Consider the following 72089-nt stretch of genomic DNA (forward strand, 5'->3'; position numbering starts at 1 on the left):
ATATCTAGACATATTTGTCAAGTTAAGGAATGTCACATGACAGTTTTAGTTTATGTCTTTGGTTAGATAGAAAGTAAGATGACATTTTCTTATAAGAATTTTGTCATTGTTTTGTTGGTTTTTACCTCTTTCATGAACCTGTATAAATAACTAAAGTAGATTGCAAATAATGTGCAAATAGCCTTTATATATAACAATAAACTTGTACATATGTGAAGATCACAATACTAACCAAAGTTTTGTCATTACAAAGCTAACATTTAACTATATAAGAAACCTAAAAACCTAAACCTTGAATCTCATGGCTTGTTATGCCCATTCTTTGCACGTTTTCTTCCATCCCTTTGCTCCCTGCAATATAAAATACACAAGTTAATTGAGTGCTGATCTTCAAAGTATAAAGATAAATGCTTGAAATATGGCCAACAAACTTTAGCTGTTGAAGTATTCAATGAATTAACCAGCAAAGCAGTTGGTATAAAAACAATAAAGGAAACCAACAGGTTCATGTAGTGAACCATTTGAAAATTAAGCTTGACCACTCATCCTAATTACCGGAATTTCATTTACATAAGGCCTGTTTGGTTCACCAATTTACGGGTACAAGTTAGTTGAATTTCTTTCGAAATAGCTATAAGAAAATGTTTCTTAATACTAACCAAACACTTTTATTCTACGGTTTTGACTCAAAAAGTAAAAAGAAGCTGCAAGAAGAAGAATCGAACAGACACATAGATTAATCAAACAAACCCAGAACAACTGAATCAAGCTCTGACAGTTCAATTTTCACACCATCAAACAACAATCTAAGAACATGAAACTAATCGAAACATTAAGATTAGAGAATTAAATATCAGCAGCTAAATGCTACTAACATGATAGAGAATCTTGGGTTGCAATTTAAACAAGGGATAAGGTACCAAAATAGGTCTATGGTTTTTGGAGAAGTATCAATTTAGGCTACATGTACAAAATAGCCCCAATATAGGCTTAACATTAAAAAAATTGTACCAATTTAGGCATCGATAATGGAATGAGACACGTCATTGATATTACTCCATTAAGTTCTGTCAATTATACCTGGAGGGAGAAATCAGAATTTAACGGAGTAATATGAATGACATGTCCAATCCGTTATTGAACCCTAAATTGATACCCATTTTTAAACGTTAAGCCTATATTGGTGCTATTTTGTATGTTAAGCCTAAATTGTTATTTTCCCAAAAACCATAGACCTATTTTGGTACCTTATCCCTTTAAACAAAGGAGCTCTTTGATTCAGCCCCTGATTTGTTTATGCCTCCAACTACAATACACCATCCAAAAATAGCAAAAATTTCAAAATCTCACCCAAATTCATAGTAAATCCATTATTAAAAACCAGACCCAGATTCATATTCTTCGGACCCAATACACTAATTCCCCTTTCTCCCTAAAAATCTACACATAAATCGTCAAATTTCTATGCATATTTGCAAATGAAGATAAAAGAAATCCCGGGATAGGGGTATTTTAGGTATTTCTATGAATCTATGTTTTGACGTCTAAATTACACTTCGGAATAAATGCATGCTACGTGTTAGATTTTAGGAATAAATGAGTCCTATTTGATTGAGTCCGGTGTCATAGTTTAAATCCGAAAGACGGGTCCGAAAGTACCTGCACCTAACGTTTATTGTCTTGCAGGTTTAATAGATTTAATTCCTAAGGCTAGATCTGATGTATTAGGGCTATTTGTGTCATTTATTGAAATAATGTAATAATTTATATTTTAGTATTTATTTATCGATTTTGAACGATCAAACGATATTTAACTAAAACTATAATAGAAATATTTTGTATTTTAATAAAAGACAAGTCTACGCGTTTATTAATCAGACTCCTATAACCGTTTAAGTCCCGAACTTAACTTTAAAGAGATAGCATATTGTAAGCCCATGTGCTATCTAATATTTTTAATATGTTCACGAGCATTAAATTTGGGTGGCGACTCCATATAAATACTTTAACCTAAAACATGATAAGAGGTTAAAGTATAAAACATAAAGAATGCATACAACGGAAGGGACACGCTAAGCGTCGTCCTTAAATACATTAAGTGATGGTGTTATGTAAAACGGAATCCCATTTGCCGAAAATCCATCCTCCCTCGCGGGAGTAAAGGGTAATCGGGTTCCTCGGCCGCTCACACCAATGCCTACCATATTTCACTTCTAAATTGGTGAGGTCAGATGTCACTTCCTTCAACATACGTGATCTAAGCACGTACAAGCTGAATGCACCTCTCGAATTTACTAAAGATTAGAGTCCAACTCTCTTGAAAAAGGGAATAATGATAGGGGCATTTCTTTAAGAAAACCAACCCGATAGTGAAGGTGGACTCACACGACTTCTCATTTTAGCCAGACGATGTGTGAGTAGGTTAGAATGATGAGGAATCCTTGGGGGAAGGATCGCAAATCGTGTGATCCCACCACATGATGTGGGAATCTTGCAAAGTCTCTAGAAAGTTTTGGCATAATTCACACGACGTGTCATCTTAGCCACACGTCGTGTGAAACATTGGAGATTATGGAAGGGGACCACACGGTGAGCCAAAGGCCCAATACCTGTGTAGATTCGGTTAAAGAATTAGCCACACATCGTGTGACTCTGCTTAATGACCAAGGAAGATAAGCATGCCACCGTTCTGCCCTTAACTTATTTATTGTTTTTCCCTTTAGGTCTATTTACTTATTCTCCATTAATCTAATTCCTTCCATTTTACCCCTAGGATGTAATTCAAACTTGTAAGTGAAGGAAAATAGGCAAACGTTTGGCAGCGGAAATATAAAATTTTTAACCTATTTCCTTTAACCAAGATCCGTTAATCGTTATTTCATATAAAGAGGGATAGAAGGAAATAACTTTTGATGAACTATCTACTGTTGCAAGCGTAGTGCCCTCAACTCTTATTCCGAGTTCATGATAGGGGTCAAAAACCCCTATCTTTTAGTATGATTTTAGGGACTATTTTGTATCTTTTATTTTCTGTTTATTTACTTTAATAGCAATTTATTATTGTCTTGTCAATTTTAGGTTTTTAAATTACTTTTTAGCTTTTTATTACATATTCCTAACTTTTGTCAAATATTTTGTCACTTTTAATAAATTAATCTCTTTATGTTATTTTGAGCTTTATCTGTACCCAAAATTAAGAAATTAACCTACCAAAAATAAATCAAATTTGACTTGGTAATTAAAAAGGATTTTTGGTATGATAATTAATTAATTTTGGGTGAATTATCTAAATAATATTTTATGAGATTATGTGCAGATTTTTCGAGATAAATGTGGAGATTTTTAAGGATCGGAATCAAGGACCCACTCGGCGCATCAAATTCAAATAAAAGTCATGCAGAATATTTTAGCAGATTTTTAGGGATTATTTTTGGGCTTTTTGTATTTAAATAATTAGATTTTTTTATCCCCAAAGATAAATTAATTAGATAATATTTGAAGAGTTATTTTTCCATTAGAATAGCTTTTTATTAATTAGTCTTTCATTAGGAAAGTTTTTTATTAATTAGTCTTTTATTAGGAATAGGTTTTATTAATTAGTTTTCTATTAGGCATAGGTTTTAGTTTTTCATTATAAATAGTTCCATTTGTTAGGAATTATTGTCATCTTTCATTCTTGTAATTATTTTAGCTTTCACCTTTGAAGAATCCTCTCCACCTCCCATCTCCTTCAACCTCCATTGAAGCACCTTCGAAGCTCCATTCACCGAGGATTATTCAAGGTCCGTTCTTAAGTCCTAGGAAGCCGACTGCAGGGTAGACAGGTTCCCTGAAAGGGATTTTCTTATCTCCTTTCATCTAATTATGTTTTTATCCCTCGATACAGTCTATGAATCCTAGGCTAATTGTATCCCATGACAATGTTCTTCATCTTTAATAATACTTTAACTCTTATTTTGTTCAATGATTTATTTATTTAATCTTTGTCTTACGCTTTATTTAATTGGTTTAACTCATTCAAAAGCCCCAAAATCTAGTTGGCACATATTGTGAGCTGAATCTGACCTAGTCAGAGCCTAGGAGATTGATGACCTCTTAGTTGATTAAGCCCAAATTGCTGAGCCTTAGACCTAGTTTCGGCCTTACAAGGGAATCACGCACTAGGGACTTCAGGAGGGTAAGTAGGGTTAATCGCCTTGAATACAAGTGACTTGGATTAGGTTTTTAATCAATTGACCTAATAACCTATCTTAATTATTATCGTTCATACCATGTTCCTTCAGGTAATTGCATTAGTGAAAGATCACCTAGGAGTAGTTTAACTTAATTAGGAGTAGAATAACTTAATTAGGAGTAGAATAACTTAGCTAGGAGTAGAGTAATTCAACTAGGAGTAGATTAACTTAAACAAAACCAACTCAAAACCCACACAGCCTAGATAACACCTGAGACCAAGTAGCTCGATACTTGCAGGAATAAAATCCTGTGGATTCGATACCTGGACTTTCCAGATTTTATTACTTGATAACAAAGGGGTACACTTATCCCTTAGTGAGCCTTGCGGTACCGACGCCGTGAGGCGCATCAAGTTTTTGGCGCCATTGCCGGAGATTTATTTCTTCTGCAATATCGAACCAAAGGTCTATTGGTTAGTTTAGGCACTTTTTGTGAATATTTCTTTTTGTGAATATTTTTGTGTGAATATTTGTTTTTAATTTTTATTGCTATTTTTAATGATTCTTCTTCTTTGAGAAAATGGCTAGAAACAAGGAGTTTGTTACGCATCTGCTTAACTTCCTATCTACTCATGAAGATCAAACTGATGATTTGTATGCCACAATTAAAAATTTATGAATACAAAAAGGGATCCTAGTTGATTCAACTGCGGACGAATCAATTAAAGAACCCAATTTGGTAGGTTAGGTTGATCAGGTAATATCTTTTCCCATTAACAATGAAGAACTGATCCCTAATTATGAGAAACCAAAGGTTTCAATATTAATTGAGGAATTAGTTGAAATTGAGCCTCTAGAGAAGAATCCAAAAATAGAAGAGTTCGCTTTTGCTCCAAGTCCAGAAATTTTCATTCTCTTTGATTTACCAACGGAATAAAAAAAGGGAGCAAACTAAACTTTTTCATACTTTATTTAAATTTCATCCTTTGCTTTCATTAAAATTCATTGAAACTGATAATCCATTTTGCAGGTATGGATTATTTATTCAGGAATTTGATTCCTAACTCGAATGTCAGCATACACCTAGGAGGGAATTCTATGTCGAGCTCACCGACTATAACGTAGCGCTTCTTGGGAGGCAACCTAAGTTTTAATAAAACTTTTCAGGTTTATTTTATTTAGATTATAAATTTATGTTTTTAGTTTAGTTCCTTAGTTTTTTTTTCCGTTTTTTTCTTTTTCTTCCCTTTCAGTGTTCGGGTTAAAAAAAAAAAAAATTTCGAACCTTCTGCTTGCCAGCTCGCCGAGTTGGGAAAAAAAAAATTCCCCGAAATATATATATATATATATATATATTTTGGACCTTCTGCCTGCCAGCTCGCGTCAAGCTGGAAAAAAAAAATTTTTTTCCCCGAAAAAAAACATTCCCGGGTACTGCCCTCTAGCTCGCGGAGCTGACTCGGCGAGCTAGAAAAAAAAATCATGTCGCGTTGTTTAGTTTGTTTTAGTATGTTATAATCCCAAGAATTGTACACTCTATCCGAAGTTAAAGTTTCGTTATTTGTTTCTGGGGACTAAGAACCGAATCTAAAATTGCATGACAACTAGTTTAGGTGTGGGACACAACCCTTGTATCTGTATGCACATGAGCTATAGATTGCATTTAGACCCTACTTTTGAAGAAATGCTAAAATCAGTACTTAAGTAGATAACTTAAGGATTGAATGCATGTGATATTAAATTTGAGCTTGGGGAGAACTAATAAGCACAAAATTGAAAACCAAAGAATTGTGAGTTGATTTTGAGCCTCAGAGCGAACATCAAAAAGCTCTTTTTCTGGACATTTTTGTGTGAATGCTTTGACTTGTGGAAGATTATAGATTTTGCACCTAATACTGAGTTGAACCTGCATGCACTGATTTGAGATGATAAACGATGAATCAGCCTCATTAGAATTAACCTTTTGTTTACCTTATTTTGTCTTTTTCATCTACTCTAGGAAGCCCCTTTGAGCCTATATTTTTGTATCTTGTAGTTTTTCTTTCGTTCTAACCCTTATTTTTGCAAACTATCACTTAGTTTGTTAACTAACCTAAGTTTTTGCAAAGCTCATATTGAGCCTTGTATTCTTCTAGCGCTTTTTCTTTGTTTTTGGCATTATAGTAGCAAGCCAAAACGCTAAGAGGTGAATGAGCATCACTATTAAAAAAAGGAGAAAAAATAAATAGAAAAAGAAAAGAAAAGAGACGAACAAAAAGGGGAGAACTTCATTCCCCAGTTCTTAAAATCAGAATGTCTCAAGAAAAAAAATAATGAATAAAAAGCTCAGTCACTTCATATTTGCTAAAGCCATTTTAACTTTGTTTTTCTAGCGCTAGAACTATTAACCCTTGTTGTACCTTTAACCCTCTTCTAACCACATTACAACCCCAATTCGAGGCTGTTTTTGATATCATCGGAGTCATGTAGCATAGTAGAGGAACTCGGATGAACGTGCAAAGTCAACGTAATCCTAAGCAAGAACAAAAGCCGAGAGTAAACACTTTAGCCACCAAAATTGTGTGAATTGATTGAACTACCTATGGTGAGGTGTTTTACTTAGCTATCCCCTTAAGCTCATTTAATTAAACATGTATCTTTTTCTTAAAAATATGACCTGTGATAATTGAAATGCGGTTTTTGGATATCGTGTCTCTACTTTGTACTTCCGAATGCATGTAATTACAGATGCTCGAAATTGTGTCAGGAACCTAGTAAAACCAGGAGGTTTTCTAGCTTGGCTTATGATTGTGGGTTTAGTTTTTTAGTTTACTTGGGGACAAGTAAAGTTTTAAGTGCGAGGAGGTTTGATAGGGGTCAAAAACCCTTATCTTTGGGTACGGTTTTAGGACGGTTTTTAGCGTTATTTTATGAATAAGCGAGCAATTCTCACATTTATATGCTTTTGTGTGAGTTAGTTAGAAATTATATATGTTCTATTTACTTTTCGTTGTTTAGGCTCGTTTTCTGATGATTTTAGGCAAATATAGCCAAATTAGCATGTACGTTACGTTGAAACACCTTTCCACATGATTTTGATTTGACAAAATTATTTAAGTGATGATAAAAATATTCTAACACATTAAATTTAAATGCTTTGATTTATTACACTAATGTGTTTGTTCAATGTTGAGTTTAATTGTTTATAAGACATTAAGATTAAAAAGCCCAAAGGCCCATAAAGTGGAAGTCAAGCCCAAATCAACACATCAAGACCATTCGGCTCAAGAGTTCAAAACGAAGCTGTATCAAGTAAAACGACGACTCAGCAAGAGAAGGATCGAGAAGCCTTCGAGGCAAAAGCTTCAAGTGGAAGCTGCTGAGTTGGACGACAATGCAGTCTGGATAGCGGCAGACAATGTTCAACTTCTAGACAAAGTATTTCTACTTTGGGAAAAGTTCAGAAGAAGCAGGAAGCTGTCTCGTGGACTTTTCCTTAAATGTCGAAACATTCTGCCGAAGACTGACGAAGACAGAAGATGCAAGAATCCTATTGGCCAACGACGATGAGCACGTCCAGAGTGACAACGACATGAAGCCGCTTCCCTCCAACGGTTATTTCGAAATTCGAAATAACCAGGTGCCTCAAGTGTCACTATATAAAGGCCATCCATTTGCTTCAATCGATGCAGATCTTCAATAAGTCGAAACGCTGACCAAATTCATACTTGAAGTTTCTGTGAGAAAAGCAAAGCAAATACCTTACACCAATTCTTAATCTTTGTGTAAAAGTCTAGAGTGATTTTCAATCATCTAAAGTGTCTTAGCAATCGTTGTTTAGGACAAACACTTTATCATTTCTAGAAGAATAGAAAGGAGAGGCTGAGTACTCGGTTATAGTACTCAGCGTAGATATAGGAGTGAGTAGAGGTATAGAGGAAGGTACTCTTGTTATACTCAGCTTCTATCTGTAAAAGGTTTCATGCTCTACCTTTAAAGAGCTCAGTAGAGAATTCAAAAAGCTCAGAACGAGTTCCGGGGACTGGACGTAGGCGGAGAGGCCGAACCAGGATAAGTATGCTGAGTAACATCTTTCTAACCCTTAAACTCCTTTAATATATATTGCTTGCTATAAAAATGACTAAGTAAAGAACTCACGCTGAGTTAAGTTTACTAAGAAGCTGAGTTCAGGAATAGACTCTAAGTGCTATTTCCTGACTCAAGTAAAGAAGCAGACTTAGTCACAAGTTGACTAAGCTTGTGTCTTGAATCTACTTAGTGATGCTGTGTAAACATTTTCATAAGAAAAGAAGTCAGCCTCAACGGATAAATTTTTAAATAGTTCCTATCCCCCCCTTAGAACTAATTTGTCACGTTATAAGGGACCAACAAGTGGTATCAGAGTTTAAAAGCTCACTGTGCAAGGTTTAACTACCTTGAGCTGATCCCCACTATGGCTGAGAACAGCACTCGGTTTCTCCCAGGAAATCTGACAACTCAGATTTTGCCTGAGGGTCTGTCCATAACTCGGCCTCCTCTATTCTTCGGGTCTAACTATACCTTTTGGAAGAATAGAATGAAAAATTTCATTCAGGCAACAAATATGAGTGCATGGCTATCTATAGTCCAAGGCCCATTTGTTCCTGTTGAAACTATTGATGGCCAAACGGTTGTCAAAGCTGAGACTAGATGGACAGAGGATGATCTCAAGAAGCTACAAAATCATGCTTCGGCTATAAACATGCTTCACTGTGCTTTAGATGCTGTATAATACAACAAGATTTCAGGTTGTGAGTCAGCGCATGAGATTTGGAAGAAGCTGGAGGTCACCTATGAAGGAACCAACAAGGTGAAGGAATCCAAGGTCAACCAGCACATGAGGTTGTACGAGCTGTTTGAAATGAATGATGATGAAGGAATCTCTGACATGAACGCAAGGTTCACAAACATCATCAACTGATTTATGTAATATTTATGTTAATCACATTAACTTATCAAATTAATTTCATCCAATTTTACTTCTAATCGTTTTGTATCTTTATATTAATTCTTAGATTAATATAACCATATAAAACGTTGATTATGCATGTCCCAATTATTTTTGATTTCAATTCATTTAACGCTTTGATTTACAACTTGGTAAAACAAACTTTTAAACGAATTTTCATTCGATAATCAAAACAGAAAACTATTAATTTCCGAAACATGTATATATATATATTTTATATTCAAAACTAATTTTAAAGTACATATATATATCAGATTTTCAAAACGGTTGAAAAGCGATTTTCAGAAATAGGAAAAAACTACAATAGATTTTCGTTTTATCTTTAGAATCAATAAAACTAATTTTATTAATCTAACCATAAAACTAATAGATTTTGTTATAATGATTATCAACCGAAATAATTAGGAACATAAGAATAATCAGTTTTAATTAACAATTAATCAAAACTTTATTTATCTTTAGAATTAATCAATCAATACTATTTGTCAATTAATCCTAACCATAAATATTTATTCAATCCTATTGAAAACTTCTATATTTTCATATATGAAATAACGGATTTAACGATGGCTCTGATACCACTGTTGGAAATAGGGCTAAGGTATAGCAGCGGAAATATAAAAATTTTAGCCTACTTCCTTTTAACCATAGGATCCGTTAATCGTTATTTCATATAAAGAGGGATAAGAAGAAATACCTTTCGATGATCAATCTACCGTTGCAAACGAAGTGCCCACAACTTCAAAGGAGATGTAAACTGTTTACCAATCTGCCCCTATTCGAAACAGACCTTCCAGACCTCCGAACGACAATCCCTTCGGTGGAAACGTGGAAGAATGTGTCTAGAAGCTACTGTCTAAAAATCGCGACGATCCGACGGTTCAATCTCCGGGAATCCTCGAAATAGTGAACTGACCTGATGTAGGCGACGAAAAAACGAATTCTCCCTTTTGTTTGGTTTTCCTTCTTTCGTGAACACGGTGAGATCAAGTTAGAATCAACCCTTATGAGATGCAACCAAAATAGATTGCCTCTAACAAACCAACACAAGATCAAAGAGAAAAGAGATGGAAGAGATTAATCGATTGACGGAAGGGGGTATATATATTAGCTTGTCTCTAAACCCTAGTTAGATAGGAATATGTTACTTAATAGGAATCCAATTCGGAATAGGATTTCTAATTATTATCTTACTATATATCCAATATAATTAGGATAAATAACCTAGTTAGATAATACTAGGAGTATATTAATCTAATTAAAACTCCTAACTTGATTATCTCTTAATTAATTTAATTTCACAATCCTAATCAAATTAGGAAGAGTGGAATAAATTAATTCCTTCCCCTAATATACATAAATTTCGACCCCCTCCTATATGTGGGCCTTATTGGGCTCAATTGGGCTTCCATCTATTAATCATATCCATCTCTCTTTTGTTTTCAAGTCTTATGTGTGATCCATTAGGTTCTTACTACTTCTGGCCGTATGCAACTATTAAATTAATTTCTTCAAGAATTATATTTAATCCTTGCATAACGGAATGATGAACAGAGCATGTTATCGGCATGTCCGTAATCATTCCCCCAGAGTCCGTTAAGAAGACAGGTTGATTCTGCCGTTAACCCTTCCATATTAGTTACAGTTTAATTCGATCCTTTATCAACTACATCCTTGAACTGAATCTTATGACTATGGATGATGTCAAGTCACATATAGCGAGACGTTCATTTTACTTGTACAGGCCGAGTCAACTCAAATAGATAGGTTAAGTGAAATCTGTATTTCTACTCTTAAGCTATCACCTTGCAAGGATTTAGAGTCGAGTCTTCCACAAGCGATCCTTGGACGTATCTCCCATTCGTCGGGAGTGATAAATGCTCAATCCAATGTATAACTACCCTGACATTACCTCCTATGACACCCAACCTTTGCAGTTCACACCCCAGAGTCATCTCTGTTAAGGATCGTGGGACCACGCGATCAAAGTCTCACATTCAGTAATTCAGGATGACCAATTAACATTCCTTTGAGTCTGAGGATTATTTATACCTATTAATACCAATGAGATGAACAGGTGACAAGGACGAATCTACCCATCCTGTTATCTCAAATCGGATCCCCAATCCTAATGAACGACGTTTCATCGGATCTATGTAACTGTCCAGATATCTATATATATGAAGCTTGTGAGATCAGCTTTCTGTCGGACAGAAGACATTGTTACATACAAGTCTCAACAGTGATATATCAATCCTAAACATATCACTTGACTTGGGGTGATTTTAAGTTTATTAGTTTATTATAAAGTCTTGTCTCACTTCATGCTTTTATGAACACTTTATAATCACTTTAAACAAACTTACAGATTTCCTTTTATTAGACTTTATTTAGTGCTTTAAAAGGGATTGCCTTTATATAGTTATAAAACATATATCTTATTAAAACAAATGATATAAAGAACAATTCATTTACAATAAGTTTGTATCCTGCAACAATTATCTATAGGACACTAAACCCCAACATACTCCCACTTGGACTAAAGCCAATTGTTTCTAAAACTTATCCCAGTAGAAGTTAAATGACGATCATGTACTTTCTGGGCAAATGGCTTTGTCAACGGATCTGCAACGTTGTCCTCGGTAGGTACTCTTTCTATTCTCACATCTCCTCTAGCCACAATCTCTCTAATGATGTGGTATCGCTTTAGGTAGTGCTTGGATGCATTATGAGACCGTGGATCCTTTGCTTGCGCAATGGCTCCATTGTTATCACAGTACAGAGTAATGGGATTGACAATGTCAGGCACCACTCCTAGTTCTGTAATGAACTTTCTAATCCAAACTGCTTCCTTTGCTGCTTCCGCAGCAGCGATGTACTCTGACTCGGTCGTAGAGAAAGCTACGCTTCCCTGCTTGGAACTTTTCCAACTGACCGCGCCCCCATTCAAGATAAACAGGTATCCTGATTGGGATTTAAAATCATTCTCATCTGTGAGATGACTAGCGTCTGAAAATCCTTCAATTTTCAGATCTCCTTCTCCGTACACTAGGAACATATCTTTAGTCCTTCTCAATTACTTAAGAATGTTCTTGACGGCAATCCAATGCTCGTCTCCCGGATTCCCTTGGTAGCGACTCGTTATAGATAACGTGAACGCTACGTCAGGTCTAGTGCATAGCATAGCATACATAATCGAACCGATCGCGCTGGCGTACGGGACAACAGCCATGCGTCGTTTGTCATCATCAGTTTTAGGACATTGATGATTGTTTAACTTTACTCCATGTACCATGGGTAAGTTACCTCGTTTCGATTCAAGCATGCTAAACCGATTTAGCACCTTTTCAATGTATGTAGCCTGTGAAAGACCAAGCAGTCTATGCGATCTATCTCTATAGATCTTTATACCAAGTATATAGGCTGCTTCACCAAGGTCTTTCATTGAGAAGTTACCGGATAACCATACTTTCACCGATTGTAATAGAGCAATGTCATTTCCCATTAACAGTATATCGTCCACATATAGTATGAAAAATGCTATAGAGCTCCCACTTGCTTTCTTGTAAATGCAAGCTTCTTCGCAATTTTGTTCGAAACCAAATTGTTTTATGGTTTCGTCAAAACGCTTATTCCAGCTTCTAGATGCTTGCTTGAGTCCATAAAAGGATCTCTGAAGTTTGCAAACTTTATTTGCATCCTTTTGATATGAAACCTTCAGGTTGCATCATGTATACATCCTCAAGCAGGTTTCCGTTTAGGAAAGCTGTTTTCACATCCATTTGCCAAATCTCATAATCAAAATGAGCGGCAATTGCAAGCATGATTCTGATTGATTTGGACATAGCAATGGGAGAGAAGGTTTCGTCATAATCAACGCCTTGTTTTTTACGATATCCTTTCGCTACCAACCTAGCCTTGTAGGTGCTAACCTTTCCATCCATGTCAGTCTTCTTTTGAAGATCCACCTGCACCCAATGGGTTTTATCCCCTCGGGTGGATCAACCAAAGTCCACACTTGGTTAGTATACATGGAATCCATTTCAGAATCCATGGCCTCAAGCCATGCTTTAGAATCTGGACTAGTAAGAGCCTCTTCGTAGTTTTCGGGTTCGTCGTCTAACACGGGAACCTCGTCATCATCTCCCACTAGAAAACCATATCTAACTGGGAGTTCACGAACTCTTCGTGATCTACGAATAGGTGCCACTGGAGTCTCATCTAATGGGACTTCTTCGGGTACCTCAACCGCTTCTGTTGTTTCATCCGGTGTCTCTTCCCCTTGAACTTCGTCGAGTTCAATCACGCTTCCCTTTTGCGTTTCTTCGAGAAACTCTTTCTCTAAGAAGGTTGCGTATCTGGATACTATTACTTTCTGATCATCTGGATGATAGAAGTAATACCCTATGGTCTCTTTGGGATATCCAATGAAGAAACATTTATCAGATTTAGAATCCAATTTGTCAGACGCAATACGTTTGACATATGCTGAACAACCCCATACTCTCATAAATGAGAATACGGGTTTCTTACCAACGAACAATTCATATGGTGTGGAACTGGCGGATTTAATTGGTACTCGATTCAGGGTGAAGAGGGCAGTTTCTAAGGCATAGCCCCAGAACGTCTTTGGAAGTAAGGCCATGCTCATCATGGACCGTACCATATCTAATAGGGTACGGTTTCTCCTCTCGGATACACCATTGTGTTATGGTGTATAGGGAGGTGTCCATTGCGAGCATATCCCACATTCAGTTAGATAATTCAGAAAATCATCTGAAAGATATTCGCCACCTCGATCGGATCGAAGCGTCTTTATTTTCTTTCCCAATTGATTTTCCACTTCATTCTTGAAGCATTTGAACTTGTCAAAAGCTTCTGATTTGTGCTTCATCAAGTAGATGTAACCATATCGAGTATGGTCATCTATGAAGCTAATGAAGTATCTGAATCCTCCTCTTGCTTGGACTGACATAGGACCGCATACATCTGAATGAATGAGTCCTAGAGTGTCTGATACACGCTCACCTTTATTGCTAAAGGGTGTCTTTATCATTTTACCTTTTAAACATGATTCGCATGTTTCCAATGATTCCGAATCAATTGAATCTATAAGCCCATCTGAATGAAGCTTTAGCATGCGTCTCTTGTTTATATGGCCTAAACGACAATGCCACAAGTAGGTTGAATTATCTAGTTTATGTCTTTTGGTATCAATTGCAAAAACATGAGTTTTATCATCTAACACATAAATCCCATTTTGTGATATTCCTGAAAAATAAAAGATCGAATCTTTATAAAAATTGCAACTATTGTTCTTTATTGAAATATGAAAACCGTCGTCAACAAGACGGCTAATAGAAATAATGTTACGAGACATCTCAGGAACGTATAAACAATTCCTTAATTCTATTACAAGCCCAGAGGGAAAAAGTAAAACATAATCTCCAATTGCGATGGTGGCAACTCTTGCTCCATCTCCCACTCGCAAGTTTATGCTTCCTTTCTTAAGTTCCCTAATCTGTTTTAGCTCCTGCATATTTGTACAAATATGAGATCCACATCCGGTATCAAGTACCCAAGATTCAGATTGCGAAATTGTATTTATTTCAATATAGAACATACCAGATGTAGAAGCATCGCCCTTTCCCTTCTTGAGGGTGGCTAGATACTCCTTGCAGTTTCTCTTCCAATGCCCATCTTTACCACAGAAGTGGCACTCTCCTTTGGGCTTCTTCACTTCCTTTCCCTTGGACACAGCTTTCTTACCTTTCTTGGGATGTTTAGGATTGGGAAAATTCCATTTCCTCTTCTTTGATCCCTCAATTACAAGAGCCGGTATGGCCTTGTCTTTCTTCATATTGGGCTCAACTGACTTGAGCATGTTTGCAAGCTCTTTAAGAGAAGTTTGCAAGTCATTCATCTGATAGTTCATGATGAACTGTGAATAACTCTCTGGGAGGGATTGAAGAATCAAGTCTATACTTAATTCATTGTCCATCACAAATCCAATACTAGAAAGTTTGGTAATGTAGCCAATCATCTTGACACAATGTGTTATGACTGATGTGCCCTCTTGCATCTGGCAACGATATAGCAATTTGGATATCTCGTAGCGTTCGCACCTGGTCTGTTTCCCAAACAGTTCCTTTAGGTGCATGATGACGGAATAGGCATCCACCTCCTCATGTTGCCTTTGTAATTCCGACGTCATCGATGCAAGTATGATGCAACCGGCATGATCATCATCAGCCTTGTGCTTCTGGTAAGCATCAATTTCCTCGATGGGAGCATCATCTTCTGGGATAGGGGGTATCGGTGTATCAAGTACATACCCAATTTTCTCGAACTTCAAAACAATTTTGAGGTTACGAAACCAGTCGGTGAAGTTTGAACCATTCAACTTGTTATCGGTAAGAATGTTTTGCAGATTGGTTTTAGTCATGATTTTAAAGAGTGAGTGTTTAAACAAAACCTGAGAGTGAGAAAGAGTAAACGTATGTTATTCATTTGTTTTAAAGTATAACAATCTAAAATTATAGGCCTTTTAATTTATTTCAGATTGCTCCCACTATTTTGCCAAATTAATAACCCTCCATATTAATTCGAAGAATTTCACAAATCCTTTAGTGAGCTAGGATCCTAACTCCTGAGATTTCGCCTTAACTTTAGCCAACAAACTAGTCTCATTCGTTAGGTAGATTCATTCAATCAATCACATCTCGAATGTGATTCCTAGGTTATTGGGTTACTAACCACATTAGTAACTAATATGTCATTCATATTAATCCCAACCATTTTGCCCATTAGTGTATGACAACATGAGTTTGCCCATCCAATTATCATACTCTAATTTAAGTACTACCCCATATTCATGAAAGAACTATTTTCGATAATCCAGGTGTTACCATAAGACCCCGAGCTTGACTTTGGCCAACAACCCAAAGGCCCCCAGTACTGCCGGCTGAATTATAATATTAGGGAGGGGAAACCGATTTTAATAACTTATTTATTTACTTAACTTTTTAATGAGGGATTTTTATTTAAGTCTCATAATCTAACTTAGTCTTGATTTGCTTTAGCATACATCAGACACACATTCACACATACATTGGCGTTATGGACATATCATCTAAATTATTCCGTCGAGCCAGAGACGGAATAAAAGGGGCAAACCTAAGGAAATACTAACTATTACATATTTCTCTTTAGGTCCTCCGTCTTCTCCATGGCGCCTTGAAAATTACATATTAATTTTCTATACTACTAAAAGAAAACTTCAATTGAATTAAAGAGAATTAGATGAGAAGAGAAATTACAATAGATAGTAGAAAGGCAGGACGCGCAGGCCCTATTTGAAAAATACCAAAAGAATAAAAGAGGGTCCAAATATGTCCATAACTCCAAACATGCAAAGACTCAATTAAATAAATTTAATTGGTTGATTACATAACTGATTTATGTAATATTTATGTTAATCACATTAACTTATCAAATTAATTTCATCCAATTTTACTTTTAATCGTTTTGTATCTTTATATTAATTCTTAGATTAATATAACCATATAAAACGTTGATTATGCATGTCCCAATTATTTTTGATTTCAATTCATTTAACGCTTTGATTTACAACTTGGTAAAACAAACTTTTAAACGAATTTTCATTCGATAATCAAAACAGAAAACTATTAATTTCCGAAACATGTATATATATATATTTTATATTCAAAACTAATTTTAAAGTACATATATATATCAGATTTTCAAAACGGTTGAAAAGCGATTTTCAGAAATAGGAAAAAACTACAATAGATTTCCGTTTTATCTTTAGAATCAATAAAACTAATTTTATTAATCTAACCATAAAACTAATAGATTTTGTTATAATGATTATCAACCGAAATAATTAGGAACATAAGCATAATCAGTTTTAATTAACAATTAATCAAAACTTTATTTATCTTTAGAATTAATCAATCAATACTATTTGTCAATTAATCATAACCATAAATATTTATTCAATCCTATTGAAAACTTCTATATTTTCATATATGAAATAACGGATTTAACGATGGCTCTGATACCACTGTTGGAAATAGGGCTAAGGTATAGCAGCGGAAATATAAAAATTTTAGCCTACTTCCTTTTAACCATAGGATCCGTTAATCGTTATTTCATATAAAGAGGGATAAGAAGAAATACCTTTCGATGATCAATCTACCGTTGCAAACGAAGTGCCCACAACTTCAAAGGAGATGTAAACTGTTTACCAATCTTCCCCTATTCGAAACAGACCTTCCAGACCTCCGAACGACAATCCCTTCGGTGGAAACGTGGAAAAATGTGTCTAGAAGCTACTGTCCAAAACTCACGACGATCCGACGGTTCAATCTCCGGGAATCCTCGAAATATTGAACTGACCTGATGTAGGCGAAGAAAAAACGAATTCTCCCTTTTGTTTGTTTTTCCTTCTTTCGTGAACACGGTGAGATTAAGTTAGAATCAACCCTTATGAGATGCAACCAAAATATATTGCCTCTAACAAACCAACACAAGATCAAAGAGAAAAGAGATGGAAGAGATTAATCGATTGACGGAAGCCGTATGAATTCTTGTCCACGAACTTGGGGATGGAATTCTTTCTTTCTCTCTCTAGAAGCAATTTCGAAAATCACATGTAGGGGGAGGGTTTGTGTGTGTCGAAATTCCAAAGGGAAGGGGGTATATATATTAGCTTGTCTCTAAACCCTAGTTAGATAGGAATAGGTTACTTAATAGGAATCCAATTCGGAATAGGATTTCTAATTATTATCTTACTATATATCCAATATAATTAGGATAATAATAAATAACCTAGTTAGATAATAATAGGAGTATATTAATCTAATTAAAACTCCTAACTTGATTATCTCTTAATTAATTTAATTTCACAATCCTAATCAAATTAGGAAGAGTGGAATAAATTAATTCCTTCCCCTAATATACATAAATTTCGACCCCCTCCTATATGTGGGCCTTATTGGGCTCAATTGGGCTTCCATCTATTAATCATATCCATCTCTCTTTTGTTTCCAAGTCTTATGTGTGATCCATTAGGTTCTTACTACTTCTGGCCGTATGCAACTATTAAATTAATTTCTTCAAGAATTATATTTAATCCTTGCATAACGGAATGATGAACAGAGCATGTTATCGGCATGTCCGTAATAATTCCCCCAGAGTCCGTTAAGAAGACAGGTTGATTCTGCCGTTAACCCTTCCATATTAGTTACAGTTTAATTCGATCCTTTATCAACTACATTCTTGAACTGAATCTTATGACTATGGATGATGTCAAGTCACATATAGCGAGACGTTCGTTTTACTTGTATAGGCCGAGTCAACTCAAATAGATAGGTTAAGTGAAATCTGTATTTCTACTCTTAAGCTATCACCTTGCAAGGATTTAGAGTCGAGTCTTCCACAAGCGATCCTTGGACGTATCTCCCATTCGTCGGGAGTGATAAATGCTCAATCCAATGTATAACTACCCTGACATTACCTCCTATGACACCCAACCTTTGCAGTTCACACCCCAGAGTCATCTCTGTTAAGGATCGTGGGACCACGCGATCAAAGTCTCACATTCAGTAATTCAGGATGACCAATTAACATTCCTTTGAGTCTGAGGATTATTTATACCTATTAATACCAATGAGATGAACAGGTGACAAGGACGAATCTACCCATCCTGTTATCTCAAATCGGATCCCCAATCCTAATGAACGACGTTTCATCGGATCTATGTAACTGTCCAGATATCTATATATATGAAGCTTGTGAGATCAGCTTTCTGTCGGACAGAAGACATTGTTACATACAAGTCTCAACAGTGATATATCAATCCTAAACATATCACTTGACTTGGGGTGATTTTAAGTTTATTAGTTTATTATAAAGTCTTGTCTCACTTCATGCTTTTATGAACACTTTATAATCACTTTAAACAAACTTACAGATTTCCTTTTATTAGACTTTATTTAGTGCTTTAAAAGGGATTGCCTTTATATAGTTATAAAACATATATCTTATTAAAACAAATGATATAAAGAACAATTCATTTACAATAAGTTTGTATCCTGCAACAATTATCTATAGGACACTAAACCCCAACATACTCCCACTTGGACTAAAGCCAATTGTTTCTAAAACTTATCCCAGTAGAAGTTAAATGACGATCATGTACTTTCTGGGCAAATGGCTTTGTCAACGGATCTGCAACGTTGTCCTCGGTAGGTACTCTTTCTATTCTCACATCTCCTCTAGCCACAATCTCTCTAATGATGTGGTATCGCTTTATGTAGTGCTTGGATGCATTATGAGACCGTGGATCCTTTGCTTGCGCAATGGCTCCATTGTTATCACAGTACAGAGTAATGGGATTGACAATGTCAGGCACCACTCCTAGTTCTGTAATGAACTTTCTAATCCAAACTGCTTCCTTTGCTGCTTCCGCAGCAGCGATGTACTCTGACTCGGTCGTAGAGAAAGCTACGCTTCCCTGCTTGGAACTTTTCCAACTGACCGCGCCCCCATTCAAGATAAACAGGTATCCTGATTGGGATTTAAAATCATTCTCATCTGTGAGATGACTAGCGTCTGAAAATCCTTCAATTTTCAGATCTCCTTCTCCGTACACTAGGAACATATCTTTAGTCCTTCTCAATTACTTAAGAATGTTCTTGACAGCAATCCAATGCTCGTCTCCCGGATTCCCTTGGTAGCGACTCGTTATAGATAACGTGAACGCTACGTCAGGTCTAGTGCATAGCATAGCATACATAATCGAACCGATCGCGCTGGCGTACGGGACAACAGCCATGCGTCGTTTGTCATCATCAGTTTTAGGACATTGATGATTGTTTAACTTTACTCCATGTACCATGGGTAAGTTACCTCGTTTCGATTCAAGCATGCTAAACCGATTTAGCACCTTTTCAATGTATGTAGCCTGTGAAAGACCAAGCAGTCTATGCGATCTATCTCTATAGATCTTTATACCAAGTATATAGGCTGCTTCACCAAGGTCTTTCATTGAGAAGTTACCGGATAACCATACTTTCACCGATTGTAATAGAGCAATGTCATTTCCCATTAACAGTATATCGTCCACATATAGTATGAAAAATGCTATAGAGCTCCCACTTGCTTTCTTGTAAATGCAAGCTTCTTCGCAATTTTGTTCGAAACCAAATTGTTTTATGGTTTCGTCAAAACGCTTATTCCAGCTTCTAGATGCTTGCTTGAGTCCATAAAAGGATCTCTGAAGTTTGCAAACTTTATTTGCATCCTTTTGATATGAAACCTTCAGGTTGCATCATGTATACATCCTCAAGCAGGTTTCCGTTTAGGAAAGCTGTTTTCACATCCATTTGCCAAATCTCATAATCAAAATGAGCGGCAATTGCAAGCATGATTCTGATTGATTTGGACATAGCAATGGGAGAGAAGGTTTCGTCATAATCAACGCCTTGTTTTTTACGATATCCTTTCGCTACCAACCTAGCCTTGTAGGTGCTAACCTTTCCATCCATGTCAGTCTTCTTTTGAAGATCCACCTGCACCCAATGGGTTTTATCCCCTCGGGTGGATCAACCAAAGTCCACACTTGGTTAGTATACATGGAATCCATTTCAGAATCCATGGCCTCAAGCCATGCTTTAGAATCTGGACTAGTAAGAGCCTCTTCGTAGTTTTCGGGTTCGTCGTCTAACACGGGAACCTCGTCATCATCTCCCACTAGAAAACCATATCTAACTGGGAGTTCACGAACTCTTCGTGATCTACGAATAGGTGCCACTGGAGTCTCATCTAATGGGACTTCTTCGGGTACCTCAACCGCTTCTGTTGTTTCATCCGGTGTCTCTTCCCCTTGAACTTCGTCGAGTTCAATCACGCTTCCCTTTTGCGTTTCTTCGAGAAACTCTTTCTCTAAGAAGGTTGCGTATCTGGATACTATTACTTTCTGATCATCTGGATGATAGAAGTAATACCCTATGGTCTCTTTGGGATATCCAATGAAGAAACATTTATCAGATTTAGAATCCAATTTGTCAGACGCAATACGTTTGACATATGCTGAACAACCCCATACTCTCATAAATGAGAATACGGGTTTCTTACCAACGAACAATTCATATGGTGTGGAACTGGCGGATTTAATTGGTACTCGATTCAGGGTGAAGAGGGCAGTTTCTAAGGCATAGCCCCAGAACGTCTTTGGAAGTAAGGCCATGCTCATCATGGACCGTACCATATCTAATAGGGTACGGTTTCTCCTCTCGGATACACCATTGTGTTATGGTGTATAGGGAGGTGTCCATTGCGAGCATATCCCACATTCAGTTAGATAATTCAGAAAATCATCTGAAAGATATTCGCCACCTCGATCGGATCGAAGCGTCTTTATTTTCTTTCCCAATTGATTTTCCACTTCATTCTTGAAGCATTTGAACTTGTCAAAAGCTTCTGATTTGTGCTTCATCAAGTAGATGTAACCATATCGAGTATGGTCATCTATGAAGCTAATGAAGTATCTGAATCCTCCTCTTGCTTGGACTGACATAGGACCGCATACATCTGAATGAATGAGTCCTAGAGTGTCTGATACACGCTCACCTTTATTGCTAAAGGGTGTCTTTATCATTTTACCTTTTAAACATGATTCGCATGTTTCCAATGATTCCGAATCAATTGAATCTATAAGCCCATCTGAATGAAGCTTTAGCATGCGTCTCTTGTTTATATGGCCTAAACGACAATGCCACAAGTAGGTTGAATTATCTAGTTTATGTCTTTTGGTATCAATTGCAAAAACATGAGTTTTATCATCTAACACATAAATCCCATTTTGTGATATTCCTGAAAAATAAAAGATCGAATCTTTATAAAAATTGCAACTATTGTTCTTTATTGAAATATGAAAACCGTCGTCAACAAGACGGCTAATAGAAATAATGTTACGAGACATCTCAGGAACGTATAAACAATTCCTTAATTCTATTACAAGCCCAGAGGGAAAAAGTAAAACATAATCTCCAATTGCGATGGTGGCAACTCTTGCTCCATCTCCCACTCGCAAGTTTATGCTTCCTTTCTTAAGTTCCCTAATCTGTTTTAGCTCCTGCATATTTGTACAAATATGAGATCCACATCCGGTATCAAGTACCCAAGATTCAGATTGCGAAATTGTATTTATTTCAATATAGAACATACCAGATGTAGAAGCATCGCCCTTTCCCTTCTTGAGGGTGGCTAGATACTCCTTGCAGTTTCTCTTCCAATGCCCATCTTTACCACAGAAGTGGCACTCTCCTTTGGGCTTCTTCACTTCCTTTCCCTTGGACACAGCTTTCTTACCTTTCTTGGGATGTTTAGGATTGGGAAAATTCCATTTCCTCTTCTTTGATCCCTCAATTACAAGAGCCGGTATGGCCTTGTCTTTCTTCATATTGGGCTCAACTGACTTGAGCATGTTTGCAAGCTCTTTAAGAGAAGTTTGCAAGTCATTCATCTGATAGTTCATGATGAACTGTGAATAACTCTCTGGGAGGGATTGAAGAATCAAGTCTATACTTAATTCATTGTCCATCACAAATCCAATACTAGAAAGTTTGGTAATGTAGCCAATCATCTTGACACAATGTGTTATGACTGATGTGCCCTCTTGCATCTGGCAACGATATAGCAATTTGGATATCTCGTAGCGTTCGCACCTGGTCTGTTTCCCAAACAGTTCCTTTAGGTGCATGATGACGGAATAGGCATCCACCTCCTCATGTTGCCTTTGTAATTCCGACGTCATCGATGCAAGTATGATGCAACCGGCATGATCATCATCAGCCTTGTGCTTCTGGTAAGCATCAATTTCCTCGATGGGAGCATCATCTTCTGGGATAGGGGGTATCGGTGTATCAAGTACATACCCAATTTTCTCGAACTTCAAAACAATTTTGAGGTTACGAAACCAGTCGGTGAAGTTTGAACCATTCAACTTGTTATCGGTAAGAATGTTTTGCAGATTGGTTTTAGTCATGATTTTAAAGAGTGAGTGTTTAAACAAAACCTGAGAGTGAGAAAGAGTAAACGTATGTTATTCATTTGTTTTAAAGTATAACAATCTAAAATTATAGGCCTTTTAATTTATTTCAGATTGCTCCCACTATTTTGCCAAATTAATAACCCTCCATATTAATTCGAAGAATTTCACAAATCCTTTAGTGAGCTAGGATCCTAACTCCTGAGATTTCGCCTTAACTTTAGCCAACAAACTAGTCTCATTCGTTAGGTAGATTCATTCAATCAATCACATCTCGAATGTGATTCCTAGGTTATTGGGTTACTAACCACATTAGTAACTAATATGTCATTCATATTAATCCCAACCATTTTGCCCATTAGTGTATGACAACATGAGTTTGCCCATCCAATTATCATACTCTAATTTAAGTACTACCCCATATTCATGAAAGAACTATTTTCGATAATCCAGGTGTTACCATAAGACCCCGAGCTTGACTTTGGCCAACAACCCAAAGGCCCCCAGTACTGCCGGCTGAATTATAATATTAGGGAGGGGAAACCGATTTTAATAACTTATTTATTTACTTAACTTTTTAATGAGGGATTTTTATTTAAGTCTCATAATCTAACTTAGTCTTGATTTGCTTTAGCATACATCAGACACACATTCACACATACATTGGCGTTATGGACATATCATCTAAATTATTCCGTCGAGCCAGAGACGGAATAAAAGGGGCAAACCTAAGGAAATACTAACTATTACATATTTCTCTTTAGGTCCTCCGTCTTCTCCATGGCGCCTTGAAAATTACATATTAATTTTCTATACTACTAAAAGAAAACTTCAATTGAATTGAAGAGAATTAGATGAGAAGAGAAATTACAATAGATAGTAGAAAGGCAGGACGCGCAGACCCTATTTGAAAAATACCAAAAGAATAAAAGAGGGTCCAAATATGTCCATAACTCCAAACATGCAAAGACTCAATTAAATAAATTTAATTGGTTGATTACATAACTGATTTATGTAATATTTATGTTAATCACATTAACTTATCAAATTAATTTCATCCAATTTTACTTTTAATCGTTTTGTATCTTTATATTAATTCTTAGATTAATATAACCATATAAAACGTTGATTATGCATGTCCCAATTATTTTTGATTTCAATTCATTTAACGCTTTGATTTACAACTTGGTAAAACAAACTTTTAAACGAATTTTCATTCGATAATCAAAACAGAAAACTATTAATTTCCGAAACATGTATATATATATATTTTATATTCAAAACTAATTTTAAAGTACATATATATATCAGATTTTCAAAACGGTTGAAAAGCGATTTTCAGAAATAGGAAAAAACTACAATAGATTTCCGTTTTATCTTTAGAATCAATAAAACTAATTTTATTAATCTAACCATAAAACTAATAGATTTTGTTATAATGATTATCAACCGAAATAATTAGGAACATAAGCATAATCAGTTTTAATTAACAATTAATCAAAACTTTATTTATCTTTAGAATTAATCAATCAATACTATTTGTCAATTAATCATAACCATAAATATTTATTCAATCCTATTGAAAACTTCTATATTTTCATATATGAAATAACGGATTTAACGATGGCTCTGATACCACTGTTGGAAATAGGGCTAAGGTATAGCAGCGGAAATATAAAAATTTTAGCCTACTTCCTTTTAACCATAGGATCCGTTAATCGTTATTTCATATAAAGAGGGATAAGAAGAAATACCTTTCGATGATCAATCTACCGTTGCAAACGAAGTGCCCACAACTTCAAAGGAGATGTAAACTGTTTACCAATCTTCCCCTATTCGAAACAGACCTTCCAGACCTCCGAACGACAATCCCTTCGGTGGAAACATGGAAAAATGTGTCTAGAAGCTACTGTCCAAAACTCACGACGATCCGACGGTTCAATCTCCGGGAATCCTCGAAATATTGAACTGACCTGATGTAGGCGAAGAAAAAACGAATTCTCCCTTTTGTTTGTTTTTCCTTCTTTCGTGAACACGGTGAGATTAAGTTAGAATCAACCCTTATGAGATGCAACCAAAATATATTGCCTCTAACAAACCAACACAAGATCAAAGAGAAAAGAGATGGAAGAGATTAATCGATTGACGGAAGCCGTATGAATTCTTGTCCACGAACTTGGGGATGGAATTCTTTCTTTCTCTCTCTAGAAGCAATTTCGAAAATCACATGTAGGGGGAGGGTTTGTGTGTGTCGAAATTCCAAAGGGAAGGGGGTATATATATTAGCTTGTCTCTAAACCCTAGTTAGATAGGAATAGGTTACTTAATAGGAATCCAATTCGGAATAGGATTTCTAATTATTATCTTACTATATATCCAATATAATTAGGATAATAATAAATAACCTAGTTAGATAATAATAGGAGTATATTAATCTAATTAAAACTCCTAACTTGATTATCTCTTAATTAATTTAATTTCACAATCCTAATCAAATTAGGAAGAGTGGAATAAATTAATTCCTTCCCCTAATATACATAAATTTCGACCCCCTCCTATATGTGGGCCTTATTGGGCTCAATTGGGCTTCCATCTATTAATCATATCCATCTCTCTTTTGTTTCCAAGTCTTATGTGTGATCCATTAGGTTCTTACTACTTCTGGCCGTATGCAACTATTAAATTAATTTCTTCAAGAATTATATTTAATCCTTGCATAACGGAATGATGAACAGAGCATGTTATCGGCATGTCCGTAATAATTCCCCCAGAGTCCGTTAAGAAGACAGGTTGATTCTGCCGTTAACCCTTCCATATTAGTTACAGTTTAATTCGATCCTTTATCAACTACATTCTTGAACTGAATCTTATGACTATGGATGATGTCAAGTCACATATAGCGAGACGTTCGTTTTACTTGTATAGGCCGAGTCAACTCAAATAGATAGGTTAAGTGAAATCTGTATTTCTACTCTTAAGCTATCACCTTGCAAGGATTTAGAGTCGAGTCTTCCACAAGCGATCCTTGGACGTATCTCCCATTCGTCGGGAGTGATAAATGCTCAATCCAATGTATAACTACCCTGACATTACCTCCTATGACACCCAACCTTTGCAGTTCACACCCCAGAGTCATCTCTGTTAAGGATCGTGGGACCACGCGATCAAAGTCTCACATTCAGTAATTCAGGATGACCAATTAACATTCCTTTGAGTCTGAGGATTATTTATACCTATTAATACCAATGAGATGAACAGGTGACAAGGACGAATCTACCCATCCTGTTATCTCAAATCGGATCCCCAATCCTAATGAACGACGTTTCATCGGATCTATGTAACTGTCCAGATATCTATATATATGAAGCTTGTGAGATCAGCTTTCTGTCGGACAGAAGACATTGTTACATACAAGTCTCAACAGTGATATATCAATCCTAAACATATCACTTGACTTGGGGTGATTTTAAGTTTATTAGTTTATTATAAAGTCTTGTCTCACTTCATGCTTTTATGAACACTTTATAATCACTTTAAACAAACTTACAGATTTCCTTTTATTAGACTTTATTTAGTGCTTTAAAAGGGATTGCCTTTATATAGTTATAAAACATATATCTTATTAAAACAAATGATATAAAGAACAATTCATTTACAATAAGTTTGTATCCTGCAACAATTATCTATAGGACACTAAACCCCAACATACTCCCACTTGGACTAAAGCCAATTGTTTCTAAAACTTATCCCAGTAGAAGTTAAATGACGATCATGTACTTTCTGGGCAAATGGCTTTGTCAACGGATCTGCAACGTTGTCCTCGGTAGGTACTCTTTCTATTCTCACATCTCCTCTAGCCACAATCTCTCTAATGATGTGGTATCGCTTTAGGTAGTGCTTGGATGCATTATGAGACCGTGGATCCTTTGCTTGCGCAATGGCTCCATTGTTATCACAGTACAGAGTAATGGGATTGACAATGTCAGGCACCACTCCTAGTTCTGTAATGAACTTTCTAATCCAAACTGCTTCCTTTGCTGCTTCCGCAGCAGCGATGTACTCTGACTCGGTCGTAGAGAAAGCTACGCTTCCCTGCTTGGAACTTTTCCAACTGACCGCGCCCCCATTCAAGATAAACAGGTATCCTGATTGGGATTTAAAATCATTCTCATCTGTGAGATGACTAGCGTCTGAAAATCCTTCAATTTTCAGATCTCCTTCTCCGTACACTAGGAACATATCTTTAGTCCTTCTCAATTACTTAAGAATGTTCTTGACGTCAATCCAATGCTCGTCTCCCGGATTCCCTTGGTAGCGACTCGTTATAGATAACGTGAACGCTACGTCAGGTCTAGTGCATAGCATAGCATACATAATCGAACCGATCGCGCTGGCGTACGGGACAACAGCCATGCGTCGTTTGTCATCATCAGTTTTAGGACATTGATGATTGTTTAACTTTACTCCATGTACCATGGGTAAGTTACCTCGTTTCGATTCAAGCATGCTAAACCGATTTAGCACCTTTTCAATGTATGTAGCCTGTGAAAGACCAAGCAGTCTATGCGATCTATCTCTATAGATCTTTATACCAAGTATATAGGCTGCTTCACCAAGGTCTTTCATTGAGAAGTTACCGGATAACCATACTTTCACCGATTGTAATAGAGCAATGTCATTTCCCATTAACAGTATATCGTCCACATATAGTATGAAAAATGCTATAGAGCTCCCACTTGCTTTCTTGTAAATGCAAGCTTCTTCGCAATTTTGTTCGAAACCAAATTGTTTTATGGTTTCGTCAAAACGCTTATTCCAGCTTCTAGATGCTTGCTTGAGTCCATAAAAGGATCTCTGAAGTTTGCAAACTTTATTTGCATCCTTTTGATATGAAACCTTCAGGTTGCATCATGTATACATCCTCAAGCAGGTTTCCGTTTAGGAAAGCTGTTTTCACATCCATTTGCCAAATCTCATAATCAAAATGAGCGGCAATTGCAAGCATGATTCTGATTGATTTGGACATAGCAATGGGAGAGAAGGTTTCGTCATAATCAACGCCTTGTTTTTTACGATATCCTTTCGCTACCAACCTAGCCTTGTAGGTGCTAACCTTTCCATCCATGTCAGTCTTCTTTTGAAGATCCACCTGCACCCAATGGGTTTTATCCCCTCGGGTGGATCAACCAAAGTCCACACTTGGTTAGTATACATGGAATCCATTTCAGAATCCATGGCCTCAAGCCATGCTTTAGAATCTGGACTAGTAAGAGCCTCTTCGTAGTTTTCGGGTTCGTCGTCTAACACGGGAACCTCGTCATCATCTCCCACTAGAAAACCATATCTAACTGGGAGTTCACGAACTCTTCGTGATCTACGAATAGGTGCCACTGGAGTCTCATCTAATGGGACTTCTTCGGGTACCTCAACCGCTTCTGTTGTTTCATCCGGTGTCTCTTCCCCTTGAACTTCGTCGAGTTCAATCACGCTTCCCTTTTGCGTTTCTTCGAGAAACTCTTTCTCTAAGAAGGTTGCGTATCTGGATACTATTACTTTCTGATCATCTGGATGATAGAAGTAATACCCTATGGTCTCTTTGGGATATCCAATGAAGAAACATTTATCAGATTTAGAATCCAATTTGTCAGACGCAATACGTTTGACATATGCTGAACAACCCCATACTCTCATAAATGAGAATACGGGTTTCTTACCAACGAACAATTCATATGGTGTGGAACTGGCGGATTTAATTGGTACTCGATTCAGGGTGAAGAGGGCAGTTTCTAAGGCATAGCCCCAGAACGTCTTTGGAAGTAAGGCCATGCTCATCATGGACCGTACCATATCTAATAGGGTACGGTTTCTCCTCTCGGATACACCATTGTGTTATGGTGTATAGGGAGGTGTCCATTGCGAGCATATCCCACATTCAGTTAGATAATTCAGAAAATCATCTGAAAGATATTCGCCACCTCGATCGGATCGAAGCGTCTTTATTTTCTTTCCCAATTGATTTTCCACTTCATTCTTGAAGCATTTGAACTTGTCAAAAGCTTCTGATTTGTGCTTCATCAAGTAGATGTAACCATATCGAGTATGGTCATCTATGAAGCTAATGAAGTATCTGAATCCTCCTCTTGCTTGGACTGACATAGGACCGCATACATCTGAATGAATGAGTCCTAGAGTGTCTGATACACGCTCACCTTTATTGCTAAAGGGTGTCTTTATCATTTTACCTTTTAAACATGATTCGCATGTTTCCAATGATTCCGAATCAATTGAATCTATAAGCCCATCTGAATGAAGCTTTAGCATGCGTCTCTTGTTTATATGGCCTAAACGACAATGCCACAAGTAGGTTGAATTATCTAGTTTATGTCTTTTGGTATCAATTGCAAAAACATGAGTTTTATCATCTAACACATAAATCCCATTTTGTGATATTCCTGAAAAATAAAAGATCGAATCTTTATAAAAATTGCAACTATTGTTCTTTATTGAAATATGAAAACCGTCGTCAACAAGACGGCTAATAGAAATAATGTTACGAGACATCTCAGGAACGTATAAACAATTCCTTAATTCTATTACAAGCCCAGAGGGAAAAAGTAAAACATAATCTCCAATTGCGATGGTGGCAACTCTTGCTCCATCTCCCACTCGCAAGTTTATGCTTCCTTTCTTAAGTTCCCTAATCTGTTTTAGCTCCTGCATATTTGTACAAATATGAGATCCACATCCGGTATCAAGTACCCAAGATTCAGATTGCGAAATTGTATTTATTTCAATATAGAACATACCAGATGTAGAAGCATCGCCCTTTCCCTTCTTGAGGGTGGCTAGATACTCCTTGCAGTTTCTCTTCCAATGCCCATCTTTACCACAGAAGTGGCACTCTCCTTTGGGCTTCTTCACTTCCTTTCCCTTGGACACAGCTTTCTTACCTTTCTTGGGATGTTTAGGATTGGGAAAATTCCATTTCCTCTTCTTTGATCCCTCAATTACAAGAGCCGGTATGGCCTTGTCTTTCTTCATATTGGGCTCAACTGACTTGAGCATGTTTGCAAGCTCTTTAAGAGAAGTTTGCAAGTCATTCATCTGATAGTTCATGATGAACTGTGAATAACTCTCTGGGAGGGATTGAAGAATCAAGTCTATACTTAATTCATTGTCCATCACAAATCCAATACTAGAAAGTTTGGTAATGTAGCCAATCATCTTGACACAATGTGTTATGACTGATGTGCCCTCTTGCATCTGGCAACGATATAGCAATTTGGATATCTCGTAGCGTTCGCACCTGGTCTGTTTCCCAAACAGTTCCTTTAGGTGCATGATGACGGAATAGGCATCCACCTCCTCATGTTGCCTTTGTAATTCCGACGTCATCGATGCAAGTATGATGCAACCGGCATGATCATCATCAGCCTTGTGCTTCTGGTAAGCATCAATTTCCTCGATGGGAGCATCATCTTCTGGGATAGGGGGTATCGGTGTATCAAGTACATACCCAATTTTCTCGAACTTCAAAACAATTTTGAGGTTACGAAACCAGTCGGTGAAGTTTGAACCATTCAACTTGTTATCGGTAAGAATGTTTTGCAGATTGGTTTTAGTCATGATTTTAAAGAGTGAGTGTTTAAACAAAACCTGAGAGTGAGAAAGAGTAAACGTATGTTATTCATTTGTTTTAAAGTATAACAATCTAAAATTATAGGCCTTTTAATTTATTTCAGATTGCTCCCACTATTTTGCCAAATTAATAACCCTCCATATTAATTCGAAGAATTTCACAAATCCTTTAGTGAGCTAGGATCCTAACTCCTGAGATTTCGCCTTAACTTTAGCCAACAAACTAGTCTCATTCGTTAGGTAGATTCATTCAATCAATCACATCTCGAATGTGATTCCTAGGTTATTGGGTTACTAACCACATTAGTAACTAATATGTCATTCATATTAATCCCAACCATTTTGCCCATTAGTGTATGACAACATGAGTTTGCCCATCCAATTATCATACTCTAATTTAAGTACTACCCCATATTCATGAAAGAACTATTTTCGATAATCCAGGTGTTACCATAAGACCCCGAGCTTGACTTTGGCCAACAACCCAAAGGCCCCCAGTACTGCCGGCTGAATTATAATATTAGGGAGGGGAAACCGATTTTAATAACTTATTTATTTACTTAACTTTTTAATGAGGGATTTTTATTTAAGTCTCATAATCTAACTTAGTCTTGATTTGCTTTAGCATACATCAGACACACATTCACACATACATTGGCGTTATGGACATATCATCTAAATTATTCCGTCGAGCCAGAGACGGAATAAAAGGGGCAAACCTAAGGAAATACTAACTATTACATATTTCTCTTTAGGTCCTCCGTCTTCTCCATGGCGCCTTGAAAATTACATATTAATTTTCTATACTACTAAAAGAAAACTTCAATTGAATTGAAGAGAATTAGATGAGAAGAGAAATTACAATAGATAGTAGAAAGGCAGGACGCGCAGACCCTATTTGAAAAATACCAAAAGAATAAAAGAGGGTCCAAATATGTCCATAACTCCAAACATGCAAAGACTCAATTAAATAAATTTAATTGGTTGATTACATAACTGATTTATGTAATATTTATGTTAATCACATTAACTTATCAAATTAATTTCATCCAATTTTACTTTTAATCGTTTTGTATCTTTATATTAATTCTTAGATTAATATAACCATATAAAACGTTGATTATGCATGTCCCAATTATTTTTGATTTCAATTCATTTAACGCTTTGATTTACAACTTGGTAAAACAAACTTTTAAACGAATTTTCATTCGATAATCAAAACAGAAAACTATTAATTTCCGAAACATGTATATATATATATTTTATATTCAAAACTAATTTTAAAGTACATATATATATCAGATTTTCAAAACGGTTGAAAAGCGATTTTCAGAAATAGGAAAAAACTACAATAGATTTCCGTTTTATCTTTAGAATCAATAAAACTAATTTTATTAATCTAACCATAAAACTAATAGATTTTGTTATAATGATTATCAACCGAAATAATTAGGAACATAAGCATAATCAGTTTTAATTAACAATTAATCAAAACTTTATTTATCTTTAGAATTAATCAATCAATACTATTTGTCAATTAATCATAACCATAAATATTTATTCAATCCTATTGAAAACTTCTATATTTTCATATATGAAATAACGGATTTAACGATGGCTCTGATACCACTGTTGGAAATAGGGCTAAGGTATAGCAGCGGAAATATAAAATTTTTAGCCTACTTCCTTTTAACCATAGGATCCGTTAATCGTTATTTCATATAAAGAGGGATAAGAAGAAATACCTTTCGATGATCAATCTACCGTTGCAAACGAAGTGCCCACAACTTCAAAGGAGATGTAAACTGTTTACCAATCTTCCCCTATTCGAAACAGACCTTCCAGACCTCCGAACGACAATCCCTTCGGTGGAAACGTGGAAAAATGTGTCTAGAAGCTACTGTCCAAAACTCACGACGATCCGACGGTTCAATCTCCGGGAATCCTCGAAATATTGAACTGACCTGATGTAGGCGAAGAAAAAACGAATTCTCCCTTTTGTTTGTTTTTCCTTCTTTCGTGAACACGGTGAGATTAAGTTAGAATCAACCCTTATGAGATGCAACCAAAATAGATTGCCTCTAACAAACCAACACAAGATCAAAGAGAAAAGAGATGGAAGAGATTAATCGATTGACGGAAGCCGTATGAATTCTTGTCCACGAACTTGGGGATGGAATTCTTTCTTTCTCTCTCTAGAAGCAATTTCGAAAATCACATGTAGGGGGAGGGTTTGTGTGTGTCGAAATTCCAAAGGGAAGGGGGTATATATATTAGCTTGTCTCTAAACCCTAGTTAGATAGGAATAGGTTACTTAATAGGAATCCAATTCGGAATAGGATTTCTAATTATTATCTTACTATATATCCAATATAATTAGGATAATAATAAATAACCTAGTTAGATAATAATAGGAGTATATTAATCTAATTAAAACTCCTAACTTGATTATCTCTTAATTAATTTAATTTCACAATCCTAATCAAATTAGGAAGAGTGGAATAAATTAATTCCTTCCCCTAATATACATAAATTTCGACCCCCTCCTATATGTGGGCCTTATTGGGCTCAATTGGGCTTCCATCTATTAATCATATCCATCTCTCTTTTGTTTCCAAGTCTTATGTGTGATCCATTAGGTTCTTACTACTTCTGGCCGTATGCAACTATTAAATTAATTTCTTCAAGAATTATATTTAATCCTTGCATAACGGAATGATGAACAGAGCATGTTATCGGCATGTCCGTAATCATTCCCCCAGAGTCCGTTAAGAAGACAGGTTGATTCTGCCGTTAACCCTTCCATATTAGTTACAGTTTAATTCGATCCTTTATCAACTACATTCTTGAACTGAATCTTATGACTATGGATGATGTCAAGTCACATATAGCGAGACGTTCGTTTTACTTGTATAGGCCGAGTCAACTCAAATAGATAGGTTAAGTGAAATCTGTATTTCTACTCTTAAGCTATCACCTTGCAAGGATTTAGAGTCGAGTCTTCCACAAGCGATCCTTGGACGTATCTCCCATTCGTCGGGAGTGATAAATGCTCAATCCAATGTATAACTACCCTGACATTACCTCCTATGACACCCAACCTTTGCAGTTCACACCCCAGAGTCATCTCTGTTAAGGATCGTGGGACCACGCGATCAAAGTCTCACATTCAGTAATTCAGGATGACCAATTAACATTCCTTTGAGTCTGAGGATTATTTATACCTATTAATACCAATGAGATGAACAGGTGACAAGGACGAATCTACCCATCCTGTTATCTCAAATCGGATCCCCAATCCTAATGAACGACGTTTCATCGGATCTATGTAACTGTCCAGATATCTATATATATGAAGCTTGTGAGATCAGCTTTCTGTCGGACAGAAGACATTGTTACATACAAGTCTCAACAGTGATATATCAATCCTAAACATATCACTTGACTTGGGGTGGTTTTAAGTTTATTAGTTTATTATAAAGTTTTGTCTCACTTCATGCTTGTATGAACACTTTATAATCACTTTAAACAAACTTACGGATTTCCTTTTATTAGACTTTATTTAGTGCTTTAAAAGGGATTGCCTTTATATAGTTATAAAACATATATCTTATTAAAACAAATGATATAAAGAACAATTCATTTACAATAAGTTTGTATCCTGCAACAATTGTCTATAGGATACTAAACCCCAACATGGACCTCCTGGACAAATTAGCAAGAAAGCAATTGGTTGAGGGACTGCCAGAACTTAAGTTTGAAAAAGATCAATTATGCCACGCTTGTCAAGCTGGAAAACAAACCAAACAATCTTTTCATAGTAAAAATATTGTCTCAACTAAGCGTCCATTAGAGTTACTACACTTGGATCTCTTCGGTCCAGTCCAGCCGCTGAGCTTGGGTGGAAGAAGATTTTCCTTGTTTATTGTAGATGACTTTTCTCGGTACACTTGGATCATCTTGCTGAGTAGCAAGGATGAAACTTTTGAGACGTTTTCAAATTTAGTAAGAAAACTTGAAAATGATAAAGACCTTAAGTTAGCTCACATCCGAAGTGATAATGGTGGAGAATTCAAGAACCAATAGTTTGTTGAATTCTGTGAAACCAATGGCATTGACCATAATTTCTCTGCTCCTAGAACGCCTCAACAAAATGGGGTTGTTGAAAGGAAAAACAGAACCTTGGTTGAAATAGCCAGGACAATGCTGAGTGAGCATAGGCTTCCAAAGTACTTTTGGGGAGAAGCTGTTAACACAGCGTGCTACATTCTTAATAGGGCTCTAATTAGACCTATATTAAATAAAACCCCCTACGAACTTTGGAAAGGACGAAAGCCCAACATTGGATACTTTCGTGCCTTTGGTTGTAAATGTTTTATCTTAAATACCAAAGACAGCCTAGCTAAGTTTGACTCAAAAGCTAATGAGGCTATCTTTTTAGGCTACTCAACAAACAGCAAAGCATATAGAGTTTTCAATAAAGGAACTCAAGTCTTAGAAGAGTCAGTACATGTTGAGTTCAATGAAACTAACCCTGAAGAAAGATACCAGCCGCTGACCGAGGATGATCCACACTCAGCACCCGCTGACCAACAAACTGCCGCTGAGTCATTTCCTCAAGGGCTGACCAAAGGTAAAAGTGAAACTCAAATTACTTTCACTGACCAATCTACACCTGCAGAGATTGTTGAAACACAACCAGCGCAAGACATCAATCTACCAAAGGAGATTATGATACCAAGAGGTCACTCAGAGAGTGCCATTCTTGATGCCGCTGAGAATACCCTGATGACGAGGAATCAACTCAGGAGATACCTCAGCAACGTAGCATTCGTCTTTATCCAGGAGCCAAAGAATTTCGCTGAAGCTGAGTATGATGAATTATGGATGAATGCAATGCAAGAAGAACTTGATCAGTTCAGACGAAATGAAGTATGGGATCTAGTGCCAAAACCAAGAAGCCAGAAGACCATAGGAACAAGATGGGTCTTCCGCAACAAACTGGATGAACAAGGGAACGTGGTCAGAAACAAAGCAAGACTTGTAGCTCAGGGCTACAGTCAGCAAGAAGGTATTGACTACGGTGAGACCTTTTCCCCAGTGGCAAGGCTAAAGGCTATTAGAATTTTATGTGCATATGCAAGCTATATGAACTTTAAACTGTTTCAAATGGATGTTAAGAGTGCATTCCTTAATGGAGTTATAAACGAGGAAGTTTATGTTAATCAGCCTCCAGGGTTTGAGGATCCTAAATTTCCAAACCATGTTTATAAGCTCAAAAAGGCTCTATATGGCCTCAAGCAAGCACCACGTGCTTGGTATGAGAGGCCGACCAGTTTCCTGCTGACTAGAAATTATGTCAGAAGTAAAGCTGATACAACCTTATTCATTAAGAGGAAGGGTAAAGATACCCTGCTGGCTCAAATATATGTTGATGATATTAATTTTGGTGCCCCTAACGAGTCAATGTGCAAGGAATTTAGTAAGCAGATGCAGACTGAGTTTGAAATGTCAATGATGGGAGAACTCAATTTCTTCCTTGGACTTCAAATCAAACAAGGGAAAAATGGCATCTTCATCAGTCAAACTAAGTATGCTAAGGAGATATTGAAGAAGTATGAACTTGAGAATTGTGAGTCAATATCTACTCCAATGGGCACTGACATTGTCCTCTGCGCTGATGAGAATGGTAAGTCAGTAGACAGTAGATTGTGCCGAGGTATGATTGGCTCTCTACTTTACTTAACTGCTAGTAGGCCGGACATTCAGTTCTCGGTATGTTATTGTGCTAGATATCAATCTAACCCTAAGGAATCTCATTACATAGCTGTAAAAAGAATCCTTAGATATTTGCAAGGCTCAGTGAATGCAGGTTTGTGGTATCCCAATACTCATGACTTCACACTCATTGGATACACTGACGCTGACTATGGATGAAACAAGCTTGAACGAAAAAGCACCTCAGGAGGATGCCATTTCCTTAGGAGCTGTCTTGTGTCCTGGTTCAGCAAAAAGCAGGCGTCAGTAGCCCTGTCAACCACTGAAGCTGAGTACATTGCTGCTGGAAGCTGTGTTGCTCAAGTCCTATGGATTAAGCAACATCTTGAAGATTTTGGCATTCGGACTAAAACAATTGAAGTAAAATGTGACAACAAAAGTGCCATTGACTTATCAAAGAACCCGATCCAGCACAGCAGGATGAAGCATGTCAGCATAAGACATCACTTCATTAGAGATCACGTACTCAAAGGAGATATCAAGCTGACCTATGTCCCAATGGATGAGCAGCTTGCTGATATCTTCACAAAGCCACTGGCTAGTGAGCAATTCAACATACTTAGAGAAGCCATTGGTATGTTTAATCCTCTTCAATAAATTTCAAGTATAGTATGGATGCTGAGTGAATTACCATGCTGAATGATTTATGCTATTGCATGCTGTGTGTTTATCTTAAGCTGAGCAACTAAGCATAAGAATTATTCCTTTGCATAACACTGACTACTCAGAATTTTAAACGCTTGAAATTCTTAACACTGAGTGAAGAGCCGTTGCAAACTTTAATGCAAAGCACGCGAATTAAATAGCCACCTAGGATGACGTATAGGCTATAATTAGAAAATACACGTGTCGTATGTGTCATAAATGCCAGAATCTTTGTCGATTGAGAATCTCGAGGTAAAACGGACAACCCAACGCCTTGGATTAACTCAACATCTCTATAAATAGTGGATGAATTCCCACTTTTATTTCTTTACGCTTAGAAATCTTTGGCATTCATACTCTCTCTCTAAAAATTCCCAAACTTCCCAAAACTTCTCTGAGAATATGACGAACGGTTCTCTAAATATCTTCGGTACTAGTTTACCCAACAACCGCTCCGATGCAAACCCCAAATCTCCTACCCAGCGTGACCACGCCAAGGTCACAACATCGAGCAAGAAAGCTCAAGCTATCCAAGCCACCACTTCAAAGGGAAACCAACAGCAGAAGGACAAGGGCAAGAAAGTTGTGAAACGCACCTACTCTCAGGTTTTTGAGAGTGTGAGGGGGTGGAAGATTGATCACTCACGATGGTTTTCAAGGGGATTCGTGGATGCCGAGCAACCCTTTTGTGAGTGGATCAAGAATAATGGTTGGACCGAGCTGTTCTCAGTTCGTGATGCTACTTACCCTGAGTTGGTAAGAGAATTCTACGCCAACCTAAAGACCACCGATGATGACCGGAACTACCTAGCTTCTCATGTTCGAGGAAAGGACATCTTCATCAACCCTACATATCTTGCCTCACTGTTCAAGCTGAAAAACGAAGGAGCTATACTTCGTAAATCCGTTGACCATGAGAAAACCAACTACGTTCAGACCTTCTATAAACCTGAGGGTCATGTAGGTGAAATCTCGAGCACTTCCATGGGTCAGCATCAAAAGATGGCCCATTACATACTGACCAATTTCCTTTTCCCTAAAATCAACTGCACCAACTCAGCAACCAATTTTGAGCAGTGTTTTATATGGCACATGCTGACCTACACATCGATAAACATGCTCGTATTCATAATCGGTGGGTTTCTACGAAGTACATGAACCCTTACGTTAGGCTCTTTTATCACCCGAATCCTCAAGGATCACAATATGGACATGGTTGCGGAAATCAGCACTCGGGGAACTGAGATTACAGCTGGTGCCCTATTCGGTTTGGCATATGATCAACCTATTATGCTGAAGAAAGGAAAAGGGGAAGCTGTCCAGAACGCTGAGGGGGCGGTGACTCGAAAGGGAAGAACTCAAAGAAAGAGGAAGGATGTCCAGAGCACCTCTAAAGCTGCTGCTCCTTCCCCAAAGAAGGTTAAATTTGTATGTGGAGGAACTAAGCCTCAGATTCAACAAGGACATGGTGGATCTAGGTCAGCTAAGACAAGACCTAGGCAAGCTGAGCCTGAGACAGAAGAAAGAGAGGTTGATGACCAACCATTAAGGAAGAGGAAGAAGCAGCTCAATTTTGAGTTAAGACCTATCGATGCACTACCAACTGATGTCGTCGTCCCTCCTAACTCACACTATGTACAAAGTCAAGACATTGACGCTGAGCAACAGATAGATGATTAGGAAGAACAAGATCAACTGGGTGGTCAGTTTGTCGAGGAAGCATTGGAGGAACAGTTTGAGGAAGAAGAACTGGATGATGAGTCTGAAGAAAAAGAAAGTGGGCAGGATGACACTGAAGAAACAGCTGATGATGAGCACCTTGAACCAATCAACACTGAGTTGGTTGACGAAGAAGAAACTGAGCACACAGCAAATGCTCCCGCTATTCAAAGGGAAGCTTCACCCACTGACTCCATTGAGTCCATTCCTTGTGACCCTACTCCTCCAAAGCTAAAGAGATTGAGGAAGAAGAAGGCTTTTCGAGCACCCGTCATTGACCTCATGGGTGACTCACCGCTAAGGAATGAGATCTCTGACCTTACAGATGTACATCTTCGGTACTTCTCAATCCCTCCTGAGTCTCAACCAGAGCAACAAGAAAATCAAGCCTCTGTTTCTCAACCGAAGGAACATGTCGACTTAAATGCTTCCGCCAACCAAAGTAATGCCGAGCAAGTGCTCGAAGATTCCGCTCCTCAACATGTTGAGCAAGCCAAGGAATTACCTGCTCAGGTGAACACTGAACTTCCTCAGCTTCCACAATCCAGTCAGCTTCAGCCTGACCCTGAGCAAGCAACACTTTCTGCCGATCCTCCACTTCCACAACTCAATGTGCAGAATCAAAATCAGTCAGTCTACTGACAATCCTAATTCTAGGCCAGCCGCTGATAATGCTAGGCCTTCTAATGATGAGCAGAACCAAACACCGCCTTCATTCGGTTCTACTCCTCCTCTGACATCTGGGTCAACAAATGATGGATCCTTAAGCTATTTGAATGCCTCTGAGTCTGGTCGAAGAATCGTTGACTCAGCTTAAGCTCTTATCCAGGACCTCCATCAAACCAGTACCAATGCCGCTGGGTCTACTAATGTTGAGACAACTCCACTTTCGTCTGTCACTCAGCTTCTAACTGAGATCAAAGGTCTGAAGGATCTTTTGAGTGTCATGACTTCATTGCAATCTCAACAGCCCAGGCAGGACTCTATAACAAAGCTGGTCGAACTCTAGCTGACCATGGTAAACCACATGAACTCACTGCAAGGGCAGATTCATCAATTGTCAGCTGCGAACTCAGCATATGCCACTTCTGCCGAAGTACATCATCTCTTCAGCCAGCTTCATACTGAGCAAGAGAAAACCAATCACCAACTCTCTTCCTCCTCCCAATGCTCCATTGAGCAAATTAGCGAGGTTGTGCGTCTGCTAAACTTAAATAGGGAAGAGATGGCAACTGACGAGCTCAAAACAAACGAGATTCTGAAGTAATCTCGAGTAACTTTCAACCATGTGCGCCAAATCAACGCTCAGCGTGAGTATTTTGATTCATCTTTGCTAAAGATGTTTCATTAAGCTTTTGCAATGCTCACTGAAACCATACACTGGGTTGGCAAGTCTCAAGCCTATGTTATGAGTATGCTGAGTGCTGCATCTATCGGTATTCCTTGAGCTATTGTGGATGAGGGTGTCCCAATCTTTGATGGAATGAATGAAAGCACAAGAAGGCTAAAGGCATTTTCTAGACGCCTAACTCAAGCTGCCATTGAAGAAACCTTCATTGCCAAAAATGATGCTGGCAAAACGGGGGAGAAAGAACAAGCCCCAAGAACTCAGCGAACTGAAGAACCTTCAGTTAGTCAGCAGACAGTCAAGAGTAAAGGCAAAGCTACTACAGAACATGCTGTTCAAATTAATTACAAGAAGAAATAGCTTCACTTGCACTGACTAGAATAGCTAGCTTCTTGAACCTTCATATCTGTATTCTTTTTGTGAACTTTGTTGTGCTGACTTTAAAATTCAAACAAAGTATATGCATCTCTTTCATACTGTCTACTCTTATATGATGCCTACTTAAGTGATTGTTATAACTTGTTAAAACGAATCTTCATTAAATTAACTGTGCTACACTGTCTATATTGATTAATGATATGTCTGCTGTGTTGATCAAATGTGTTGACCACTTCTTATATGTCCACTTAAGAAAAACTCATTGAACAAAACTTACTCAGCGCTCTCTGATATTTAAACCTTCCGCGTAAAACTGAGTTAAATAGAATATGTTCCATGAGCTGACCTATTTCTGAAAACTGACCTTAGACTTACTCGATTAAACCTTAAAATATTTAGAGTAAAACTAAGTTAGCCGCTCAACCCTTACGGGGGAGTTATTTGATAAAATTAGGTCAACTATCATGGGGGAGCTCAACACTGAGTTCTTCAACTGAATATTTTTGCCAACATCAAAATGGGGGAGTTTGTTGAAACACCTTTCCACATGATTTTGATTTTACAAAATTATTTAAGTGATGATAAAAATATTCTAACACATTAAATTTAAATGCTTTGATTTATTACACTAATGTGTTTGTTCAAGGTTGAGTTTAATTGTTTATAAGACATTAAGATTAAAAAGCCCAAAGGCCCATAAAGTGGAAGTCAAGCCCAAATCAAACATCAAGACCATTCGGCTCAAGAGTTCAAAACGAAGCCGTATCAAGTAAAACGACGACTTAGCAAGAGAAGGATCGAGAAGCCTTCGAGGCAAAAGCTTCAAGTGGAAGCTGCTGAGTTGGACGACAATGCAGTCTGGACAGCGGCAGACAATGTTCAACTTCTAGACAAAGTATTTCTACTTTGGGAAAAGTTCAGAAGGCGCAGGAAGCTGTCTCGTGGACTTTTCCGTAAATGTCGAAACATTCTGCCGAAGATTGACGAAGACAGAAGATGCAAGAATCCTATTGGCCAATGACGCTGAGCACGCCTAGAGTGACAAGGACAGGAAGCCGTTTCCCTCCAATGGTTATTTCGAAATTCGAAATAACCAGGTGCCTCAAGTGTCACTATATAAAGGCCAATTCCCTTGTAAGGCCGAAACTAGCTCTAAGGCTCGGCAATTTGGGCTTAATCTTCTATAGGGTCGTCAATCCTATAGGCACTGACTAGGTCAGATTCAGCTCGCAATATGTGCTAACTTGATTTTGGGATTATCGAATGAGTTAAACCAATCAAACAAAGCGTAAGACAAAGATTAAAGCATTAAAACAATTGAATGAACAAGAACTATAATATATATCAAAGATGAAAGTATTGTCACGAAGTTACAATGAGCCTAGGATTCATAACATGTATCAGAGGCTAAACAGAATATAAAAGAAGAAAAATCCCTTTCAGGGAACCTGTCTACCAATGCAGGCATCTTCCTAGGACTTAAGGATGGAACTTGAGCAATCCTCGGTGAACGGAGCTTCGGAGGTGTCTTCAATGGAGGTTTGAAGGATATGGAGGAGGTGGAGAGGATTTCTCAAGATGAAAAGCTAAGAAAATTACAAAGATAAAAGATGCCTAATTTACATTGGAAAAATCCTATTTATAAACGCGGTTCAGGCCCTCTTCTTGACCTAATTCGTGTCCTTGTGCGTGTAGGAAGTCGTGGGGTCCATCGTGGCATCGTGGGGGCGGAATTGGTCTTTTTGACCAATTCCCGCAGGTCTGCTCGACGAGCAGGCAATGCCTGTCTCGCGACGAGCAGGGCCCTAAGGGCCTGTTCGACGAGCCGGCATGGCCAGCTCGGCGAGCTGGCCTAAAATAGGCCAGTTCGTCGAGCAGTCTAGCCCGATGCGCTGCCGCGCGGTTGCCGAAATGCCAATAACGTGTCTTTTCGCCCGAACTTATCCCTGCGCATGCACAAAAACTCCAAACAACATTAGTCCAAAGGCTAAATTGACCCGCCAATCGCTTATTTGAGCAAACGCTTCGTTTGGTGCGACTTTTGACGGATCAATTAGCTCCAAAAGATAACGGAATTATTAGATGCATGCCAATTTGGCCGTATTTGCCTAAATTGATCACAAAATGAGCCTAAACAGCGAAAAGTAAATAAAACATTTCCAATTTCTAAATAACTCACACAAAAGCATTTAAATGCGAGAATTGCTCGCTTATTAACTAAATAACACTAAAACCCGTCCTAAAACCGTACCCAAAGATAGGGGTTTTTGACCCCTATCAAACCTCCTCACACTTAAAACTTTACTTGTCCCCAAGTAAACTAAAGAACTAAACCCGTAATCACAAACAAGCTAGAAGACCTCCCGGTTTGACTATGTGTTTGACATAATTTCGAGCATCTGTAATCACATGCATTCGGAAATACAAAGTAGAAACACGATATCCAAAAGCCGCATTTCAATTATCATAGGTCATATGTTTTAAGCAAAAGGACACATGTTCAATTAAACGAGCTTGAGGGGATCGCCAAGTAAAACACCTCACCATAGGTAGTTCACTCATTTCACACAATTTTGGTGGCTAAAGTGTTTACTCTCGGCTTATGTTCTTGCTTAGGATTACGTTGATTTTGCACGTTCATCCGAGTTCCTCTACTATGCTATATGACTCCGATGATATCAAAAACAGACTCGAATTGGGGTTGTAATGTGGTTAGAGGGTTAAAGGTACAACAAGGGTTAATAGTTCTAGCGCTAGAAAAACAAAGTTCAAATGGCTTTAGCAAATATGAAGTGATTGAGCTTTTTATTCATCCATTATTCTCTTTTTGGGATGTTTTCTTGAGACGTTTTGATTTAAAGAACTGGGGAATGAAGTTCTCCCCTTTTAGTTTGTCTCTTTTCTTTTCTTTTCTTTTTTCTGTTTTTCTCTTTTTCTTTTTCTTTTTGGATAGTGATGCTCATTCACTTCTTAGCCTTTTGGCTTGCTACTATAATGCCATAAACAAAGAAAAAGCGCTAGAAGAAAACAAAGGCTCAATTTGAGCTTTGCAAAAACTTTGGGTTAAGTAGCAAACCAAGTGGTGGTTTGCAAAAATAGGTTAGAACGAAAGAAAAAGGGGCTTCAAAGGGGCTTCCTAGAGTGGATGAAAAAGAGAAAATAAGGTAAAGAAAAAGGGTTAATTCTAATGAGGCTGATTTCATCGTTTATCATCTCAAATCATTGCATGTAGGTTCAACACAGTATTAGGTGCAAAATCTGTAATCTTCCACAAGTCAAAGCATTCACACAAAAATGTCAAGAAAAAGAGCTTTTTGATGTTCGCTCTTAGGCTCAAATTCAACTCACAATTCTTTGGGTTTCAATTTTGTGTTTACTAGTTCTCCCCAAACTCAAGTTTAACATCACATGCCTTCAATTCTTAAGTTATCTACCTAAGTAATGATTTTGACATTTCTTCAAAAGTAGGGTCTAAATGCAAACTTTAGCTCATGCTTTTACAGATACAAGGATTGTGTCCTACACCTAAACTAGTTGTCATACAATCTTAGATTCGGTTCTCAGCCCTCAAAGACAAATAACGAAGTTTAGATTCGAAGGAGGTCCACGGTTTTAGGTCCTAAACATGCAAAACATAGATAAAAACCCTAAAAACGAAAAACTAAACTAGACACGATGCAACAAAAATAAAAAAAATTATACAATTTTTGTAAGTTTGTCTACCCCTCCTCCTCACACTAAAAATATGCAATAAGTTCCAACATTGCATCACAAATAATAAAGAACAAGTGCAAAAAGTTAGGGTGGAGAAGACAACTTACTGATCATCTTGAAGACGAAGGATTTGGACACCCGAAGTGTCTTTACCGAGATAAAGTTTGAGTCGATGTCCATTTACTTTCTGGGTGGTTCCATCATTCAACATAATCTCAACCATACCGGAGGGATGTGCGTCAAGAACTGAGAATGGTCCATACCATCTACTCTTGAGCTTGCCAGGGAAGAATCTCAATCGGGAGTTATAAAGCAGTACTTGGTCGCCTTTTTGGAAGGTTTTCCGCTGTATCCTTTTATCGTGCACCCTCTTGGTTCGTTCTTTGTACAGCTTGGTATTCTCGTAAGAGTTATATCGGAGCTCATCCAGTTCATGTAGTTGTGTTAACCGTAGGTCACCTGAAAGTTTAAGGTCAAAGTTTAGAAATTTCAGCGCCCAATAAGCTTTGTGCTCTAATTCAACAGGCAAATGACAAGATTTCCCGAAAACTAAACGGTAGGGGGACATTCCTATGGGAGTCTTGAATGCTGTCCGGTATGCCCAAAGAGCATCTTCCAGTTTAAGACTCCAATCTTTCCTAGCATTCCCCACCGTTTTCTCAAGAATACGTTTTAGCTCTCTGTTTGACACTTCTACCTGACCACTCGTCTGAGGATGGTAAGGTGTTGCGACCCTATGGGCTACGCCATACTTTTGGAGCAACGTGTCAAACTGTTTATTTCAGAAATAGGATCTCCCATCACTAATGATAGTCCGGGGGGTTCCAAATCTAGCAAAGATATTCTTTCTCAAGAATTTTATCACTACTCGAGCATCGTTTGTGGGTAAGGCTTCGGCCTCTACCCATTTAGAGACATAATCAACCGCGACAAGAATGTATTGGTTGGTGTGTGACATAGGGAAAGGTCCCATAAAGTCTATGCCCTAAACATCAAATAGCTCACAGACGAGTATGCCTTGTTGAAGCATCTCATTTCTCCTAGAGATATTCCCTACTCTCTGACATGCATCACAGTATTTAATATAACTATTGACATCACTATGCATTTGTGGCCACCAAAGCCCACTTTGGAGGATTTTTGCCACTGTCCTATCTGGCCTAAAGTGGCCGCCTGGTTCCCTAGAGTGGCACATGTTAATCACTGACTCTACCTCCTCCTCAGGTATACATCTCCTAATCATGCCATCAGTGCAGAATCGAAATAAATAAGGTTCTTCCTAAAAATATTGTTTGCTTTCAAACAAAAACTTCCGTCTTTTGTTCGCATCTAAATCAAGAGGAAGAATGTTACCGACTTTGTAGTTCGCGATGTCTGCAAACCAGGGGAGAGTTTTTACCGAATATAACGTTTCATCCGGGAATACCTCCTTGATTGCCTCATGCTCTAAGGATTGCTGATCTGACTCTAACCTGGATAGGTGGTCCGCTATCACGTTTTCCACCCCTTTCTTATCTCTGATCTCGATGTCAAATTCTTGGAGTAGTAAAATCCAACGGATCAGCCTAGGTTTTGCATCCTTCTTGCCCATCAGATATCTCAAGGCTACATGGTCAGTAAAAACAATTACCTTAGATAGCACCAAATAAGATCTAAATTTGTCAAAGGCAAAAACTACGGCTAGCAATTCCTTTTCAGTTATTGAATAATTCTGATGTGCATCATTTAAGGTTTTGCTAGCATAGAAGATTGGGAGAAAAAGTTTATCCACCCTCTGCCCAAGACAGGCTCCTACAGCCAGATCACTGGCATCACACATCAATTCAAAGGGAAGGGACCAATCCGGGCTTACCATAATAGGTGCTTCGATTAATTTCTTTTTCAGTAATTTAAATGCAGACATACATTCTTCATTGAAATTAAAATCAGCATCTTTTAGTAATAATTGAGTGAGGGGTTTAGTGATTTTTGAAAAGTCTTTTATGAACCGTCTATAAAACCCCGCATGTCCTAAAAAGCTCCTAACCAATTTTACATTGGTAGGAGGTGGCAATTTTTCAATCACCTCAATTTTTGCCGGATCGACCTCAATCCCATTTCCCGACACCTTGTGTCCTAACACTATGCAGTTTTGGACCATAAACTGGCACTTTTCCCAATTGAGTGCCAAGTTTTTGTCTTCACAACGTTCTAAGACTCGGTCCAAGTTTTCAAGACATTGGTCGAAAGTAGGTCCTACAACATTAAAATCATCCATGAAAATTTCTAGGAACTCTTCGACCATGTCAGAAAACATAGCCATCATACAGCATTGGAATGTGGCAGGGGCATTACATAATCCGAAAGGCATCCGTCTATATGCAAAAGTCCCATAGGGACAAGTGAATGTGGTTTTCTCTTGGTCCAAAGGGTCCACGGGAATTTGCATATAACCGGATAGCCCATCTAAAGTACAGAAAAATTCATGCCCTGCCAACCGTTCCAACATTTGATCAATAAATGGTAATGGAAAGTGGTCTTTACGGGTGGCCTCGTTTAATTTCCTATAATCTATGCATACACGCCAACCCGTAACTTTTCTAGTTGGGATTAATTCCCCTTTTTCATTTTCCATCACCGTTGTTCCCCCTTTCTTGGGCACGCATTGAACCGGGCTTACCCATTGGCTATCAGAAATCGAAAAGATGATACCTGCGTCGAGGAGTTTTATAACCTCGGCTTTTACCACCTCTTTCATGTTAGGGTTGAGCCATCGTTGAGGTTGGGCAGATGGCTCGATCTCTTCCTCAAGAAAAATTCTATGTGTGCAGATTTTGGGGTCGATGCCTTTGATGTCATGGATTGACCATCCAAAGGCCCCTTTATGTTGCATCAACACCTCCACCAATCTTTCTTCCTGTTCAACTGTCAACAAAGAAGAAATAATAATAGGTAAATCTGTGGGAGGTTGAAGAAAAACATATTTCAGATTGTCGGGAAAGGGTTTAAGCTCCAATTTCGGAGGTTCCTCCAATAAGGTTTTGGGTTTAGGTTTGATCTCACGATCAAGGTCCTCTTTTCTACCTTTGACCCAATAACATTTTTCAGGTGGGAGGTCTTCAAAGGGTTCATTCGAGTTTTCACATTCCTCACCACCTAGTCCGAGCTCTAAAGAGGCATTTCTTATGTTGAGGTCAACTTCCTCAATACATTCATCTATTAGTGCATCCACAAAGTTACAACTTTTGGAACGTTCTTGAGGAAATTTCATAGACTCGTAAACGTTAAATGTTACCTCTTCGTCCTGCACCCTTAGGACCAATTTACCTCCATGAACGTCTATCAGTGTCCTACCGGTTGCAAGGAACGGTCTCCCAAGAAGAATGGGGACGGAGTCATCTTCTTCCATGTCGAGGACTACAAAATCGACCGGGAAGATCAGTTTGTCCACCTTCACCAAGACATCTTCAACTATGCCTCTAGGCCGTGCGATTGATCTATCTGCTAGCTGTAGTGTCATGTTTGTTGGTTTAGGCTCTCCGAGTCCCAATTTCCTGAAAATTGATAAAGGCATTAGATTAATACTTGCTCCTAAATCGCATAATGCCCTATCTATGTGCATGTTGCCTATCCTACACGGGATGGTAAAGCTCCCTTGAACTTTAAGCTTGGGGGGTAATTTATGGGTGATTATGGCCGAGCATTGTTCTGTTAGGGCCACTATCTCATTTTCCCCAAACTTTTTCTTTTTCGACAACATGTCTTTAAGAAATTTTGCATAGTTCGGCATTTCCTCTAGTGCTTCCATTAATGGAATATTGATTTCTAATCTACTAAGGATTTCCGAAAATCGAGCAAATTTCTTATCTAAGTTGGCCTTTTCTGTTTCTGAGGAAATGGTAGCTTTGGTGCATAAGGCCTAACTACTTTTTCTACAGCTGTTTCAGGAGCTGGATTTTCATATGCGGGACCGGGGTTGCTTACCACTTCTGGTTCCCTACTTACCTGAGGTGACGGATGTGTTTGTGATGGAGGTGCCACGAGTGTGTCCACTTCCTTGCCGCTCCTTAGGGCGATGGCTTGAATTGCCTCCTCTTGTAAGAGGAACGCCTCTTGGCATTCCCTCTCTTCTTGTCTGATTGCGGCAAGCTGGTTGCTCAGGGTCCTGCATGCCTCCTCGTTGGCTGCCAGTCGGACGGATATCTCTCTTAAGAGGGTCATTATTCCTTCTGAACACTCTGTTTGCCTGCCATAAAAATCAGAGTTAGAATGGGGACATGGAAGGGTATCCACGGGTGCCATGTAGGGCGCCGGTGGATATCGTGTATGCTCCTGATCGTAATAGTTGTAAGTTGGGGGTTCAGAATTATACCTTTGATGATTACCCAAGTAACTTACATTCTCACCTCTAGGTATGTAGCAGTTGACGTGGCATACCTCGCCGGGGTGATTCTGGCCACATCTCTCGCAAAATGGTGTCCTTGGTTGGCTATCACGGCTGTATGAAGCCACAAGAAAATCCATTTTTGTGTTGAGATCGTTCATGGACGGATTTGAAGCTCTGTTGTCCATAATCGCTGGAAGAACGATTTTATAAGTACAAGTAATGTTACAGAATTGAAGTAATAGTATATCAACAAGTATTTGTATATGCAAGTATAAGTTATAGTCAAATATAAGCAAGTATGATATAAACAAGTATATATATAGACAAGTATAAATGATATTAACAAAGGTATTCACAATGAATTGTATAAACTAACAAATCGACCTTTGGTTCGATATTGCAGAAGAAATAAATCCCCGGCAACGGCGCCAAAAACTTGATGCGCCTTCGGTGAAGACTCACTAAGGGATAAGTGTACCCCGTCGTTATCAAGTAATAAATTTCTGGTTAAGTCCAGGTTATCGTCCACAGGATTTATTTCTACAAGTATCGAGTTACTTGGTTTCAGGTGTTATCTAGGCTTAGGGGGTTTTGAGTTGGTTTTTCTAAGTTAATCTACTCCTAGGTTGAATTATACTATTCCTAGCTAAGTTATCCGATTCTAACTAAGTTATTCTATGCCTAATTAAGTTACTCTACCCCTAATTAAGTTAACTACTCCTAAGTGATCTTTTACCAATGCAATTATCCGAAGGAACATGAAGGGATACGATGATAATGAAAATAGATTGTTTAAGCAATTGAATTAAAACCTAAGTCACTTGTGTCCGAGGCGATTAACCCGACCTATCCTCCTAAAATCCCTAGTTCGTGATTCCCTTGTAAGGCCGAAACTAGCTCTAAGGCTCAGCAATTTGGGCTTAATCTTCTATAGGGTCGTCAATCCTATAGGCACTGACTAGGTCAGATTCAGCTCGCAATATGTGCTAACTTGATTTTGGGATTATCGAATGAGTTAAACCAATCAGACAAAGCGTAAGACAAAGATTAAAGCATTAAAACAATTGAATGAACAAGAACTATAATATATATCAAAGATGAAAGTATTGTCACGAAGTTACAATGAGCCTAGGATTCATAACATGTATCAGAGGCTAAACAGAATATAAAAGAAGAAAAATCCCTTTCAGGGAACCTGTCTACCAATGCAGGCGTCTTCCTAGGACTTAAGGATGGAGTTTGAGCAATCCTCGGTGAACGGAGCTTCGGAGGTGTCTTCAATGGAGGTTTGAAGGATATGGAGGAGGTGGAGAGGATTTCTCAAGATGAAAAGCTAAGAAAATTACAAAGATAAAAGATGTCTAATTTACATTGGAAAAATCCGATTTATAGACGCGGTTCGGGCCCTCTTCTTGACCTAATTCGTGTCCTTGTGCGTGTAGGAAGTCGTGGGGTCCATCGTGGCATCGTGGGGGCGGAATTGGTCCTTTTGACCAATTCTCACAGGTCTGCTCGCCGCGAGCAGGCAATGCATGCTCGGCGAGCAGGCATAGACTGCTCGGCGAGCAGGCCTCCAGGGGCCTGCTCGGCGAGCAGGCACAGCCTCGAGCAGGCCCCTAAGGGCCTGTTCGACGAGCCGGCATGGCCAGCTCGACGAGCTGGCCTAAAATAGGCCAGTTCGTCGAGCAGTCTAGCCCGATGCGCTCCCGCACGGTCGCCGAAATGCCAATAACGTGTCTTTTCGCCCGAACTTATCCTTGCGCATGCACAAAAACTCCAAACAACATTAGTCCAAAGGCTAAATTGACCCGCCAATCGCTTATTTGAGCAAACGCTTCGTTTGGTGCGACTTTTGACGGATCAATTAGCTCCAAAAGATAACGGAATTATTAGATGCATGCCAATTTGGCCGTATTTGCCTAAATTGATCACAAAATGAGCATAAACAGCGAAAAGTAAATAAAACATTTTCAATTTCTAACTAACTCACACAAAAGCATTTAAATGTGAGAATTGCTCGCTTATTAACTAAATAACACTAAAACCCGTCCTAAAACCGTACCCAAAGATAGGGGTTTTTGACCCCTATCATGTACCTCGTGGGAAACCAACTTCCTATATAGTGTACCTCGTGGGACACCAACTTCCTGTTGAAACACCTTTCCACAAGATTTTGATTTGACAAAATCATCCATGATTAAGAGACAATTAAATTTAAGTGCTTTGATTTAATTGTACTAATCCGTTTGTTCAATGTTGAGAATAAATGCAAAAGGAAATAAAATTAAGACAAGACAAAGACACAGCGTAAGCTGAGTAAAGAGCAACTCAGCATCATAAAAGATAAGTCATCATCAGAACATCAGGCTAAGAATGAAGATGATTTGAAAAGCTGAGTAAAACGGAACTCAGCATAAAAGAAGAAATATCTGCCTCAGAACGAAGTCTTACAGAACGAAGCTGACCTTGGAAGCTCAGTAAAGAAGAACTCAGTATGAAATCTGACAAACAATCAAAGGCAGTGGACAACGAAGTCAAGCTGAGTTATTTTCAGGACAGCATGAAAATTCTGTTGGCTAGAAGACAAAGGCTGCCAACCCTCTGCGCCAATAATAGAAATCTCGGAATTACGCAAAAGTCAAATTCCAAGATGAATGGGGCAACTGTCCGTGGCTAAAAGACGAACTGCCGCAAAAAGACAAAGTCCTCAGGAAGAAGACAAGCCTGACGTCTGAAAAATTCAGGATTCAGGATTGGCCTGCACATCTGAAGCTGACCAGAGATTTGTCCCCTAAAAGAGCCGTTTTGGACTCAACAGACAAATCAAATTTTAAATGATTTGTTTCCTACATTTCAACTATAAAAAGGGACAAAGGTTTCATTTGGAAGATTGCCGATTTACAAAAAATCACAAGCGAGAAAGATACAAATCCAAAGCACTCAAAAACAAGAAAAAGATCTTACACCAAACTTCCATTCCTTGTGTAAATGCTAGATTGATTGTGCGTAATCATCTAAAGTGTTCTTTGTTTGAAAGGGAACAAGTTCTTATCAATTGTAATATTGAGAGTGTATGCTGAGTGCTCGGTGTTGAGTACTTAGTGGTAGAGAAAATCTGGGTGTTCGGTTATAGCATTCAGTAGGAGTTGAGTAGACGAATAGAGGAAGGTACTGCACGTAGGCAGAGAGGCCGAACCAGGATAAGTGATACTGAGTAATCTCCAACTCTCTCTCTCTATATATATATATATGTATGTGTTGTATGGTAAATTTACTCAGCATCTAAACCTATTAAGTTGACTCTGAGTAAATTAGAGTGCTAAGTTGAAAGCTGACCTCCGTGAGTGTCAATTCTCAACTTACAAGCAAAACAGTTCTAGTCAATATCTGACTAAAGCTGTTTTACGCTAAATTCGGCCAAGCTGACCAAAGCTGAGTTGACAAACTTACCAAAACTGTTAAGTCAGCATAAATAATTAACGAAAAAGTTATATTAGTTCCTAACCCCCCCCCCCTTAGAACTAATCACACGGGACCGACACTTCCTATATAGTGTACCTCGTGGGAAACCAACTTCCTATATAGTGTACCTCGTGGGACACCAACTTCCTGTAGTGAACATCATTGGATACTTGAGGTAAACATAGGGGAACCAAGTGGCAGTTAATATTTTAACGTGTTTTTGTGAGCCAATTAAAAAGCAGGGAAAATCAGAAAGTGTACGTATCAATCCATCGTGGGAGTCAAAGTGGAGGTTACTCAATATGGTGCAGAATGTGGATTAGTGGAAAGAAGCAGGAAGTTACATCCAACATCTATAAAAGGGAGGAATCACGATGAAACAAGCACCCAACTCAACAACTCAACAAACCCAAGCAAAAACTCTAGCAAATAACCTCTAGACTTCAGCTTTTTACAATTCTTAGTTATTCCCTTAGATTTAATTTTCATTCAAGCTTCCAGTACATTTTTATTTTTATTTGTTGTTCAATCATTTTCTGTAAGGTCGGTATCGTTTTGATAATCGAGTCTTAGGAGCGGCCTCTTGCCAATTAAATTGGCAAGGGAAGGCTTGCCCCCAATACACCCTTGTGGTGGGACCCCTCCCCGGACCCTCGCTCAGCGGGGACGCGTAATGCGACCGGGCCGCCCTTTTTTTTTTTTTTTAATTCTTACAGTTGTTTGATATTTAGAAGTTAGAAAGCGCATTCAATTTCATTCCATAGTTTGATAATACTATAATTATCTGGCACGCCCGCAATTTCTCATAAAAGAGCCAAACAGATAGTATAATCATATTTTTATGTACTCGACCAATCAATTAATGCTCATCAGTAGTAACAAACCCTATAATATTTGTTTTTCCAATGGCAAGTAGGCATAAATTTCATGAAAAAAACAGAAAGAAAACAGAATGAAAACACCAGATTGGTCGATTTCCTACATCTAATATTAATAGAAACAATCATAAGTTTTCTCAAATTAATATGCATAATTACATTATAAATGAAGCTTTTGCCTTCCATATCGTGATTTTTAATCATTTCATAATAAAAGAGAGTCGTATGTCATAATAAAAGCATCTACAAAAGCTCTATTCTTAAGTTTAATATAAGAAGTTTGATGGTGACTCCATCTATTTGTTTCAATGTACAATGAGCAACACATACTCCTAATGAGGAAATATTACAATTTGAATTAATTAGAATCGCCAAGCTTTTCTTTGTGCAGCAAATTTCTCAAGTCTTTCAAGTCTAGCATACGCGGCCCTCACTTCTTCCGCCAACAACAAATATCTATTGATGTTGTTGTTTTCATTAGCAGCCAAACTTAGTGTGACACGCTCATTTTCATTTTCATCCATTGTTGCATCTTGTATCTCGGAATCATTAGTAGTCTGATCATTACCTGCAACTGAGGATGAATCACCTAATTCCACTACGATGTTCTCAGGATCAACATCCATAGCTGCTACTTGATCCGACCCTCTCAGAATCTCAGTGGAACATGAATGATTCTGTGATGGACTAGCTATAAGGTTGCAATCATCATCCTCACTAGTATCATCTACTTTTACTGGATTGCATTTGGTTGTAAATCCCGGAGGAACTGACGGAGTATTCATTTCTTCAATGTTATGTTGTGAACTTTTTAAAGTGGCTTCTGATATTCTCATTTCTTTCAACACCTTAGAATCATTATTATGAAATTCAAAAGTGTTCCACCAATCGAAGTACCGAGTTGTAACATCTTTCTCAAAAAGACGGGGAGGAATAAAACACTTGAGACCACTAACATTACAATTCCAATCATCCTCGGAACTGGCAGTGCATCGAACAACAAAGCCAGGAAGATCTTGATCAAACCCAAACTGTCTTGCTACTCTCTGCGGAAGATATTGAAGCATGCAATTGAATTCCGGCCCAACTAGCTCAGAAGCCCTTAAACACTGAATGAATGACAACAAATCATCATCCAAATCTGACTTAGAAGAAACCCACATTTCTCTCTCCCCGTAAAATTTGGGGAAATCCCAGTTCTCTAATGGTTTAGTATATGGGCGCCAAATAAAACTCTCTTTGGACGAGTTTAAAAGCGACCTGACACACATACCTTTTGTATTGCATTTAACATTGTTCCATTGAGCAAATCTTGGTTCCCCAATGTTTAAAAGGTTGGGCTTTGGACTCAACTTGGGAAATCTCTCCCAGACCCAAACCAAAACTAGTTGAAACGGTGCATAAGTTGTAACAACTAGTTGTTCATCCTTATTCTGACTATCAGCAGCTAATGAAGTTAAAGAAACAATTGTTTGTTTCAATAAGCTCAAATCTCTATAAATGGTTGCAAGAACAGCAGGTGCTAAAGCAATTCTAGTACCTTTAGCTAGATGAATTGCAATTGGAAAAACACATTCGGTGATACAATCATTAGAGGTAGGCAAAACAAACCTTGATAACCACAGAGATAGAAATGCTTCATGCTCAATCTCACTACCACTATCCATGAAAGTGGTCAACCATGCCCTATGATATGGCTTCTTGGCTGGAGTTTTATTTAATTTCTTTCTTTCTCCGCCCAACACCTCCTGGACAGCCATGGATTCATCTGTTTCAAGAGGTTTGGAAACTGGAGAACCTAAAACTGAGTATCCAGCGATGAGCATATCTTCCAGGGTAACAGTAGCTTCACCCCATGGAAAAATGAAGGAATTGGTTTGTGGGAACCATCTCTCAGAAACTCCCAAAATCAAATCACTATTTTCGTAGATTTTACAAGTAGAAAATAAGATGGCGTCATAAATACCAGCTTTCTTCCAAGTTGGAGCATGAATTGAAGCCATCTTCTCAACCCATTCCTTCCAACTTTTGTTGGGGCTCTTATAGCCATTGAACTTGACAGTGAATGGCCAGGTTTTGGGATCAAATGAAGCTGGCAAACAGGGTAATGATAGTGAAGGGATGCCTGGATGATTTAAGAATAAAGAGGGTTTAAGGAAGTGGGCAGTTCTTAACACAGGTTCTGCATTTGCACCAGCAGTTGCAGAAATCATAAACTCTCTTCTTGACTCAACCATTGTATTTGGTGACTTCTCCATGGTTTTTTTATTCAGGTTCTGCTTTTGGTTTTTTTATTGTTCCGATGACAAATTTTAAGAGTCTGCCTTTAGTAAATAAATGGTTAAAATGTCAACTAGACTCGCTAGGGTTGCTTCTGTATCCATTGTCTTTGGTCATGTGCATATAAGGAAGGCCAGCCAATATTACCTTTTATTTTTTTTTATGGCAAACGAATATGAACCCTTTTATGGTTAAATCCATAAACGCATTCCATCCCCAAAAACATTTTTGGTAATATCATGAAATGGCCAGGAAGAAGGTTTACATTCAAATTTTGTATGCAATGTAATGTTTTAATTTAGGGCTAATATATCATCAGCTTCTTGAACTTGTCCATAATAGTAGATTGACTCCCTACACTTTGTAAGTGTCTAACTAGCTCTTTGAACTTGATTATTTCATATCACCAACTTCCTGAACTTGTCTGCGCCTCCGAGCTGACGCTTAATGAGACTCACTAAGATATAAGTGTACCCCGTCGTTATGAAGTAATAATCTGGACAAGTCCATGTATCCAATCCACAGGATTTACATTTACAAGTATCGAGCTGTTAGGATTCTAATGTTATTTAGGTTGTGGGGGTTTGAGATTGAGTTTCTTTAGATTAATCTACTCTAATTAAGTTAGTCTACTCTTAAGTGATCCTTATTAAATCATGCAATTAACCTGAGGAGAAACGTGGTGATACGATAATATCGAATTCAACCTATTTTATCAATCAATAGTTAACCTAATCTGAGTCACTTGTGCCTAAGGCGATTAACCTACTTATCCTTATATGGTTCCTAGCGCGTGATTCCCTTGTAAGGCCGAAACTATCTCTAAGGCTAAAAAAATTGGGCTTAATCTTCTATAGGGTTGTCAATCCTATAGGCTGTGACTAGGTCAGATTCAGCTCGCAATATGTGCCAAATAATTGTTTGGACTTATGAATGAGTTAAACCAAAATAAACACAGCATAGGATAAAGATTAAACAGTATATTTAATTGAAGCAAATAAGAAATTGAATTAACATTAAAGATGGAAATATTGTCACAAAGCTACAATTAGCCTAGCATTCATAGAATGTATCAGATGCAAACAGAATATAAAAGAGAAAGAAATCCCTTCCAGAGAACCTGTCGACTAATGCAGACGTCTTCCTAGGACTTAAAGGATGGAGCCTTGAATGTGGAGTTTAAAGGTTCTTCAATGGTGGATGGAAGGGATGAGAACATTCTTCAAGGATGGAGGCTAGAATTTTTTACACAAAAACAAGGATATAAAAACTAAAACTAAAAACTAAAAATTGATTGATGAAAAACTGATTACAAATAATTCTCTACAAAAATGACTAACTTTTTATTCCTAACAAATGAAACTATTTATAATGAAAAACTAAAAGTTATTCCTAACGAAAGACTAAATAGTAAAGCCTATTCTAATGAAAGACTAATCTAATAAAAACTAATTAATCTCTAGGGATGAAAAATCCAATTATTTAAATAGAAAAAGCCTAAATATAATCCCTAAAAATCTGTCAAAATATTCTGCAGGATTTTTATTTGAATTTGAACTCTTAAATAGGTTCTGATCCGTAAGGCAGAGTCCAATGAATCTGATCAGAAAAGCATCCTGATCCTGATCCTTAAAAATCTCCACTTTTATCTCTAAAAATCTGCACATAATCTCATAAAATATTATTTAGATAATTTATCCAAAATTAATTAATTATCCTACCAAAAATCCTTTTTAATTACCAAGTAAAATTTGATTTATTTTTGGTAGGTTAATTTCTTAATTTTGGGTACAAATAAAGCTCAAAATAACATGTAGAGATTAATTTATCAAAAGTGACAAAATATTTAACAAAAGTTAGGAATATTCAATGCTAAAAAGGTAATTCAAAACCTAAAATTGACAAAACAAGGATAAATTACTATTAAAGCAAATAAAAAGATAATAAAAGATACAAAATAATCCCTAAAATCGTACTAAAATATAGGGGTTTTTGACCCCCGTCAATTAGTTACTTAAACTTTATAAGTGTCTCACCAACTTCCTAAATTTGCTTATTCAGTAACAATTACATACAAAAACATATTAAACATAAATTCTAAAAATACATCTTCGTCTATTCGAGAGATAATTTTTTCTCTTCTCATACCTTTCAACCTATTATAAGAGTTAGGCCTTGTTTGATAACCCAGTTAATTAATTAAATTAAAATTTTAAGCATCTATCTATACTATATATAATTACGGAAGCAGAGAGAAATGAGAAGAAGTGTTTTAGATGTCTTTTTGATAAGTTGTCAACGTAGTAAAAGATCAGATTAAAAATATTTAATTAATTAAAAATAAATATTTAATTAATTAAAAATAACAAATTTATATTTATAATATATTAAATAATTAGTAGCCTATTAATTAAAATAATAAAAGAAAGCAAGAGTTACGGGAAGATGTAAAAACACAAAGCAAAGGAAATCCAAAAGTCACAAATAAACTTCTATATAAAGCATGATAGATAGTATTCCACCATTATATTCATTGGTCACGATAGATAGTGTTATATTTCTGAAGGTAAATATTCGATTTTTTTCATATGTTGTAGTTATTTTGTTCTCAATTATGTTGTTGTTTTATTTTTATTAGACAATAGTTGTTATAGTTTCATCTTTCACATTCATTTCTGTTGTTACCCAGGTTCTATACCTCTCGCTATCTTATCCATGTTTTCTTTTTTATTTGTCTTTTTTTTCCAAACTGATAGCTTCAATTGAAGAAATCCGACAGAAATAGAAGATGCATGAACAACTAAAACCGGAAAACACAAAAGTGTCAAAAATTACAAGAAATTCTTATGTTTCTCAAGGTAATTATTCGATGAGTTGTCAACGTAGTAAAAAACCAGATTAAAAATATTTAATTAACTAAAAATAATTATTTAATTAATTAAAAATAAATATTTAATTAATTAAAAATAATTATTTAATTAATTAAAAATAAATATTTAATTAATTAAAAATAACAAATTTATATTTATAATATATTAAATAATTACTAGCCTATTAATTAAAATAATAAAAGAGCACTCCATTTTTTTTATTATTGAAGAGCCGTTTGAGTCTCTCCTTCATTGAGTGTTTTTTTTTGTCTTCTCTATGTGAGATGCAGCCCTAAATCTAGTTTTAAATCCATAATCACAAATTATCCTTATCTATTCCTGTTCAATCACCGCATATCACCCATTGGAAAACATACTTCTATTCTTTTGATTATACAATTTTAAACCTAACCCTATTCCTTTGATCACCGCACATCATCCCATCCACCTAACCTATTCCTTTGATTATCCCTGTTCAAATAATTTCTGATTATACTGTTAAAATCGAAACCTATCCCTTTGATTGCCGCACACCATTCCATTAGAGCCATATTCAGATTTACTGTAAACCTAACACCTAGCCTTTCGTTTTTCGCCATTCACCTGTTTTTTCAAATAAAAAACACATAGTGAAAAATTATCATGGAGACTGCCAAGGAATTCACAGCCATGTACGCCAGATTACAAATTAATCCGTCTGAAACCGACGAACTGGAGGTTGGGGATGAAGCTGTAATTAATGAGGAAAGACAATTCTGGTTTGTGGTGGGAAGATTTCTGACTGCACATGCAATTCACTTTGAATCTATGAAAAATACATTGGCTTCAATCTGGAGGCCAGTAAAAGGAGTTACCATTACTGAAACTGGTGAGGAAGGACGATATCTGTTTCAATTCTATCATGAACGTGATGCTGCTAGGGTGTTAAATGATGGACCATGGACCTTTAACCAAAATGTATTGATCATCAAAGCCCTAAACATACATGAACAAGCAACACAGGTGGATCTATCAGAATTGATAATATGGGTGCAAGTATTAGACTTGCCTATTGGCTTCCAAACTCCGATGATATGTACTATACTGGGAAATAAGTTAGGTACTTTTATAGAAGCAGACCCAAGAAACTTCACAGGTCAGCGGAGAAGTTATCTTCGAATCAAAGTTGCTATTGATATTACTTTGCCTATCCGCACAGGTCAGAAGATGAAGAGAAGTGGAGGAACCTGTTTTTGGGTAGACTTTCGATATGAAAGATTACCACAGTTCTGTTTTTACTGTGGAGTTATTGGACATACTGATAAATTTTGTAGCTTATTGTTTGATAACCCTGACAATCCTACAGAAAGAATGTATGGCACTCACTTACGAGCACAATTGAGGAAGACAAGAGTGCAAGTGGGTCGGGAATGGTTGAGAGAGCAACCTTCAAATGGATAAGTGCATTCTGAAACTGATGGAGAGGCCCAAAATCGGAACCAAAGTGATAAAGAAATGGAGGAGGCTATAACTATTGATCCTAAACGAATTAGAAGAGATGGAAATACAAGTAACAACACCACAAACTGTACCGTACAGTTAAAACACGGTCAAGTAGCGGGTTCTGGTGATCAGACCCGTGAAACCTCATGAGTTGTTTAAGCTGGAACTATCGTGGAGTGGGCAATCCAAGAACAGTAAATGTCCTCCGAGACTTAGTTCGAGCCCACAAACCGTTGATTCTATTTCTTATAGAAACAAAGGTTAAATCGGAGAAAATAAAAAGAGTATGCACCCAATTGGGATTTCAACAATATTTTAGTGTGGATAGTCAAGGAATTGGAGGGGGTTTAGCTTTGATATGGAAAGATTCAGTATCAGTACAGATTTTATCCTCTACACAGAATTATATTGATACAGTGATCTCCACACCTCAATTACAATCGTGGAGGTTGACTGGTTTTTATTAATTCCCTGAAAGAAACAGAAGGCGAGAATCATGGGATTTATTGAGATCTTTAAATTCCAATCTGGATCAAGCATGGTGTTGTATTGGAGATTTTAACGATCTTCTATCACTTGATGACAAGCGTGGAGGTAATCGACATCCGAATTGGTTATTTGAAGGATTCCGTAATGCTGTTGCGGATTGTCAGTTATCAAGTTTGAATATGTAAGGTCACCCATATACGTGGGAAGTAGGGAGAAACACGAATCGCTCGATTGAGGAGCGACTTGATAGGGCTTTGGTTAATCCGGCTTGGAAGGAATGGTTTGCAGATTCGAAATTACACAATCTGACCACAATAGCATCAGATCATTCAGCCCTATTTGTTGAAATAAGAACATGGATACCAATCAAAGGAACTAAACATTTTCGTTTTGAAAATGGTTGGTTACGTGAACAACATTGTGGCGAGGTAATTAAATCGACATGGGAAAAACAGGGTACTGCAGATTTACAGACCAAAATCAATGCCGTCAGGAAGCGCTACAAACATGGAGCCGAAAATTCGCACTGAATTTCCAAACTGAGATTGACATATGGCGACGTCAAATGGAAAGGTATCGGGGCAGTAGGGATCGGTATGGAGTTGAACAATACAGAATCGCATCAAAGGAATATGATAGAGTGATTCAAAAACAGGCCGATTTCTGGCAACAGAGAGCAAAGTTATTTTGGTTACAGGGAGGAGATACAAATTCCAAATATTTTCATTTATATGCTTCATCAAGACAGAAACGAAAGAACTTCACTCAACTACGCGATGATAATGGTGAATGGCGGGGATGGAATACCGGAATGCCGCAACTGCTCAGCGATTATTACAGTGATATTTTCACCTATCGGGGCTGTTCAGACACCTCAATTCTCCCATTAATCTCGTGTAAGTTACTAGGATGGATAATGAAGCCCTTACTGCAATAATTACTGAGCAGGAGATTAAAGCAGCCTGTTTTTTCATTCATCTAGACAAAAGCCCAGGGCCTGATGGGTTGAATGCGGCCTTCTACCAACACTTTTGGGGGATAATCGGGAATCATGTAGTCAAAACTTGCCGGATGATACTACAAAATACACACATGCCAATGCCGATGAATGATACATTAATTGTTCTAATACCAAAAAAAGCGGCTATTGACAAGGTAACTGATTTACGCCCTATCGCTCTATGTAATGTTGTTGTTCGGATTCTTTCTAAGGTTCTTGCAAATCGCTTCAAACAAGTTTTGCCTAAGCTAATTTCAGAATTTCAAAGCGCTTTTTTATCTAATCGGTTGATTACTGATAACATCATTGTGGCATATGAAGTAATACATAAGTTGAAAGGCATGAGGCAAGGGAAGCATGGTATTGCTGCCCTTAAATTAGATATGAGTAAGGCTTATGATAGGATAGAATGGAAATTCTTACAGAATATGTTGGAAAAAATGGGTTTTTGTACAGAATGGATTAATTGGATAATGATGTGTGTCAGCTCAGTTAGATATACTATTACTCATAGGGGTAATGAGATTGGGCCAATTATACCTTTAAGAGGTATACACCAATGGGATCCTTTGTCTCCTTTTCTGTTCTTGGTTTGCACTGAAGGTCTATCCGCACTTATCCAGGCAAAAGAAAATCTAGGCGAGCTTCATGGATGTCGAATTGCTAGCACTGCACCGTCAATATCTCACTTATTCTTTGCTGATGATAGTTACCTATTCTTCCGTGCAAATTCTCAGGAAGCTTCTGTTATACAAGGAATTCTCCAAGTCTATGAATCTGCATCAGGTCAAAAGGTTAATTTTGATAAATCTACACTCCTTTTCAGTCAGAATTCAAGTTCTATGGAGAGAGGAATATTATCTTCAATTCTTGGAGTGCAGGAAGTAACGGATATGGGTTGCTACCTGGGTGCACCAATATCAGTTGGCAAAGACAAACTACGAGTCTTTAAATACTTGACAGAACGGATATGGAACAGAATCAATGGATGGAAATAAAAATTTCTTTCTCGTGCAGGCAAAGAAGTCTTAATTAAATCTGTCCTGCAATCTATTCCGGCTTATATTATGAGTGTCTTCTTAATGCTAATAACAATATGCTCAGATATTAACCGTATGCTCAACAAATTCTGGTGGCAATCGTCTGGCACAGTATAATCTGGTATTCATTGGCAGCAGTGGGAAGTACTGTGTAGGCCTAAATGCAATGGTGGAATGGGGTTCATGAATTTACACACATTTAACTTAGCCTTGTTAGCCAAACAAGGTTGGCGAATATTACAATACCCATATTCTTTGGTTGCACGACTGTTACAGGCTAGATATTATCCTAACGCTTCTTTTTTATCAGCAGATTATGGTTATAATCCATCGCATGTATGGCGAAGCATCATCGCAGGCCGCGAACTGCTCCGTAAAGGAATCTGATTCAAGGTTGGGAATGGTAGATCGATAAATATATGGATGGACCCATAGTTACCGGATCCAACGCACCCGACTCCAACAAGTTTAATCCCCATTTCTGATCCACCAGAAACGGTACACAGTTTATTGCTCAACACGGGACAATGGAATCAAATGCTTCTTACTCGGCATTTTAATGAACGTGACAGGAAATTGATTACATCTATTTCGCGAAGAAATATGGCCCGATCTGATGGTTGGTACTGGATGATTAATAAAAATGGAATGTACACAGTTAGTAGTGGTTATCATATCAGTAATCCTTCACTCACTACTACACCACAGCTAGTAGATTGGAATGTATGTTGGGCATTGACTGTACCTCCGCGAGTAAAAAACTGTATATGGCGTTTTTTCACTAATACGCTTCCTACGGTTTCTAATTTGAATCGCAGGCATTGTGCAATTGATAACATCTGTAATCGATGTCAATCAATTGGTGAAGACGACGAACATGTATTCCTCCAGTGTCCAGTTGCATTGGATACATGGAGGCTATTCTTTGGAAATGATCGTATGAACAGAGTGGGATCAATACAGATCTGGCTGGCCACAGAAGTGAACAGATTGAATAAACCGACAGTTGAAAGAATAACAATGGTGTTTTGGTCTTTATGGAGAGCACGTAATGTTTATGTTTGGGAAAGAAATATCACAACCCCAAGTCGTATTATAAGCGAAGCTCGGCAGGAATTGGAAGGTTGGCGGAATGCGCAAATCAGTCGAACAATATCAGCGAGATGTTTAATAGCAGCGAATACGTCCTGGCAACGACCACCTGAGAATCAATGGTACTGTAATGTCGATGCAGGTGTCAGTAAGGAGAAGGATTTTTGTTCATTTGGCTTCTTACTCAGAAATCATCAGGGGCAATGTGAATATGCAATGCATGGTGCAATTGAGGGACATTTTGAACCAATTTTAGTTGAGGCTATGGCTGTACGTGAAGCTTTGTCTTGGTTGAAATCAATTCCGCATAGACGAGTTACAATACAAACCGACTGTTTATCAGTTGTTATGGCAATCACACAACCATCGGTGCAATTTTCTTATTTATCTGATATTATTCATGATTGTCTTTCTATTATGCAAGATTTAGATTATATAGCTATCTCTTTTATTAGACGTTCAGCGAACCAGGCCGCTCATACACTAGCTAGGGCAGTCGGGTCTATGTCTGCACGTAGTGAGTGGGACAGTCCTCCCGCTTTTCTGCTTGATGTTCTTTGTTCTGATTTAAGTTTAATATAAAGTTCTTTAGTTTCAAAAAAAAAAAATTAAAATAATAAAATAAAGCAAGAGTTACGGGAAGATGAAAAAACACAAAGCAAAGAAAATCCAAAAGTCACAAATAAACTTCTATATAAAGTATGATAGATAGTATTCCACCATTATATTCATTGGCCACGATAGATAGTATTATATTTCTGAAGGTAAATATTCGATTTTTTTCATATGTTGTAGTTATTTTGTTCTCAATTATGTTGTTGTTTTATTTTTATTAAACAATAGTTATTATAGTTTCATTTTTCAGAGATAAAATTCAATTTCTGTCGTTACCTAGGTTCCATACCTCTCGCTACATTATCCATGTTTTCTTTTTTATTTGTCTTTTTTTTCAAAATGACTAAAATAAAGATTTTGTAAATTTGTATTCTTTTTTAGTATATGTTGCTAGGTGTTATCATTTCGATTACTAACTCTTAACTAAAATTTAGATTTTCGGCTTTATATGAACTCAATTTTTGGCTTTCTCAATTGTGCTGTTGTTTTATTTTTATTAAACAATTGTTATTATAGTTTCATCTTTCAGAGATGAAATTCCATTTCTGTCGTTATCCAGATTCCATACCTCTCGCTACCTTATCCATGTTTTCTTTTTTATTTATTTATTTTTCAAAATGACTAAAATAAAGATTTTGTATATTTGCATTCTTTTTTAGTATATGTTCCTAAGTGTTATCGTTTTGATTGTTAACTCTAACTAAAATTTAGATTTTCGGCTTTTTATGAAATCAATTTTTAGTTTTAATTGAAGTTAGATTAACTTTTCTAATTCGGAACATGTTGAAATCCACTCATTTTTCTTAGTTTGAGTTTAGCTAATTAATATGGATTGTATTTTTTATTTTTATGCATTTTAGTACAAATAGATATAAAGTTTCACACGATAGTTGTTCATTGAAGTTTGAGACATATTAAATAAAATATTAAAGAGATATTGGAATATTATACTTACAATGAAGTTTATTTCAATATAAATTATGTTATATTATTATTATTATTATTATCAAAAAGTTATTTTTTCCCAATTTTCTAGACAATGAGATTGTAAGCGTCTAATACGCTTGATAAGATGTTTATTCTTGAAGAATGTGGATTATGCTAGATACGAATTCAAAATCAAGGTAAATAAAAATAAATTTTGATGCTCAAAATCCTAAAAATGTACATTAATTATGAATATTGAGATAATTGCTTTTGCAACATTGGCTTATATAATTTTTAACTATTATATTATGGTTCGTACAAATTGTTAGTATTTCAAGAGTTTTTAACAGATGAAAATGAAATATGATCATATGACAAATTATTGAAAAATATTAATTAAGAAAATATTATTATTTGAATCTCTTCAAATTCTCAAATATTGAGCATAATGATTCTAATTAATATAATTAATTTCATATATTAATTATAAACGTTTTTTTTTGTACTGAGTGGTTACAATTGCGATTTAATTCTATTTAACTAAAATTAATTTATGGACTTAATACTTCATTAAGAAAAAATAAAATATTTAATTAAAGGGAAAAAAATATTTTCACTCTCCTCTTTATACGCTTATGTCTCGACATTCTCTCTTATTTTCAAAAAAAAAAAACCCGAGAGGAAGATGGTTCTCTCCTAATTATCTTTGTTGTCCCTTCATTTTTTTTCAATTCTTTTGTTTGTTTTTTTTACTTACAAAATTCAAGAATATATAATTATTAGAAATTATTAATGAAGTCAAATAAGTGATATCTGCGAGTATGACTGATATTCTATATAGTGAAAGAATGAAGAACAAATTGATCGAATGTCTTGATGAGATATTACGAGATGAAAATATGAGAAATCATCATCTTAAACTGATTCAATTAGATATATTGGGTTATTGTAGCAGAATGAATAATTGAATTCGAATACTTGGTGATCATGAAATTCTATCGACCAAAATAATTATCATCAAGATGAATTTGTGACTAATTCTTACGAATTTTATTTTTTTATATGTAACATTTGAATTGATAAAGTTTCTTCATATGCAACATTAGAAAAGTATTGATTATAATATAGGTGCCTTCTATGGTTACTTTGTTTTTGACAAAGTACCATTACTTGGTGTGTTTTCACCATTGGATGATGGAGTATAAAATTAATCCAATGATGAAAACACACAAAGTAAGACTTACTTTGTCAAAAACAAAGTAAGCATAGCCTTTACCTTGTAATAGTTTACACTACAAGAAAATTGATTTTTGGCAACTAAGCAAGTTGTTGCAAAAAATGTTTTTAGCAATGAAATTGCATTTTTTGCAACAACAATCACTTGTTATGATACATTCCGTTACTAAAGGGTTCCGCAATGACTTTTTGGTTGTTGCAAGAAATATATGTTTAGCAACAACACTCTTGTTGCAAAATGTTAGTTGTTGCCGAATTTAGAATTTCTGCGAGAGAATGAAATTTGTGTTTTGCAACAATGGTGTCGTTACTATATATTTCAACCTATCGTAATAAGCTTTAACGTTGAGTTGAGGTTGTGAAAGGAGTTGGTTCTCCTAGATCTGTGAACCGTGATTGTGGAAGAAGGATTGTGAAGAAGGATAGTTGCTATTCTGTTATGGAGCAAGATTTATCTGGTGTAGTATTGAATCAGAGGGTGCGTCCAACATCATTTATTAAGTTTGTTAAAACTATACCAGAGACACACAAAGCTGCCATTAGGAAGATAGGGTTTGGTGGTTTTTTGTGTCTGGATATTGGGAAGCTTAATGGAATTTTTTGTGGCAAGGTTGTGGATTCTGTTGATCCAGATAGATGCTGTTTTATTCTTCCTGGTAATGACCGGATTGATTTGAGTGAAGAGGATTTCCATTGTGTTTATGGCCTGCCATGTGGAGGAAAGGAAATTAAGGAAGCAGATAGTAACAGTGGGGATAGTTGGTGTAATTTTTTAAACACTTGGAGGAAGTCTTTTGGTCTAAGTAGTGGCAGTCCTAAGGATAAAGATGTGCTTTATAGGCTGAAAAATCTGTTGGAAGTGGATGTTTGTGATGAGTTCATTTGGAACTTCATTGTTATTGTTGTTAATTCTTGCATTCGTTCAAACAAAAATAGGGCATTGTACAATAAGTTTTTATTCAGTTGCATGAATGTGAATGAAATTTCAAAGTTAGATTGGTGCCGGTTTAGTTTTAAGCATCTTATAGATTCTGTTCGTTCTTTCCAGAACGATTCTAAGCCATATTTTTTCACATGCCCTCTTCCATTTATACTGGTAATTGTTTTAATATGTTGGAATTTATTTTGAATAATTTATGTATTTGCTTATAATTTGTTTTTCTCATTTTTTTATTGTAGATATGTTCTTTTGATCGTTTGCAACGTGGGGTTGATTTGAGGCCACGTTCCTTTCCACTAACTTCTGTGTGGAATAATGTTCTAATCTCTGAAAGAATTAAGTTGGAAAAAGCCAGTGGTTTTGGCAAGGGAATTGTATTGAAGAGATTAGTGAAATCTGAAGCAGAGGTAGAATGTGAAGGCCCTAATGTTGAAGGTAAGAAGAAGAAGAAGAGAGAAGAAGAGAGAAGAAGAGAAGAAGAAGAAGCATGTAGAAGACGGAGAAGAAGAAGATACTCAAGAAGGAGTTTCTGGCTGTCCCAGTCACTTCATTGTATGCATCTGTGTTTTTCTTTTATATAGAAGTTTGTGTTTGGTTTTGATAAATTAGTAAATAGTGTTTTTATAAATGCAGGAATTCACTGTCAGGTTTAAATCAGTGGCTAGAAAGTTAGCTAATGATGTAACTGAGATGTATATGTTGGTGGATGAAGCTGAAAATATGTTTGATGAGAATGACTTACCTGTACGGATGAATACATTTGTTGAAAACATTTTTACTAAGTACAGAGTTAGTAAGGAAGAGAGGATGAGCCAGCGTTCTGAGCGAATGCCAGCAAGTGAGCATTCGGGAAGATTATCTAATGAATCTGATGAGGATAATGAATTTTTTAATCTGCCTGGCTTTTGGGAAGAATATAATGCTGTTAATGAAGAATATAACAAGCAGGTACAGAGAAAGATAGCTGAAGGTTTAGAAAAAGAGAGAGGAGGAGCAGAAAAGGAGAAGAATAAGAAGAAGAAGAGAGGAGTAGTGAAGAAAGTTAGAGGGAAAGTAGGGTCATCTGAAGGTCTGAGGTTGAGAATAAAGATGAATTCTGCTCCTCAATTTGAGTTGTTAAGCCAGTCTGTAGCTGATCAATCTGATTCATCTGAAATGTAATTTATTTATGTTTGAATAATTCATGTTTTTTGTTTTGGAACATGTCATTTAATATTTGTGGCTTAATTGATGTTTTTTTTGTTTGTAGGGCTGCTGATATAGTTTCTGGGGCTGGTCCTTTAGTTTGTGTAAATCAAGATGAAGGGGATGAGTTTGTTGATCCTGCTAATGAAATTGTGTAAGTTATTATTTTGTTGAACAAATGGTTCAGTTTTTTGGAACCTTTATTGTATATGTGTGGAACATTTTTATTTTTATTTTTTTTTTGTTATATATTTGAGTTGTTTTATATTTTCAACAGTGATATCGATGATGCGATTGAGTCGGAGATGTCTGATTCTGATTCTGATGATGATATAGACTTGGAGTGTTTGCCTGAAGATGTTCCAAATGAATTTGCCGATATGTGTAGATGGGCTAACAATTATTTATGTCATGGGAGGACAGTTTTTACCACGTTTGAAGATTACATTTTTGGTCATCCGGTGAAAGCAGTTATATTGAGGAAGGATATTCGTGAATTGGCTGATCTAGCTCCAATAGGCTGTGGCCCAATTTTGTATTACATGAGGTATTTTTTTTTATCTATAATTGCATGTTTGTATTAGTGGTTATATTGTTTTATTTTTTTGAATGACATGTTTACTGTATATGTTTCGTGTGTGTTTTCTACATGCACCTTTATGATGTGATTGTGAATAATGATAGATTGGATACCAGCTTCTCCCTTGTTGATCCAAACATAACTAATCATTTTGAAAGAGTTCATAAGATTGGGGAGAAGATCAAGTTTTTGACAGAGAGATATGAACAGTCCGGCAACAAATGTTTGTATCTGATACCGCGAAACAAAGAGTATGCATTATTTGTCTATACTGATGATTTATTTTATTTGTTTAATAATGTGTTATAGTTTTACTAATGTGTTTGTTTTCTTCAGTTATCATTGGACTTTGACTGTCGTTGATCTTGAGCGGAAACGTGTTTTTCTTTTGGATCCATTGAAAACTCGTTTGGGCTTGAAAAATGATCAATGGAGATATGTTGTTGATGAGTATGTTTAATAATCAAATGCTCTTTTATAATGTATTTTATTTATTGAATGCAATAGTTTGACATATATATGAATTTGTTTTGCATATCTATTATTTCTTTTTATCATGAGAAGGTTTTGGTAAAATGGATTTGCCTTGTGGTACGTGTTTAATTTGTATGTATATTTGTGTATTTTTTTTATTTTTTTAAGTTGTTTGTATTTTATTTTGCAGAATATTCCATCTCAGAAAGATACAAAAAGTTGTGGGTATTATGTAATGAAGTATATGGATGATATAGTGTCTGAGAAAGTGTTGAAAAGTATATGGATGATATAGTGTCTGAGAAAGTGTTTTATTCTTTGAAAAATTGGTGTTTTTTCTTTGAACAATTGGTGTTTATTTTTGGAACAATTAGTTTTAATATATGACATTTTGAAGTTATAGTTTTGATGCATGATTTTAATTGTGATATGTTTTTTAGTGGGATAAGTATGCTAGGAGGTCATCTTACGGTGTAGATGTGATGAATGAATTACGTCGAGATTTGGGAGATATTATTTTGAGATATGGTATTGATAATGAAAATGGTGGAGGAGGTCGTGTAAGGAGGATTGTTAAGGAATCTAAGTACCTCCGTTCTCCTTTTATTTCTCGGCATCCAAAGTTGATGGATAACATGGATAGTCGTAAAAGGAGGATTGTTGAATTTACACTGAGTCCTGGTTTAAGCAGGTAAGAAGTTGAAGTTATGTTTGTTATATGAATTTATATGTTATTTTGGCATATACTGATAGTTTTTTTCCTTGTTTTGAAGTGATGTATTTTTCAGTAATGGACAAACCTTTATTGATAAACGGAAGATTTTATCAATGTCTGGTCATGATCATATTGTCAATAATATTGTGGATGCTTGGAGTTCAATTTTGAACATTGAAGAATTGAAGAAATATAATGGAAAACCGAAAAGATTTTTTTCAGTACATATGCTTTTGTATGTTTCCTAACTTTGTAAGTTTGTTTTTTGTTTTCATTATGTAAATAATTGTTTTGATTATTTTGTAGAATCTTCTGTTTTCTGGAGCTAGTAGATCAAGAGAATATAATTTTAAGGAAAGGCTTCAGAATGAACTTTCTTTTTTCAAATTTAAAAACTTGGCTGATGTTGAATTGGTAAGTTTTATGGTGGAACAGCAGCTGTTGAATACTGTTAAATGTATTGAGATACTAATGTTTTTTGGTGTTTATTAGATGTTTTTCCCTGTTATTTCTCATGGATATTTTTATCTGATTGTTGTCAACAATCTTTCAAAGACTGTTGAAATATTGGATAATATGACACTCCTTCGACAAATCAGTCGTGCTGATAAGTATGATGATTGTCTAGAACAATTGGTATGTTGTAACTTGATTTACTTCATTCTTTGTTTTTTTTTATATGTGATAACATATTTTCTGATTTGTTTGTTGTAGTTAAAATCCTATACTCATTTTGTTTTCAAAAATGATGCTTCTTCATTAAAACAAATGTGTACATACAAAGTGCAAATCTTGAGGATGAAGTGGAGAAGCAATAATAACCACAATGATTGTGGTAATTTTCTTTTGAAGCATATGGAAACATACATTGGTCAGAGTGTGAAGGAGTGGAATATTGGATTGACAAAGAATTCTAAGGTATATGTTGTAAATTCTTTATGTAACAGTTTGTATTACTATTATTCTTTTTTATTATATCATTTTTTTTGCAGGGAAAAGAGTTTAGAAAGCTTAGAATTCTTTATTGCTAGAGCATTCTTTTGAATCCAATAAATCAACTTATTGAAGAAATTGATGAGTGTTGAAACACCTTTCCACATGATTTTGATTTGACAAAATTATTTAAGTATATGATTAAAGAATATTCTAAACACACTAAGTTTAAATGCTTTGATTTATTACACTAATGTGTTTGTTCAATGTTGAGTTAAATTGTTTATAAGACATAAAGACTAAAAGGCTAAAGGCCCAAAGGAAAGTCAAAGGCCTAAGACAACTCGGCCCGTGTAAACAAAACGCTGTCGTTATGGACAAAACGCAGCTCAGCATGAAGAAGGATCTGGAAGACTTTCTTTGTCTACTTCGGAACGAAGCTGCTGAGTTGGACGACAAAGAGTACAAGACAGCAGCTGAGCAAGGAACAACTTCAAGACAAAGTATTTCTACTTTGGGTAAAGTTCAGAAGACACAGAAAGCTGTCTGGAAGACTTTGCCATAAAAGGCGAAACATTCTGCCTGTCTGTCTAAAAGCTGCTCAGCACTGACCGAAGACAGAAGATACAACAATCTGATTGGCTAACGGCATTGAGCGTGTACTGAGTGACAACGACATCAAGCCGTTTCCCTCCAACGGTTATTTCGAAATTTGAAATAACCGATACCTCAAGTGTCACTATAAATAGGCCTTTCAGTTGCTTCATTCGATGCAGATCTTCAACTAGCCATTACGCTGACCAAATTCACACTCGAAGAATCTGTGAGAAAAAGCAAAGCAAATACTTACACCAATTTCCATATTACTGTGTAAAAGTCTAGAGTGATTATCCAATCATCTAAAGTGTCTTAGCAATTGTTGTTTAGGACAATCTTATTATCAATTCTAGAAATAGAAAGGAGAGGCTGAGTACTCGGTTATAGTACTCAGCAATAGAATAGGAGTGAGTAGAGGTATAGAGGAAGGCACTCTTGTTATACTCAGCTTCTTGTTGTGAAAGGTTTG

The sequence above is a fragment of the Euphorbia lathyris genome, chromosome 2, assembly GCF_963576675.1.
Source record: "Euphorbia lathyris chromosome 2, ddEupLath1.1, whole genome shotgun sequence".
In the NCBI taxonomy this organism is placed as follows: domain Eukaryota; kingdom Viridiplantae; phylum Streptophyta; class Magnoliopsida; order Malpighiales; family Euphorbiaceae; genus Euphorbia; species Euphorbia lathyris.